The following is a 72,089-nucleotide window of genomic DNA, read 5'->3' as shown; positions in this document are numbered from 1 at the left end:
AGAGCCCAGATTGGGCCTGATGGTAGGTAGTGGGCTGTGTAGACGGTCTCGAGCTGAGAGAAGAGAAGAGAGGGAGGCCCGGCGACTGATTCCGGAAACCGAAAACGTCCGACGTTAGACCGACTATAATGCCGGTATAGTTTAACGGTTGGGCTATCAGACGAACTCCGAATGCGATGAAACTTGACAGACGGTCTATCTACACTATAATAAGACCACACGTCAACTTTCAACCCATTCCGAGAACATTTCCCGGTCACTTATAAAATAATATTTCGGACGTGCCGCGGGCGCGTGCAAGTGTGTCTGGGCTCAGAACGGACAACGGACGGAACTGGGGGAACCCGGACGGATGCAAGTTTTGAAAACATGATGATGCAATGCACATGGTGACATGATAAAATGCAACATGCAAGCAAATGACATGGCAACGACGGCGAATAACTGGAGAACACCTGGCACATCGGTCTCGGGGCGTCACACGAAGCACTCAACACCTGATTCCTAGATAATGGGTGCATGATCACTGCCGCATCTAGGGAGAGCAATACAATAGGCTAGTGGAAAAATCTTGTCAAGCTCAGTATTACAGAAGAGCCTATCTATTGTAGACATGATCAGGTCAGCCTGGTTATTAGCCCAGGTGAATTTTCTACTAGATAGCTTGATCTCCAACAGACTCCAGATTTCTATCCAAGCATTGAAGTTGTCACACCATCTATGGTTGACAACACCATTGCTTTTTTCTCTAGCATACGTAACTAGATTGAAGTCCCCCCCCCAATCAGGGTGGGGTGTGGATTCTCTATGAACAGGGAGTGAAACTCAGAGATAAATGCTTCCTTCCCTTCCTCGTAGGGAGATCTATAAAGAGTGACAATTCTAAAGGTTACATCTTTGCTTTTCAGTTTAAGAACACAACTAACTGAAAATTCAAGATGAGACCAGGAGATGATCTCAAAAAGGTCAGCATCCCCACCCATCAGGATGCCCCCAGCAGAGCCTTTAGATGGGAGGTGGTGCCAGGAGAAGTTCCTGCTTCCTACCAAGGATTTAAGGTAGGAGTCAGAAAATTCTTCCTTTTTGGTTTCTTGGAAGCCTAGGACAGACGCTTGCAATTTCCTAATTGTATCAACTATAAGGGTTTTTCTCCCTGGAGCAGAGATACCCCTAACATTCCAAAAAATTGCATTCATTGGGGAACCTTTGTCCTGGGGTGCTTGCCCCGTTTGTGATTACATACTAGATTCCACACTCCAACAGAGTCAAATCTACTATTATGCTCCACCCCATCATCTATATTATCTTTTGGGGGGTAGTGAATCCTGAATCAGGATCAACATTCCTGTCAGGATTCAAACTGCTAGGGAATGGTAAGTTGAACATGTTCTCATCTCTAGTGTCTATATCAATTCCTATTTTAGAAGCTACTGAAATAAAATGAGGATTATTGAAGAGGGAGAAAGGTGTGGACTTATTACCTTGCTCTTTTTTAGTTGCTGCATCTTGAGCCGCTTTGAGCTGTTGTGCCTTTTGCGGTATGGTTCTGCAATCTCCAGTATTTCTTACACTGGCCCTAGGCGCCTGTATGGGACCTGTCGTGGATTTGTCACGGCAGATGTCCTAGTGTGAGGACTTAGTCGCGAGGCCAACGCATCTATGTGGTAGCTTGAGAGGGGTTGAGCGGGACGAGAGACACGATGATTTACCCAGGTTCGGCCCCTCACGGTGGAGGTAAAAGCCTACATCCTGCTTCATTGATATTGATGATGATGATCATGGTTACAAATGTGCTCTATCTCGAGAGCTATTGTCTAAACCTAACTTGTCCAACTTGTGGAACTTGTGAATCCTGTCCCTTTTGGGGAGCCCTGCCCCTCCTTATATATGTTGGAGGGGGGGTTACATGTAGAGTCCTATTAGGATTAGGACTAGTCTATCTCTAATGCAAACCGGATACAAGTCCAGGTCTTAACTCTTTGTAAGATAAATGTTCCTCATGCCTTTCCTCTTAAACCGGCCCACCATTATCATAAACCAGCATGTTGGGAATTGGGCCTTGTCATCCATCTGGAACACGCGCCGGGTCAACAATGAGTCTTCAGGCTCGTGAATCGTCACACCAGTGAACCGCCAGACACGTAAACCGCCAATCCTCTGGCGGTTTACCAATGAAACGCCTAGTCCGGCCGGGTTATACTTCCGGCCGGTTTACGCCGCGGGGTATATCCCCGACATTAGCCCCCAAGTTTAGCTTGGATTTATCCATGGTAAACTTATGCTGCAAAATAAACACAAGAACAAATTTGACAGGTTATGCTCCGGGTTAAGAATTTTTGTTAACCGGTACCTGATCACCCTTAAGTCCTTGTTATTTCCTCCTTCTGGGAAATCCGGGTCAATAGACCAGCTTCATAATCAATTTGCCGACATTGGTTTGTCACCGAAAAATATTGTGAAGAATAACTCCTTTGACTCAGCTCCCAAAGCGCCGGTTTAAGAAATATGGGTCTTTGAAATACTTATCTGATATTCAGCCGGTTTGAAGATGTAAAACTTGCCGGTTTAATATTACCAAAATGGCCGGTTTATAAATATTAATGGCACCGGGTCATAATTGTTGTCGACACTGGGTCATGTAATTGATCTTCCTGATTTGCTCAAAACTGATAAAATGAAAATGTTCCTCCTTTATATGCATAATACCTGTAGCCCCCAAGTCTTAAGAGGAGAATAATGATAACTTAAGACTTGCTCCAATAAGTGTTTCAACCTTGAAGAAAATCCGGTTTGTTCATCTCAATCATAGTCAGAATTGAGTATTCTACATATGTAGCCCCCAAGTGCCGGGTTGTCATGCTTGCAGCAACCTGGAACTTTGAAATTGCCTTATTCTCATAAAAAACTTTTAACTAGTGTAGCCCCCAAGAGCCGGGTCAGTATGCAATAATGAGCAGGGACTTTGCAAATATGATCATGTAAGCTTGAGCAGCAATATGTAGCCCCCGAGGGCCGGCTTAATAAGATAATATTGAGCAGGGACTTGATGTATTCTTCAATGAAATCATCATATGATGTAACCCCCGTCATGGGGCTTGAACCCACGTCCACAAGGTTAAGAGCCTTGTGCTTTACCAACTGAGCAGTGGATCCTTTAATAATAGATGAAAAATCTGTGTACCTTGAATTGTTGACAGGAGCAATTGGTAGCCCCCAAGTGTCATGGTGCATGCTTGCAGCGACATGAGACTTGTGTATTTGATGTAATCTCAACTGAAATAATGTAGCCCCCAAGTGCCGGGTCGTGAGCCTGCAGCGACTCGGGACTATTCCTTCAATTGTAAAATAAACCATATCCATTGATAATATAATAGCCATTGCGCTAAAGCGACTTTGAAAACCTCAATAATACCGGTTATTAATAACCATAATAAAATCCAGCCATGTTGACTATTCAAGATAACATAATCCGGTATGAAAACCTTATTCATTCAACATCATAATGGAAATTCAGCCAAGTTTGGCTATTTGAATAATATAACCCAATGATTTATAAGCGCATGATTCCAATGGCGCAATCCAAATATATACTAGCGACTTATAGTCGAAAGCTAGGCCAGTTTAATAAACACCGGATAATTTATCATCATACTGGCGACATATAGTTGAAAGCCAGGCCGGTTTAATAAACACCGGATAATTTACCGTCATACTTTATTCAACCTTTTTCTGCATACAACAAGTTTAAAGTGTCCTGGCGGTTTACCGCCGGACGAGTCATAACGCCCAACATATAACTCGGGTTTATAACCAAGGCTGCACTTAAGAATAATCAAATATGAAATAGATCATACTTGTGACATTGAATCACATTGTTGGTTTTACTAACTTTTTGTAGTAAAAGTGATAACCCCAATCTTGAGTACTGATAACTCCTTCCATATTGTGCCGGTTTATGATAAAACCGTGCCGGGTTGTGATAAACACCGGTTTACTCCATAATAGGATGGTAACAGAAAATCAAACCGGGCAGATAGTCTCCGGATTAAGATTTGACCGTGTTCCGTTAATTTGTAATTGACAGTTTGAACCGTTTTAAAACTTTGTCGGTTTAAAAACGCAACAAAAATAAAAGAAACAGTTATCAAGGAAAATATTGAAGCAAAGCCAATGATAAAACCATTTGCAAAAAGAGGCTTATTGAGCCGATCAGATGGTGTTACCATGGTCGGACACGACCAAGCTCCCCAATGGTGTAGCTATGGTTCAAGTCAGTCAGGTCCCCAAATGAAACCGTGGCATTATGCCGATCAAGAGGCGTGGCAATGGTTCGGGTTCGACCAAGCCCCCAAGTGATTCTATGGCCTTAGGCCGATCAAGAGGCGTGACTGGTTCAGACTTGACCATGTCCCCAAGTGATCTGGTGGCTTTCGCCTATCAAAAGGTGTTGCATTGGTTCGGACACGACCAAGCCCCCAAGTGATGTTTATAAAATTTTCAAGGGGTAAACCGGAGGCCGCTTTAAGACAGAACAGCTCCGTGTAACCACGCATGATGTAAAAGAACAGAGACCCCGCTTTATGAAGCAAAAGCCCCCATGTGATCAATAATATGTCAGGCCAATAAGGCGGGATACCCATGTTTGAACCGCGCATCATGGCAGCAGGTCCTCTTTGGCAATTTTTAACTTTTCGCAAGAGATAAATTCTTCTTGAACCGGGATCTTGAACCGGATATTGAGAGCTTCAAAGCTTTGTGGGAGATATCTTTCCCTTGAACCGGATTTTAAACCGGAATCTTCATTTTCAGCCGGAAATTTTCTGACGGCCTTTAAACTCGAACTTGCGAAAAGTTAATTCCCTTTTGAACTGGACATTGTTAAACCGGATTTGAGCGCTTTAGAGCTTTGTGGGAAAATAGATTTTTCTTGAACCGGATTGTAAACCGGATATTGAGAGCTTCAGTGAGACTGACTTCCCTTGAGCCGGATTTTAAACCGGAGTCATTTCTGATGACCCGGAACTTCTTCATTGAGCCGGGATTTTATAACTGTCATATACTTTCTAAGCCGGCAATTTCCCGACGGCCTTTAAACTTTCATCAATATAACAGTAGCCTCCGGGACCGGGTTATCCTTCCCTCCATCGTCCTGGGGTTCTTAAATTTGCTGAAACTGGCAAGATTTGCTAAGTCATGTCATCGTAGCCCCCGAGCCTCCAAGGTGACTCGAGGAGTTGGCTTGAGACTCCCCATATTTAACCGTGATATAAACCGGTATGACTTGTATATCATTGGCGTTGATAGCACGATGTGAATCCACAAAAGATTGAGGTGACTGCGGCGGGTTATAAATGATCCCGTATGAGCCGTGTCAGCAACTCGGCCAATGGTTCCTTCCAACTGGTGATTTTGAAGTTCACCAAACTGTAGCGGCGGTGACTTGCGCGCCTGCCCTTTGAGCCACCTAGTGCAGACGGTGGTTGATAGCGTATGATAATTTGCCTTCATTTTGTTGAAAGAAAACCGGGCTACCCAAGCTGTGACTTGCTCATACTCAATAAACAACTCATGCAGACAGGTGCGGCTCGGTGTGTCGTTGTAGACCAGGCTGCGAGAGACGGACGGTAAAGACGACCGTAACATCAGAGGCGTCATAGATAGATGAACCGGCCGTGGCGTTGTAGGCCGGTGCAGACGGGCAAGTTGTCCTCCTTGTTGTAAGCCAGCGTGGTCGCGAGAGACGGCCACGGCGTTGTAAGCCGATGCGGGAGCCCGTTGAGTAACAACGACCACCTGTGCCCAAAAGATGTTGGCGTGCCTCTATCTCCGCGGTATAATATCACTTTTTGTCATAAATAATTGCCCTGCATAAACAATATTGCAGACTAAGACAAAGATAAACTTGTTCTTTGACAAAAACAACATGTGTTAATAAAATAAACTTAGATGGATATCACCTATTTTGTTCGGATGATGGATGATCCATTCAACGGGCGGCTCAACGCAGCGGGGGCGGCTCACATATGTCCATTGGACAACATGGCTTTGATTTGTTGATATATATATATATATATATGTCGGAGTCAACCTGCGACATTTAGAAGACGAAGCGGACGCGTGAGTCGGCCGCGACATTGTAAGCCGTGCGAACAAACGAGTCGGTCGTGCGCGCGGACGGTTGAGTCGGCACGGGCATGGTCAGATGCACAGACTGCAGGTGTGGTCCTGGTGAGTTGATGTAGACCGGATTACGGGGACAGCGGTCTGTGCGTGTCGTCTGGGCAACGTGGCACGGACGAATGCCAGTACAGGTTCATGCTGGCGCGCTCTGTATCCGAGGTATGACGCCACATTTGTAATGAACAATTGTCCTGCATAAAAAAGTATCGCAAACCGAAGTAACTGTTCACACAAAAATTAATATGTGCTATTAAAACAGACTGGACAGATATCACCTGATGCATTTAGACGACAGATGATTTTTGGCGCAATGTTCGTCGGAACGTCTGACTGTGATTTTTGACCCAGGAACTGATGCCTTTGGTAGATAGGTGATTCTCCATTCATTATTTGTCCCAAAAGTGCATACGTTTACGCTGATCCCCTTTGGTCCACACATAGGTGACGTGGATGGAGAAAATCCCTGTATGCTACTTCACTTTTCTCTGAAATAACCTCAAGGAAGCGGCTGAGGCAGGCGAACCGGCGGGCGGCCGGGCTACACACGGTGTAAGCCAAAGGGGACCGCAGTAGAAGCGGTGGAATCTCGCCAAGGCCGCGGAGGCGGATGCAGGGTGCAGCAGAACCAGCGCGGGCGGGTCACGTGCCGCCGGCAGGCGGACGGCAACTTGAATCCGGGCACGGCCCGATGCAGCGATCGAGGTCGGCCGACGGGGGCAGCTTGTAGGCGAGGCCATGGAGATGGCGGTTCAACGGCCGACTACGTGCAGCTTGGTGTGTCGATACGGAGCCGGTCCGGGGTGGCGCAGGAGGCCAGGCGCTGCGCAAGTAGCGATAGCAGAGTCCAAGTCGTGGTGGATTTGCCCTTTTTTTTGACGATGATCTGGCAGCAGCACTTGATCTCTTCTGACTCGGATGGATGCAGTATTCAAGGGAAAAAGGACATCTGATCTAGTAGTACTATTCAAGTAGCGCTGGCCCTTTTCCTAAAAAAGAACAGTTGATGATGGATTTCACGTGGCATGGTACTAGTTTAAGTAGTACTAGTCAAGTACTTTTGATTTGGTCTTGATTGGACCGTGAGTAGATGATTGCACGTACGTGCGCTGGCTCCCCCGTATAAACGGTAATCGAATAGTGAAGTACTTTGAACCAGTCTCGGTTTCGTCGGGTTGCACGGCCGTTCCGGTGGAAATCAACTTCACTTGAACCGGCGGATCAATAGGTCACGTGCGATGGCGCGCACGGAATCCTAGCTTCTTTCGATCTCATGTACTACCGGCTCTAAAGTTTAATCATGTTCCTGATCACAAAATAACAAACTTGCCGGTTCTTTCTCAACCAACAAAATCGCGAGCTCGTCAATCCCTAGATGAGATCCCTTCAAGAACTCAACACCACCGTGCGCTAGCCACACGGTGGGCGCCAACTGTCATGGATTTGTCACGACAGATGTCCTAGTGTGAGGACTTAGTCGCGAGGTCAACGCATCTATGTGGTAGCTTGAGAGGGGTTGAGCGGGACGAGATACGCGATGATTTACCCAGGTTCGGCCCCTCATGATGGAGGTAAAAGACTACATCTTGCTTCATTGATATTGATGATGATGATCATGGTTACAAATGTGCTCTATCTCGAGAGCTATTGTCTAAACCTAACTTGTCCAACTTGTGGAACTTGTGAATCCTGTCCCTTTTGGGGAGCCCTGCCCCTCCTTATATATGTTGGAGAGGTCGGTTACATGTAGAGTCCTATTAGGATTAGGACTAGTCTATCTCTAATACAAACCGGATACAAGTCCAGGTCTTAACTCTTTGTAAGATAAATGTTCCTCATGCCTTTCCTCTTAAACCGGCCCACCATTATCATAAACCGGCATGTTGGGCATTGGGCCTTGTCATCCATCTGGAACATGCGCCGGGTCACCAATGAGTCTTCAGGTTCGTGAATCGTCATACCAGTGAACCGCCAGACACGTAAACCGCCAATCCTCTGGCGGTTTACCAATGAAACGCCTAGTCCGGCCGGGTTATACTTCCGGCTGGTTTACGCCGCAGGGTATATCCCCGACAGGACCCCACTTCTCTGCCCTCTTAGTCTCATGGTTATGGAGGGGTGGGTATTCCACCTCATACTGTTTGTTCATCAGTGTTCCATCCAGCCTCAGGGGCTCCTTGTTTTGCAGCTCATCCCATTCATCCTGTGTCTATGTCCTCATTGTTCCACCCTTCCATTTCCCTTAGCAAGCTAAAACCATCCATATTGTCATCATTGTTGCTCATGAAACAGCTTAGTGCACTCCTTTTGGCTTGTTGCAGGTTTTCTGGAGCCTGTGCCTTCAAGAGAGAGGTTGGTGTGGAAGGCTCAGTGGTTGCAGTCAGCTGGTTGTGGGTATAGCTCTTGTCACTCTTCCCACTCCCAGCATTAGAGTTGCTGGCAGCTCCAGACTTGGCACTTTTCTGCATCTCTGTGCCCCCAGGCTCCCCTTCACTCCCCTTATCAGTGTCCATTGAGATAGAGTTGTTGGCTTTTGGAGGCTCTTGTATAACTACCTCGACATCTGCTTGGGGTGGTTCCACCTCAACTTGGATCCTATATAGCTTCCCCTGGATCCCAAAAACTCTCTCATGTGGAATTCTCCTATGATCCTTGCAAGATATTTTAACTCTTATTGTTTCATAGAAGCTCTGGAAGTTGTGCTGCCAGTCAACATCCAGCAGGACCCCAAAAGTTGATGTGATCTGATCAAGGATTATCCATTCACACCATTTAGGGTTTAGTTTCCTATGGTTTAGCCAAATTTCTTGGAGTTCCTCCTCTCCTGTGACATCTCCCAACCAGGCTTCCACTTTGAACATGGTGTTCTCCTTTGTCAGACCAAAGCAAGGGTACCCAGCCACTTGCTCCACATCAATCTCTGGGGGAAACTTGACCAAAAAGGTCCATTCATCCAGCTTGTTGATGGCCCATGGCCAGTAAGTTTTGTAAATACTAGCAAACCCCTTAGCTAGTTCTTGCTTAGTGACCTCCCCTTGCTCCACAAAGACAATTCCAACATTCTTGAGCCAACCCTAGTGTTGGGCATTGACATCTGGCATATCCAAGTGGTAGAAGCCCAGCCCTTGTGCAGCACCACCCACATATTTGGCAGTTGAGTGAGGTCTTCTCCTGGTAGGGCAATCTTCAACTTTGTGACTGATCATCTTGCAGATGAAGCACCCTTTTGGCTTGGTGCACTTGTCTTTGTGGTGCCCAGGATCTCCACAATTGTAACAAGTGACACTTGTATAGGACATCAAGCCTGGGTTGATCTGTTGCTTCTGAGCCACATCTTGCTTCTTTTTTGTTGAAGTTTCCCTTGGTTCTTTCTCTGCTGCGAGCTCCCTCCCTGATTGTTGCCGGGGTCCGAGGACTGCCCCCCTGCTTGCCCTTGCATCTGCTGCTAGGGAGGGCCGTACCATTGTTGCTGCACGCCCCCCCCCCCAAAGACTGCTGCGGGAATTGGCCATGGAATTGACCCGGGAAAGCCCATGGTGGGGGTGGCCCCTGATAACCAAAGCCGAAGAACGGCGGCTGCCCCCCACTTGCTCCCATACCTAAGTTCATCTGCTCCTGTTGCCAACTGTTGGGGTTCTCTCCCCTTCCCCCTTTGCTTCTTCCATGGCCACGGCCTCTCCCTCCCTCCATGACGGGATCTGCAGTGGCCGCAGCTTGGCTTGGTGAGGACGGGGCGGCGGCGGCGGTGGGTGGGGAGGAGGGGGTAGTGGAAACCCTAAACTCGTCCCCCCTTTCTCGCTTTTTATACCAATCCACAGCTGACTGCACCTAAGCTCCGCTTCGTCACCATGGCAAGCTGGAAAGCAAACTGGTGATCTGGACGCTTTTTCCCCCAAATTTTTGTACCCTCTTTTGGTGCTCATCCTTCTCTGAACCACTCTGAATCCGCCAGCAAGCTCCATAACCAACATGGCTTCTGTTTCGTCAGAAAGGCTCATCCCCTGCTTTGGTTGGAGCTCAGCAGCGTCTCCATTAGATTCAGACTCTCTTGCGAATGAGCTCGAAAGAAGGCTTCCCATCGCACTCTTCTTTCCATGAATCTCGAGGTCCTTACCGCCAGTGCCCACGCGATCACCTCCGATGGCTGGGTGGCCTGATTCGGCGCGATCAGAGAAAGCTCCTCCTCCTCCGCATGCATCAGGATGCGAGTCACAATCTTCTGGATTGATTCTGCACCTCTCCTGGGCAGCCTCAACTCTCTCTGCAGCTTGCTGGTGAGATCCACAATCAGCAGCTCTTCTATTGCCCTTTCCGATGTTGCTTCTCGCACATTCATGACCGAAGTGGTAGGCGGAGTAAGCTTGGGTTTCTTCTTCCATGCCCTCTGCAAGCTCCAGTCCGCAATCCACCTCTTGAAATTCTGCAATCGCCGCATCCAGCCAAAATTGCCTTGTCCACTCGTGACACTTGGGTCCAATTTCGCCACTATTGCAGGATGCCCCAACTCTCAATCCATGGCCGGGGCAGGGGAGAGGTATGGCCAGGGGTTGACCTCTTCCAAATCTGAAGGTGGCGCCGACGGCATCTTCCCCTCGATGCATTCCCATCTCGCTCACCGCTGTGGATCTGTGCTCCTCGCCTCTGCCCGCGCCCAATTGACGAAATCCTTCAGGGAGGCGGTCGGGTGTGGCATCCTCCTCTTCTCATCCCAATTGCCCTCGAAATAGATCCTCCGTGCCAGATTGAAGAGCTCGTAATCTACGCTGGCACCATAGTTCTCGATTCCCCATGATGCCCACACCTTCATCTCCGGATCTGGCTCCGCCTCCACTTTTTGCTGCAGCGCCCTCCACTCCTTCACGCACAGGAGATAGGAGGATGTGTCGTCGCGGATCCGCGTGGCTCGCTCCATCCACCTCCGCATCCTTGTCGCCCGCAGCGTTTCCGGTGACACCGATCCAATCGGGCACAGCATCTCCGGGAAGGCCCGGTACACAAAGGGGGGAGGCATGTACGGGATTGTCGAGCCCGGGCGAGGAGCCGAGCATGTAGATCTGTCGACTCTCGGCATGGGGGCGGGGTGTAGGGCAGGGAGGCTCGCCATCGCGAGGAAGTCGGCGGCGAGGTGGGGTGGGTGGGGTGGAATCACGGTCGCCAGAGCGAAGGGTGGGGTGGTCACTAGCGTCGAAAATTTTACTACTCCTCAGTGGCTTTTTGTATGCCCTCCGTGATTGCCATCAGCTTAACCTCAAAGGTGTCTCCACATCTAGTTGTCAGGGAGAATTTAGGACAACTGATTGTTTGTGCTTGCCACTACTTTAACTCCCACCCCACTGTATTTGCTTGTATCACCATATGAGCTATCCATTGTTACACGTACCCATCCAACGGCCGGTGGAGACCAACTTGAAGTTGAGTCTTACCGAACATTTCTTCCCGACCGGACAGCTTGTGTACCTAATTGGTTCTTGTTCATCTCTTAAAAAGTTGCCAATTTTTTGTAACTCTTAGTTTTGCCAAATATTGGCATCAAGCCAATTAGCCTCAATGTCTCACAAGTTTGATCCTCGCCCCGATGGTACGTCTAACGTCATTGAAGGGCGCGTGGAGATATGTCTCCGTCGGATCTCGTGCTTTCAGTTGGTGCTGGTCTTTGGCGGATTTTGTTGGAATCTAATCTATGTTTGGGTGCTTACAGGTTTGATCCTTCTGATCTATGACTTTCTTCATCAATTATGGTTGTTGCTTTGGTATGCTAGTCCTATGGGGCCTTAACACGACATATTCCCAATTGTCTACTACAATAAGGTTTGCCCGGCTCTGGTGAGGGAGGGGCGATGACGGCGACTGATACGTCTCCAACGTATTTATAATTTTTGATTGTTTCATGCTATTATATTAACAATCTTGGATGTTTTATATGTGTTTATATGCTATTTTATATTATTTTTAGGACTAACCTATTAACCCAGTGTCAGTTCTGTTTTTTCCTTGTTTTTGGCTTTTCAGAACATCAATATCAAATGAAGTCCAAACACGATGAAACTTTACGGTGATTTTTTTATGGACCAAAAGGAACCCTGGAAGGATCGGGAGGAGGCCAGAAGAGCTAGGAGATAGCCCGAGCTCACAGGGCGCGCCCTGGGGAGTAGGGCATGCCCCCCGAGCTTGTGGGCCCCATGCAACACTGTTTGACCTAATTCTACTTCTATAAATTCTCAAATATTCTCAAAACACCAGAGAGCTACCGAAACACTTTTTGCACCGTTGCAAACTTCTGTTCTTCCGCGATCCCATCTGGAGGCCTTTTTCGGTACTCTGTTGGAGGGAGAATCAATCGCGGGGAGCTTCTACATCACCCTTGCTGCCTTCCGATGATGCGTGAGTAGTTCACCACAGACCTACGGGTCCATAGCTAGTAACTAGATGGCTTCTTCTCTCTCTTTGATCTTCAACACGGTGTTCTACTCGATCTCCTTGGAGTTCTATTTGATGTAATCTTCTTTTGCGGTGTGTTTGTTGGGATCCTATGAATTGTGGGTTTATGATCAGATTATTCAATGAAAGTAATTGAGTCTTTTCTGAACTTTATTATGCATGATTGTTATAGCTTTGCATTTCTCTCTGATCTATCCATTTAGTTTGGCCAACTAGATTGATTTATTTTCAGTAGGAGAGGTGCTTTGTGATGGGTTTAATCTTGCGGTGTCCTCACCCAGTGACAGAAAGGGTAGTGAGGCATGTATTGTACTGTTGCCATTAAGGGTAAAATGATGGGGTTTAATCATATTGCTTGAGTTTACTTTGTCTACATCATGTTATCTTGCTTAAGTCGTTACTTCATTTTTCATGAACTTAATACCATATATGTATGCTGGATAGTGGTCGATTGGTAGAGTAATAGTAGTAGATACAGGTAGGAGTCGGTCTACTTGTCATAGACGTGATGCCTATATACATGATCATTGCAATGAATAACATCATAACTATACCCTTTCTTATCAATTGTCCAACAATAATTTGTCTACCGACCATATGCTATTGGTTTGATAGAGAAGTCTCTAGAGAAAACTATGGCCCCAGGTCTACCTTTATCATATCAAGAAAAATAAAATACTTTGCTGCAATTTTTTTATTTTTTTATTTTGCAATTTATCTATCTACCATTACAAGATTTAATCCTTGCAAGTATCAAGTTCAAGGGGATTGATGACCCTCTTACCCGTGTTGGGTGCAAGTATTTGCTTTTGTGTTGTGCAGGTGTTGTTCACAAGGATTTAGTCAGTGCTCCTATTGGTTCAATAACCTTGGTTCTCACCAAGGGAAATACTTATCTCTACGGTACTGCTTCACCCCTCCTCTTCGAAGAAAATTCCAACACAGTTTACAAGTAGCAGCGGTGCGCCTTTCACTCGCTTCAATGCTTGTAGTCCTATCTAGGTGGTCCACATAGACTTCCTTGTAATTTTTGTTAGCTCTGGTGTTCTCTAAAGTGCCATCATTGATTATGAATAGAATTGAAGTTTCTCCTAGAAAAAGGAAGAACGGAAAAATGACTATTTTCCGGCTCATCGCTAGGACACCAACCTAGGGCTCACTTCTCTCCCTTGAATGAAAAAAATATACCAGGAGCCGGAGATACTCCGCATCACCAAGAGGACTTCTGAGCCAAGATCCCCTATCACTGGTTCGCATCCATGGTTGTCTGAGGCGTCGCTAGGTGGCCTCCCATGCATCCCCTTCTCGCAGGAGATTAGGTATGTCGTATTCCATAGGAAAAACCACAAAGTCTTGAACTTCTACCTTCGAGGCATAAGGCGATCTAGCCATACACCTATCAGGTCTGAGGACTATTCCAAAACTAGGTTCAGTGTTATTTACGTGGGAAATTCGTAGGGGCACTTAGACATGGAGCACCTACTCATTTGGCTGCACGATTGCTTCAAAAACTCGTTTATGCGATTAATCCTTACTCCCTCCGCTCTCTGTGTCACATTTATATTGGTTTAGAGTAGACGTGAAATTTCACTTCCGCATGTTGGCCGAACGATGTGGCATTCACACCGGTGCGATAGTTGAGAAAGTTGCTCAGCAGAGCTCCTTGAGGAGCTTGTAGCTGTCGAGCGCGCGGAGGCCGGTGAAGATCTTGGCGGCGATGGCCCGGCGCCAGCGCTCGCGCCGCTTGTTGTTCTCCCGCTCCTTCCACGTGGGCGTCCGACCCAGCCCGGCGTCCGCCTCCGTCGCTGTAGGAGGGAGGAGGTCGGCGGCGGTGATTCCTCTCTGGAGAGAATAGGGAATCGAGAGCGAGGGATTTGGGGAAGGGAGTGGGAGGTGGGATACGAGGACGTGGGGACGTGCGTTGTTTTTATTTTTTTACTTTTTTCTTTTTCTCGTGAGCGGAGGGGCGGGGAGGCAGTCCGATTTTTCAGGAATCGTAGGAGGGTGGGGTGGAGGGGAGCGAGGCGATCGTGAAGGTCGAACCATCATAGGAGGTCGAACCATCACGACGTTCGATTCTCCTTTAATAGTAGAGAATAATTTTTTGAATTACGATCAAATAATTTTTTGAATTAAAAAAATGCGTGACGGATATGATAGGACTGGTTTTAATTCCTGGACAAATTGATTCTCTTCCTCTTATTTCTTCCTAGGCAATCGTCGTATGTCTTTAAAAACTCCCCCTTGCATCATTTTATTCTCCTCATCCTTCCTTTCCCTTCACCTTTTTCCACAGTGCCGTGTGGGCAAGCCCTATTCAAAATCTTGTATTTTCATTTATTATGTCATCGATTCAAAATATTATTTGATCTCCTTTTTGAATGGAAACTTACAAAGTCATATCACAACTAAATGGAAAGAAACATGAACTTCGATAAGTATAGAAACAAAGAACAAAATCATATTTTCTAAAAAAATAGACCCTCTCAAACAACATATAATACTCCCAAACCCAAAGTTAAATAGACCTACAAGAGATGTATTCTTAATGTAAAACATCTGCCTTTTAGGTCACTCTCATAAAAGGTTATTTCTGCATCAATCAAATGACTGGGAGGAGCATCTTGAGTTCAAGCAGTTCTCTCTGAAGGCGTAGGTTGAGTTAAAGGTTGTCCTCTTTCTTCTCAAGAGGAACTCCTGACCTCCTTGAGAATATAAAGAAGCTTAACAAACCAAGCTCCATGTGCCCCCTATCTTGACCATGGACAAATACAAACTTTTGCAAAAGGAAAATACAAACTGAAAATTCAAAGCCAGGATGTTAGCACTAGTTAGTTCAAACTCGTAGAACCCAAAAAGCAATAGTTAGTTTAAACTCTTATAGCCCAAAAAGCATATGGTTTGATCGCCTCCAAGTTTCAACATTACCTTGAGCTTTAGACATGCTTTCTGATTTTGTAGAGTTAGAGATAAAGGCTCCAAGCATGACTGAAATTTGAGAGTGATGTGATGAGTTAGGGCTGACAGGAACATTCAGTAGGACAACCAACACAAAAACTATGACGACATACTACCATCACATGAAATATGTAAATGTGTGTGCATTATTTAGGTTCTCAACATCTTCTCTCGTGCTCTTCCAACTTCTTTTCTCCTATCCAAGCATTTCATTGCCAATCTATCAAAAAAATAGCAGCTTCCCACGTAGATGGGGCCTTGGTCAGCAACGCGGCGGGAGCAGAAATCAGCCTTCAGGAAGTACTCGTCAAGCTTGATATAGACAATGACCACCTTGATTCATGACAGTAGCCCGTGAGAAGACGTCACATTCCGGCTCACCGCAGAAGTAATTCTGCACACATGAAGACTTAGAAAAAAAATGAATGTCTTAAAAAAATTAAAAGCTACACATATAAAAGTGTAAAAAGGCATAAGTGGGGAAAAATTGTGGAATAGCTCTGATGAATGCACATAAGACTATGCAGCGCTTTGATTATCAGAGAAGATTAAATGATCGTAAATTGTAATGTATCCTTCACGATCATAATCAAATCCTGAGAAAAATAAAAATTGTTATCACCACAAGCCACATACAAGATGTCTAGAAAGCAAATAGCAATGGTCATTTTGACGGGAATCAAAATATGACACATTATTCAGAAAAAGAATTATAAGTTCAACGTGCAGGCAACATGATACTAATTTATACACGCACAGTTGTCATGTGTACAACAAGCGCCATTTGAAAACAGAGTACTCCCCCAGCCCCAAAATAAGTATCTTTGATTTAGTACAGGTAGTACAGTTTTATAGTATAAATTGTACTAAACAAAATAAACTTATTTTGGGACGGATGGAGTAATCATTATCGGTATACATAGACAGTTCTTGGACAAACCGAAACCTACATGCAGCTGCAATCATGCATCAAAACTGCCAGTACAAAATACATATTTTGAATGTTGAAATTTTACGGTTTGGTAGCCATCTGCAATCATGCATTCATTCTCAGAATCATATCATGATTGAAAATCTTCCAATTTGGTAGTCTGCAGATTAATATAACAAGCAACAATTTGAGAGTTGGGAGACATTACTAATATGATTCACTTTTTACAGTGTAGTTTCACCATGATAAAAAAAAATCCCAATTTGGTAGTCTGCACATCAACATTACGAGCAACAATTTTCCACTTTTTACAGAGCAGTTCATGTAGAAGATTTTGAATGATACCTTTTAGACCTTGTGATTAAAAAAAGATGTTGAACTACTGGCAGAGATTCAAAATCAGTCAAGGATTAATTGATCGGCACCGTGATTCTACAACAAAGTGGTCAAATTTTGAGTACCTCCCAATAAGTGTTTGCTTCACCCCCTGCTGTTGGAGACCCGGAGCAGGGGCAGGTTGGGGAGGCCACGGAGGAATGGGAAGAGGTAGGTGGGGCTGGGGTTGTCGAGGCGCGTGGGGCTCGGGAAGCTGGATGACGCCGAGCTGGGGTGGTAGGAAGGCACCGGGCTCGGGAACAACGACGACGGCGCACCGAGAAGCTGCGAGGATGAGCAAGGGCTCATGCCCACCGACGAGACCCCACCGAACGGCCCGGACGACGGCGGCTTGTATCCCTGCCATCAATCGAACCAAACAATCAGATCTACACATCCAAGCAAGGTTGGCCAGATCCAGGAAACAGAAGGAGAGAAGAAACATGGGATGGGGGAGGGGCGATCTCGATCCCGAGACCAAGAAGCGAGGCTTCACCTTGCGGTAGGTGGTGCCGTCATCCTCCACGACCCATTCGGCCTCGCGGCAGAGCTCCTTGAGGAGCTTGTAGCTGTCGAGCGCGCGGAGGCCGGTGAAGATCTTGGCGGCGATGGCCCGACGCCGGCGCTCACGCCGCTTGTTGTTCTCCCGCTCCTTCCACGTGGGCGTCCGACCCAGCCCGGTGTCCGCCTCCGTCGCTGTAGGAGGGAGGAGGTCGGCGGCGGTGATTCCTCTCTGGAGAGAATAGGGAATCGAGAGCGAGGGATTTGGGGAAGGGAGTGGGAGGTGGGATACGAGGACGTGGGGACGTGCGTTGTTTTTCTTTTTTTCTTTTTTCTTTTTCTCATGAGCGGAGGGGCGGGGAGGCAGTCCGATTTTTCAGGAATCGTAGGAGGGTGGGGTGGAGGGGAGCGAGGCAATCGTGAAGGTCGAACCATCGTAGGAGGTCGAACCATCACGACGTTCGATTCTCCTTTAATAGTAGAGAATAATTTTTTGAATTACGATCAAATAATTTTTTGAATTAAAAAAATGCGTGTCCGATATGATAGGACTGGTTTTAATTCCTGGACAAATTGATTCTCTTCCTCTTATTTCTTCCAAGGCAATCGTCGTATGTCTTTAAAAACTCCCCCTTGCATCATTTTATTCTCCTCACCCTTCCTTTCCCTTCACCTTTTTCCACAGTGCCGTGTGGGCAAGCCCTATTCAAAATCTTGTATTTTCATTTATTATGTCATCGATTCAAAATATTATTTGATCTCCTTTTTGAATGGAAACTTACAAAGTCATATCACAACTAAATGGAAAGAAACATGAACTTCGATAAGTATAGAAACAAAGAACAAAATCATATTTTTTTAAAAAAAATAGACCCTCTCAAACAACATATAATACTCCCAAACCCAAAGTTAAATAGACCTACAAGAGATGTATGCTTAATGTAAAACATCTGACTTTTAGGTCACTCATAAAAGGTTATTTCTGCATCAATCAAATGACTGGGAGGAGCATCTTGAGTTCAAGCAGTTCTCTCTGAAGGCGTAGGTTGAGTTAAAGGTTGTCCTCTTTCTTCTCAAGAGGAACTCCTGACCTCCTTGTGAATATAAAGAAGCTTAACAAACCAAGCTCTATGTGCCCCCTATCTTGACCATGGACAAATACAAACTTTTGCAAAAAGAAATACAAACTGAAAATTCAAAGCCTGGATGTTAGCAATAGTTAGTTCAAACTCGTAGAACCCAAAAAGCAATAGTTAGTTTAAACTATTATAGCCCAAAAAGCATATGGTTTGATCGCCTCAAAGTTTCAACATTACCTTGAGCTTTAGACATGCTTTCTGATTTTGTAGAGTTAGAGATAAAAGCTCCAAGCATGACTGAAATTTGAGAGTGATGTGATGAGTTAGGACTGACAGGAACATTCAGTAGGACAACCAACACAAAAACTACGACGACATACTACCATCACATGAAATATGTAAATGTGTGTGCATTATTTAGGTTCTCAACATCTTCTCTCATGCTCTTCCGACTTCTTTTCTCCTATCCAAGCATTTCATTGCCAATCTATCAAAAAAATAGCAGCTTCCCACGTAGATGGGGCCTTGGTCAGCAACGCGGCGGGAGCAGAAATCAGCCTTCAGGAAGTACTCGTCAAGCTTGATATAGACAATGACCACCTTGATTGATGACAGTAGCCCGTGAGAAGACGTCACACTCCGGCTCACCGCAGAAGTAATTCTGCACACATGAAGACTTAGAAAAAAAGAATGAATGTCTTAAAAAAATTAAAAGCTACACATATAAAAGTGTAAAAAGGCATAAGTGGGGAAAAATTGTGGAATAGCTCTGATGAATGCACATAAGACTATGCAGCGCTTTGATTATCAGAGAAGATTAAATTATCGTAAATTGTAATGTACCCTTCACGATCATAATCAAATCCTGAGAAAAATAAAAATTGTTATCACCACAAGCCACATATAAGATGTCTAGAAAGCAAATAGCAATGGTCATTTTGACGGGAATCAAAATATGACACATTATTCAGAAAAAGAATTATAAGTTCAATGTGCAGGCAACATGATACTAATTTATACACGCACAGTTGTCATGTGTACAACAGGCGCCATTTGAAAACAGAGTACTCCCCCAGTCCCAAAATAAGTATCTTTGATTTAGTACAGGTAGTACAGTTTTATAGTATAAACTGTACTAAACAAAATAAACTTATTTTGGGACGGATGGAGTAATCATTATCGGTATACATAGACAGTTCTTGGACAAACCGAAACCTACATGCAGCTGCAATCATGCATCAAAACTGCCAGTACAAAATACATATTTTGAATGTTGAAATTTTACGGTTTGGTAGCCATCTGCAATCATGCATTCATTCTCAGAATCATATCATGATTGAAAATCTTCCAATTTGGTAGTCTGCAGATTAATATAACAAGCAACAATTTGAGAGTTGGGAGACATTACTAATATGATTCACTTTTTACAGTGTAGTTTCACCATGATAAAAAAAATTCCCAATTTGGTAGTCTGCACATCAAATTACGAGCAACAATTTTCCACTTTTTACAAAGCAGTTCATGTAGAAGATTTTGAATGATACCTTTTAGACCTTGTGATTAAAAAAAGATGTTGAACTATTGGCAGAGATTCAAAATCAGTCAAGGATTAATTGATCGGCACCATGATTCTACAACAAAGTGGTCAAATTTTGAGTACCTCCCAATAAGTGTTTGCTTCACCCCCTGCTGTTGGAGACCCGGAGCAGGGGCAGGTTGGGGAGGCCACGGAGGAATGGGAAGAGGTAGGCGGGGCTGGGGTTGTCGAGGCGCGTGGGGCTCGGGAAGCTGGATGACGCCGAGCTGGGGTGGTAGGAAGGCACCGGGCTCGGGAACGACGACGACGGCGCACCGAGAAGCTGCGAGGACGAGCAAGGGCTCATGCCCACCGACGAGACCCCACCGAACGGCCCGGACGACGGCGGCTTGTATCCCTGCCATCAATCGAACCAAACAATCAGATCTACACATCCAAGCAAGGTTGGCCAGATCCAGGAAACAAAAGGAGAGAAGAAACATGGGATGGGGGGGAGGGGCGATCTCGATCCCGAGACCAAGAAGCGAGGCTTCACCTTGCGGTAGGTGGTGCCGTCATCCTCCACGACCCATTCGGCCTCGCGGCAGAGCTCCTTGAGGAGCTTGTAGCTGTCGAGCGCGCGGAGGCCGGTGAAGATCTTGGCGGCGATGGCCCGGCGCCGGCGCTCGTGCCGCTTGTTGTTCTCCCGCTCCTTCCACGTGGGCGTCCGACCCAGCCCGGCGTCCGCCTCCGTCGCTGTAGGAGGGAGGAGGTCGGCGGCGGTGATTCCTCTCTGGAGAGAATAGGGAATCGAGAGCGAGGGATTTGGGGAAGGGAGTGGGAGGTGGGATACGAGGACGTGGGGACGTGCGTTGTTTTTCTTTTTTTTTTCTTTTTTCTTTTTCTCGTGAGCGGAGGGGCGGGGAGGCAGTCCGATTTTTCAGGAATCGTAGGAGGGTGGGGTGGAGGGAAGCGAGGCGATCGTGAAGGTCGAACCATCGTAGGAGGTCGAACCACCACGACGTTCGATTCTCCTTTAATAATAGAGATATCTGCTCTCCATTGGAGAATATGCATTTCAAGAAGAAATCTCACGAGTTCACGTCTAAATAATCTCCCTCCGTTCACATGCATATTCTTACATGTTTACATACAAACATACCCACACTCAAAAAGAAAATATTTTGTGTTTAATTGCATATTTGCGCATCGCCCCCCCTAGGTTTATATACATGTTTGTGTGCTAATTATATGGCAGTCCAAAAAATCTGGCGATAAGATGGACCATCCTCCCTCCTTCTCCTTGTACTTGCCAAACACAAGTGATGGCTCGTAGGCGGAGCGCTAAGATCCAATGGATCGTCAACAAAGCGAAGCGCGAGGAAGCGTTGAGGAGGCGCCTCCCTACGCTCGCGAAGAAGGCTCAAGAGCTAGCGATCCTCTGCAACATTCCAATCTGCCTCTTGGTGTGTGTTCCCGGTGAAGCCCGACCGGTCCTACAGTGGCCATCACCGGAGGAAGCCACTGCTCTCTTGCAGCGGTATGGCAACATGTTAGACTCAGAAAAACTCAAGAATAAGGTGGATGCTGCCGGCTTCATCCAGCAGATGATCATCAAGGCAAAGGCGAGGTTGTTGAAAAACTACCAGAAGAACCACGACCTGAAGATCAATTTGTTGCTCAATCACCTCTGTGGTGGCCATCGAAGCTTTGGCGAGATGCCCCTTGACATCCTCCATGTCCTTGGAAAGAGGGTAGAGATGCAACTCAATGTAGTCAATGCACGCATTGAGGAGCTCCGTTCAGTGTCAGCGCTAGTGTTGCCTCCACCACACGAGCAAGATGCGTCACTGGCCATGCTGCCATCTCCTCTTGCACCCATTGAATCCATTCATGTGGTGCCAACGACCGAGGTAATCTCAATGAATGATCATCACTTTGGTGCAGCCACCTCAGCTGATGGGGCGAACTCCTCTTCTGCGGTACAAGTGCCTGACAATGTGCAGATGGTTGATCCTCTCCCTATGGTACCGTTGCCTCCTTCGATGGTGGATCCATTGCCTGATGATGCTTTTGATGCCCCCATGACCCATGATAATGATCCCCTCCATGGTAGCTACCTCTTCGAGGTGCTCAATGCATACAACGGGCACACTGTCGCTACGACCAGAAATTGCATGTTGTCTTATTCAAGACAAGGATATTTTTCTCGCCGTCGTTAAGCACATACTTTGAGTGCATCAAGGGTTGCACTTTTCTACCTACCGCCTAGTCTATGCAATATACAGGGTGATCCATCTTCAGCGTCATTTGCTTTCATTGATTCATTGAGCTCGATTCATAGTGCCAGTATGTTCCTTTCTTGGACTCCATGAGCTGGTATGGACTTTTTTTATTTCTTATATATGTGTATGTTTCCTTCTTTAAATGACATCCATTGTACTTGCCATCAGATTCTACAGTGTAATCTTGCCATACCATTAATTAATAAAATATGTTGTTGTCAAACTATTAGTAAGAAAATTGTTGGCATCAATTTTAGATTGGTTATCTACTTTTGATCTTGTTTGTTGCAAGTTTTATTCATGAAACAGGCTCCCGTGGGTCATGCCACTAGCTCGTTTTTTGTCATAGTAGAATAACTAGGCAAAAATCGTGAAAATGTAATACATCAAGGGGTCCACTCCCTACCTAATGCGTCTTCTACATGCAGTGGCATGATGAACGGTACATCTACCATTGCCTTTAATTTATTTTGCTTTATTATACATTGTTGTTGGTGGAATCTTATGTCCAATTTCAGTTACTTCCATCAAGTCACCGGTTTGATTTCATGGTGAAGAAGGAGGGCGATGGCAGAATGATGTTGGTGAGGGCAAATGTGATTAAATCGATTTCTTTTCATATGGATGTCATACTATATAATTATAATACATGCATCTTAAGTTGGTCAACTAACTAGTTGAGTTGACAATTCAAGTAAGAAGAAAAGGTTGACTATATTATTGACAATAAGCCACTTACCATGATAAACACTTCGGAATGGTCAGAGCCATCTCAGGAGCTCGTAATGATAATAGGTTCTAAATTTAAAAAATATAACTATGATTAAAACATACTTGCATTTATATGGTTTAAAGGGAATATCAATCAACTAGGCAATCAGACAATACCTTTAGCTTCTGGAGGCGACCTCATGACCAAGACCGGGAGAGAGACTCTTAGAATTTACTCCCTCCATCCCATAATATAGGACGTTTTTAGTGTCAAAAAACGTCTTACATTATGGGATGGAGGGAGTGTATTTCAGACGGATGATGGATTTGTGGGCGTAGAACTAGCAGGCGCCCTGTGTCTTGGCGGTTTTGCCGAAGATGAACTGTTCCAGCCTGCGAGATGATAGGACAGATAAGACAATCAGTTTTTGTACTCAAAGATGGCCGGTATTCAGGGCCTGTTCGGTAGTTGCCCAACTTCAGCAAATCCTCAAATCTCGCTTCTCGTTTCGGTTGCCAGCTTCCGGCCGGAACGCTAGCGATCAAAAAATCGTTCGATGAGGCTGCTCCAGTTTCCCTCTCGCCATGCATGGGCTGACAGCCTTTTCAGTGGATCACGCGTGTACGTATGGCACTTGGCGGTGACACATCTCTGTAATAAGAGAGTGGGGATCAGGGCGTCTCTCCAGCCTATCTATCGAACCGGTACGTATGGCACTTGACGGTGGCACAACTCTGTAATAAGAGCAAACTCTATTTTTTGCGTTTTTCTGAGATCTCCAAATGAGCTGCTCCACGTTTTTGTACATCGAAACTGCTCCATGCACGATCCTCGTGCCCGATGTATGCACGACAGAAAATCCAGCGGCTGATGCTCTCTCCATCAGACGTATGTCCGGCCGGATTTCATTCATCATGCATGAATCGTCTGATTTATGTCGTGTGTATAGCACGACTCTTTGTACATAGCCCGGCCACTGATCCGGGAAGCCAGCTTCATGGAGCCGGGCCGTTCGGGTCAGCTCCAGTCGTGGATTCGGCGAAGCGTGGAGCTGGGAAGCTACCGAAGAGGCCCTCATCAGTGTTCGTCTATTCATGTTAAACTCATCCTTGGTTTGCGTCAAGGGTTGTGCAACTTGTGCTCATATACCTACCATATCATCAGACATGTACTCCCTCCGTTCGAAATTACTTGTCGCAGAAATGGATGTATCTAGACGTATTTCAGTTCTAGATATGTCCATTTTCGAGACAAGTAATTCCGAACGGAAGGAGTAGATGCATGCCGATCAATAGACCTACAATTTTCTTTAGTTTGCTTTGCTTGATTTAACATTATTGTTGGGAAAACGTTTGGTATCATTCGACTGATAACTCGCCTGCGCCATCCGCACAACAGCCGTTTGATCAGGCAGACACGATTTGGGTGAGTTACTGAGTTGTCACCCTATCTGCTTCTCAAACACGTGAACCCCACGGCTATTACTCCTTCATGTCTCAGTTTGATTCTCAAAACCGTAATGTAGATGTAGCTAGAGAAATAACTCTGGTTCACACAAACAGACGCCTACCACCGTTCAACCACAACCGTTAACAACAAACAAAACACCACGTAGGCAGTGGAAAATAGAAAATAGTAATGTTTAAGGGGCAGTTGGATGTTGTTGGATCCAACATCGACGCGTCACCCTTCATATTCCAAACAAACAAAGTTTATGATTTTTTTCATTGTTACCAATGTTTTCCGCGGGCACCAGATGAATCTTTCTAAAGGATTCACTGCCTCGATAGCCTTTTGATCTGTAGCCATGCAGCTGCCTAGCCCTTTTCTCACCATTGCAACAAATGTGATGTTGCAGAACCCTTTGCAAGAGACCTCATATTGGAGAAACATTTGCAGCAGAGCTTCTGTTGTATAATTATTATTATTTCGTCTTAACTCTTTTGCAACATGAATGTTGTTATAGAACAACTTCTGCAACACAGATGATGTTGTAGAATTTTTTTTTATCTTGATTTTTTGCAATATGGATGATGTTGCAGAAGGACTTCTGCAACACAGATGATGTTACGGAAAAATTGTTAAGATGGTCAAGGCGTGCGTCAGTGGTGAAGATTCTGGCTGGCCAGTGGAAATGAGGAGAGGAGAAATAAGGTTGGCTTTCTCGCATAAATAAAAGCCTGTTCGGAGTCGCTCCGCTCCAGGACTCCCCTCTCGGAGCAGGCGGAGTCGACGGAGGCGGAGCGGAGCGCTCTGTTGTTGAAAATTACGGAGCGAGGAATGAGGTGCTCCACAGATTCTCGAAACAGAGGAGTTCATTCAATTTACGGCAGGCTGCCACCGATAAGTCGAGCGTACCGGTTCGCTGGTGTTATGTTTCTGGCGCTCGTCATCTTTTCTATTGTACCACCTCCCATCAGTATGGGCCAAAGGCCAGATTATTGGGCTTCCGGCCCATCTTATGAACTGGAGCGGAGCAAGCAAGCGAACAGTTTCCGGGCTCTCATAATCGATGGAGGAGTGGGACCTTGCCTCGGGGAGCCGGAGCGCAGGATTTTGTGGAGCAGGTGGACTACCGAACAGGCCCTAAATAAACAGGGTTGGCTCTTAGATTAGTGTTTTGTTTTCTCACTCTCTTCTCTCTTTGCTCATCTTACCTATGAGCACTTGTAGAGGTTGTCTCATTCCCTTCATTTTTGCTTGTCTCCCAATTAAAAAAATCACAAGGCATTTTCGTAAGGTTCAAAACAATCCAAAAAAGTTCCATGGAAACTTATGTGTTCCGCATGAGCGTGTGAAATTTTGTTTAAAAATATTGTGATTCATGGGCTGTACAAAAAAGTTCCGGCCAAACAACAAAAAAGAAGGGCCCATTTTGAAAATACACATTTCTCTTTCTTCTGTACACCATGTGTGAAAGTATAACATTGTGAAATTTTACACATACATAGTAACATGTGTATGTGTTCACAAAAGAAATCAGAACTTTTTACGCTGCGAAAATTTGAATTTACAAAACAAGCTCCCAACAGCTCGAGCTCCGTTGGCATTTTTAAGACTCATGCAGTTCATGCTAAAATAAATTGCATTGCTGTGCATGAGTATGAACTGATAGTCGTGTGCGACCTTTCCGTACATAATTTCTGCAGTTTAAACCGGTAGCTTTTTCAAAAGAAAAATGCAAATGCATAATTAGAAAAACCCAGCGACACGAGAAAGAGCAGAAACATAACCATCAGATTCAGATCAGGTCTGGCTTTGCATGTATGCTAATTCAATTAGTAGCTGCTAATTAAGTAACAATGATAACAGAGTTGCTTTTGACCTGGGACAGAGCAGGTGCAGTTCGCTGTCTCATCTGCCAAATCTCTCCAACTTCAGTATAAAACCCAGGACAAAAACGGGGACAAACCCAGGTCTGTCTGTCTGTCTATCCGAGCATAATTCAATTCACCTAAAAACAAGATCAGTCAAACTGAATTCTCTCGGGAGGGGCGGTGCGCCAATCAGTCAGTCATCGAGGTAGTAGTAGGACCCCGCGGCCTTCTGCTCCCGGTCCTTGGTTGAGTCCATCTTGTTGATCCGAGGCCTGTAGTTGGTCGGGTCCCTCCGAAACGTGATGTCAAGGTGCTGCCAAACCAGAAGGAACAAAACAACAGAAATTAGCGCTGAAAACTACAGATGCAAAACTCTACGTGCTGCTCAAATCAAGTGATGCTGGGAGAGGGATATAACTGATTATACATCTTAGAGGGTTTCGATTCCAACTACATAAAATAGTAGATAGATACACATTTCTTTCATATTTTGCACAAAAAATTGGCAATCAAGCACAAGAGATAGCGGCTAGGAGATGTCGCATGCCGCAGTCCATAAATGCATCATACTGAATTATGACTCTGCCCATTCAGTTTATGGGCATATCCAACTAAGTATTAATGCTGTTTCTTCCAATTCAATTTGCCATTATCGCAATCACACTGAACTGCAAACAAGACTCAACCTTGAAATTAGTTATTTAGTTTACATAGTAAAAACATTTAAGCTAATAGCTGGAAATTTTACCAAAGTGCAACTTGACAAGAAAGACATTAAAGCAAAGCCCATTGAAGTAGTTACCACATTGGTAATTTTCAGCACTACCCATTGTCAGGTGTGCACCCCTGTTCAATGGGCTTTGCCAACTTGACATGAAACATTAAAGCAATTACCACACTGCGCACCCGTGCTTCATTTGCTCACAGTTCGCTGGTTAGTGTTAGTTAACTAGCTGAACAGGTTTCTGGGTATTATGCAACATATTTTGTACAATCTTGGATATATGTAACTGAAACTTTCCTCATAATTGATTTTCTTATTAGCATATTGACAGACATGAAGATGAGCCAAGAAGGGCACCTCCACGCGACACGTACATGCTTGGTTCCAAACCGAAGGACTGGGGTAAAGCACGGGTAAGAAAACTCCGGATTTAGCGTTATTTGTGTCAGTGCAACAAACACAGGTGTCAGCTTGAATTTCATTTCATAACTATGATGAAGCTCAAAATTCAGTCACTTCTCCATTCGGTTGCCATGGCAGCAAAGCAGAGCAGGAAGATACATGTTTTAAATCTGTACTGTCGATGGGGTGCCCCCACTTTTCCCATTCGGCAAAACAAGATGTCCTGACTAAATTCTACAAAGAACTGATGGAAACCCGATCCAATACTTACTTTGGCATTGACATGGTTCAGCTATATTCAGATCAGATTGGCTTGTCTTCTATGACTACTGCGTTTTCAGACGAGATTATCAGAGCTATAAGAGATGTGCCGAGGGATAAAAGTCCAGGACCGGATGGTTTCGGCTCAGCTTTCTACAAAGACTTTGCAAGCCATTAAAGATGACATAATTGCTTTCTCCAATCAGTTCCATTCTGGGAAGCTGCAACTGGAGAGAAATAATAGATCTTTAATGATATTGCTTAGGAAGAGAGACAATGGCAACTCTCCTGGTACCGTCTGACCGATCTCGTTGCTCAATTGTTGAGTTAAATGGATTACTAAAGTTTTAGAATTAATAGATTACTTTGCTCGTTAACAACGACCAGCCAGGATTTGACAAGGCGCGACGCATTGCAGATAATTTCTTATATGCAATGGATTTGGTCCAAACCTGCAGAAAAAGGAAAAAAGAAAGGCTTTTGACACTGCCTCCTGGGACGCACTGTTCTCTGTTCCAAGGACCAGAGGGTTTAATGATCACCGGATTGGATGGATGGAAGCACTCTTAACCACGGCCAAGTCATCAATTCTATTCAAAGGAATACCAGAAGACCGGATCGACCTTAAAAGGTGATTAAGGCAGGGAGACGTTCCCCCCTGCTCTTCATTGTGGTGGTTGGATGTGTTGCAGGCTTCGACACCCCGTCCTAGATTCTCAACCCTGCCCTGTGCTACAATGTGAAGATGACACTCTAATTGTGATAGAAGGGGAGGTTACTCAGACCAAGTTGTTGAAGGGTATTTTGCTTTTGTGCCCATCAACTTAACTGACCAGGAAAGCTCGTCGATTGCCCTAGCTTTCTGCTTCCCTAGATGGATGGATGTTGCTTATGCACTTACCGATAGGAACCTGTTCATCCCAGACACCAGGGATTGCGGCGTGCAGGCAGTGCACTCGACGGAGGGGCGCCCTTCGTAGACCACCACCTTGTCCGCAAGGTAGGCTGCCATGATGAAGTCGTGCTCGACGATGAACGCCGTCTTCTTGGCATGGAGGATGAACCTCTTGATCACCTTCGAGGCGACAATGCGCTGCTCCGAATCGAGGTACGCACTCGGCTCATCAATAAGGTAGATTTCTGCAGGCTGAAAAGTACATAAACAAGTTAGTTAGTTAGTTAGTTATCCACACACGTTGATGACGGTACTCATATTCTTGTATCCCACATCTGTTGTGCTAGCTGAGTCTCATCCATATTATGCTGTCGTACAAAATCTCTTTCAGCAAACATTGAACAAATAGTAACCAGCAACTGAACATGAATCACTTGGCATGTTGCAAATGAAATTATCTCTTATAGCATCTACAATAAACTGGTCTGAAGTTATATCCATGTCAACAATTAATACAGCCGTTACAGCCATTTTTTTATCTTGGCACAAATTCATACAACAATATGACTTCAATGTCACCAAGTCCACCTTCCATGTTTCTCTAATTCTTTACCTTCTCACTGCTGGTATCTCTCAGACCATGTGAAGTAGGAATGACATCTTTTCAAACACATTTTGTGCTTTATCTAATGCTCTTGGTTTGGTTTTAAAAAATGCTCTTGAATTGCTGTTAACAAAATGCTCTTCATTTGCATGTGGAGGTTATATCTCATGCAAGATACTGTTGTCAATACAGATGAGGTGGTCAAACATGAACTATGGTGTCCTGCTAAACCAAGAATACTAAGCAACAGTTCAGAACTTCAGATACAAGGAGATACCTGTCCAAGGCAAAGACATAGAGCCACCCTTTGGAGTTCTCCACCTGATAAATTCAGCACCTCCTGATCCATGAGCTGCTCAATTTGTAGTGGCTTCATTACATCGGATATAAACTGAGGATGAGTATATGAATCGCGTATTTTCTTATGAAGCAGTTGCCTCACTGAGCCCGGAAATTTTGGGCTAATCTTTTGGGGCTTGTAGGACACATTAAATTCAGGAATTTCGATCTCAACTCCATCCACGGTATCTGGCTTCAAGTGCCCAGCCTGTTCGATCATAAAAGACAATGAACATAAGAACCAAGGGCTTCATCAATTTAAATGCAAATTAGATTACAAACTTCTTGTATAGAAGAGTAGCTATCTGGTAACAGTTTTGACTTGAGAACAGTTCTCAGGAATTGAATGGTTGCTATAAATTTAAGAAGTGGATAAGAAAAACAAGATACCATTGCTTCTGAAAATTCTGACCATGAAATGGTTGATCGTAATACGTAAGACTGGAGTTATCACATTATCAAAGAACTTACAGCATTATAGGTCTAGAGCACAAAGCTTCCATTTGTATCATTTTAGTCATAACGCTATTTACACAAATATAGCAGTGCCTTGCAAGATCAAGAGCGCAAAGTACACTATATATAGAGAGAAGATAGGGGAGAAGTAACGGGTGGAGAGATGTACCAGCATTCTGATGAATGTAGTTTTCCCTGTCCCGTTCTCACCAAGCATCACAACAATCTGAGAATCAGTGAATTCACCTTCCATGACAGTGAGCTTGAAATCTGCTAGGGTTTTGCTCATGGTAGGGTACTTGTATCGTTGGTATGTTTCAATCTCCTCCGCGTTGTCTTGTGTATCCACAATCTAAGAGGGCAATATAAACATCAGAACATATTTTCATCATGGAACAAGGATCTGAAATACCATCTGCGTATCTTGCCTTACCTTAAATGTAAGAGATTCATCTCGGAACCGAAGATTTTCAGTTGGAACAAATCCAGCCAGGAAAATATTGATACCTTCTCGGACTGAAAATGGCAGTGTAACTACACCATAAGCTCCTGGCTTTCCATATAAGCAGCAAATGAAGTCGGACAAGTAATCTAAGACGCTCAAGTCATGTTCCACAACAATGACGTAGCTGGAAACAAAATCAGAGTACTTGTCAGTAAAATTTTCAAAGATTTTATTAGTCAAAAGATTCAAAATATATCCATGAAAACAAATACAGATTACCTGTTCGATCTCAGCAAGGACCTAATGACTTGTGCAGCCTTCAGTCTCTGCTTAACATCAAGATAACTTGATGGTTCATCAAACATGTAAATTTCTGCACTTTGCACAGCAACAACTGCTATTGCAAATCTCTGGAGCTCACCGCCGGAAAGATCTCCCACATTTCGGTCAATAACTTGGTTCAATTCAAGGTCAACGCACAGCTCAGCTTTCATATCCCTCTCATCTTTCAGCTCAAGTACTTGCCCGACATTTCCATGGACAGCTTTTGGAATGTGGTCAACATACTGAGGCTTAATGATTGCCTGCAGAGAGAGTGCAAGGAATCATCAGAAGTATTCAACTGTTAAAAAAAACATACAGTAGTACAACAGTCTATTAGAAATATGAAAGAGCAGGTATTTGTATGTCAGACAGTAACAGAGGGCATGGTAACAAATGCATGACTAAATAATATCAGGAAGACTAAACCATAAGATATAGAGTATGCTATTACGTATATGCTTAATTTTGCAAGTTTGCAACACTTCACATAGTAACGTGTTATCTCAAGGCATCCACATTAGAAGCATTAATACAAGAATCGCCGTAGCCATGGTTTTACTAAAATGATCATTGCATATTACTATTTGAAGGACAAAAGAAGTTGAATGTTTACCATAAGTGCGGTACTATATGCCTACTCTAGGTACATTAGACTATCTACTACAAGCATATCGTTGAATGCATAAGTGGGAGAGAATATTGCTACTAGCCTGCATGCCTATTTTCACATATGATAAAACAGAACAGAAAAATAACACGGCAAATGAAAAGGTTATCACAAGCTTCTTGTTAGAAACTAAATAGTAACAGACCCTGCCTGAATTACGAACACAGTGAATAAAAAACTGTGGCAATACAGTACCTTCAGGTTATCCTCCAATAAACGTGTAAAATAATTCTGAAGTTCAGAGCCACGGAAGTATGTAAGGATCTCCTGCCAATCAGGTGGATTCTGCAAAAAAAAGGAGAAGTGCAGAGCTAAATAACACTATCTTGAGCAGTTCACTGAATACAGAAGAAACTTTTTGTGCAGGAGGTATGGGATATATACTTTGAATCGTCCCAAATTTGGTTTCAGCTTGCCAGCTAAGACTTTAAGCGCTGTGGACTTTCCAATTCCATTGGTTCCAACAAGTCCCAACACTTGACCAGGCCTTGGTACAGGCAGCCTGCGAGTGCAAAATTAGTAATTGCACAAATGACAAATAACACACAACTTGATACAAACCGAGAAGTCTTGATCAAACAAAACTTACCTGTGCAATTTGAATGTATTTGGCCCATAGCGATGGGTGGTATCCTTTTCCAGATCTTTTGGGAGGTTGATGATCTCGATGGCATCAAATGGGCATTTCTGCAGCAAGAATTAATTACAGAGAAATGAGAAAACCAAATAGTAGAGCGCATACAAAGACCATGCAATTTAGTACTCCCTCTGTAAACTAATATAAGAGCATTTAGATTACTACTTTAGTGATCTAAAAGCTCTTATATTAGTTTACGAAGGGAGTAGCTGTGTTGGAAGCTGTCAGCATATGCATATAGACATATACCTTGACACAAATACCACAACCGATGCACAGCTCTTCAGAGATGAAGGAAACCTTGGACGCCGGACCAACTTCAATGCACAACTTCCCTGTGCAACAAATTAACCAGCAAATTGTCGTAATCCAGTTCAATCAGAATAGGCCATGGTCTCAAAGCCGAAAATGTATACAATCAGAATAAGCATGCATCAGGATATATTACAAACGCCACACCGAGTCGAGTGTAGAGCTATTGCGCACAAACAAAATAAGTGATACGCTACAAACCTGCGCGCCAGATGCAATATGTCCTTCACAGGCTACAATACGTATAGTCAAATTGTCAATCAACCGGGGAGCCGGTCGTATAAAATTTGCTCTGGGCATGAACATGGTCCCCGAAACACAACCTTTCCTTCACCACCAATTCAAGTTAGACGTTGTGAAAATAGGCAATTTTTTACACATGGCCTTCTTCAAGCATGTTTAACCCAGATATTTTAGAAGATGTAGTCAAAGCTTTCGACTTTACCACTGACCGGACCTAATTTGTCAAAACTCAAAAGCACAGCCTCAATTCTTTTCAAGAGGCGGAGAGAGCACTTAAATTGGTCGCATGCTCGCATGCACGAGAACAAGATTAGTAAAAGAGCCCGTAGCAGGAGCGACACTGGTAGTGGTGCTGGCTGGAGAAATCAAGGGGGCGCCTTGAGTGCCCAGCAGCCAGATCTCGCGAGCAATTCGGCCAGAGGCGCCAGATCAAAACACCACGCACGCACGGACTCGAAAAGCAGCCGAATCAACCTGGGGATCTAGTCGACCAAACGACCTCGCGTCTCCCGTCCGGCCGGCGGCCCGCCGAGTGGGGGCAAGAGGAGGAGAGGAGAGGGGGAATTCGGCGTTACCGGTCTTGACGACGGGGCAGCTCTTCTTGCACTCCTGGCGGCACTTCTTGGGCTTGCAGCGGTCTTCGTTGACGATCGCGATCCGCGTCAGCCGGTCCGCCATCTCCCCCGCTGGCGGCGGCGGCGGCGGCGATCGCTGGCGGCGGCGGCGGCGGCGATCGCGGGCGGCGTGGAGGGAGGAAGCCCTAGCGGCGGCGGCGGCGCGAGTGGCAGGTGTCGGCTGCTCGAACCGACCCGAGGCTGCCTGCAGGTCTTTTTTTTAGTGAAACCCGAGGCTGCAGGTGGGCTCTGCTGCTGTTGCTGCGAACCGACTCGACTCGGGCCGGTCGGACGGATAGGATACGAGTTGCTTTCCTTCTCTCTTTTTTCTGCTTTTCCTGTTTCTTTTCCTTCTTCTTTTTAACAATTTTTTTCCTTCTTATCTATACCTATACCTATACTAATAAAGCAAGGTGCGTTTCTTCGAATTTTTTCATCTGTTCACCAACAAATAGATTATTTTTACCCGAGATGGTACTAAATTTCTGTGCGTTCATCTGCTACAAAAGAAAAACGGTTTGTGAATTTCGTATCTGGGCCGCGCGCTCAGGCACAGCGAAGCCAGCCTGCTTATTTTTCAGCCCACATAGTTGGCAGAACCCTATTTGCCGCACGAAGTGTCAAATACTTAAAAATTCCCACAGGACGCCATATACCGGCCCGGCCCATTTTTTTTATCCTGTGTTTTTCTTTTTTATGTTTATTTATCTCTTTCTTTCTTATTTCCTTTCACTTTTTTCCCTTCCAAATTTAATTTCATTTTCTCGTTTTTTAGTAAATTCGAAATTTTTAAAAAAACTAAGAATTTTTTTCCAAGTTTTCGATAAATGTTCCATAATCTAAAAAAGTTTCCGTTTAGAAAAATATTCAACACTTTATTTTATTTTCTTTATGAAATTTTTTGAAAATAAAAAAATGTTCCCAATTTTTTAAAATGTTGTTTCTCCATAATTATTTATGATTTCCAATAATTCTTTTCGCATTTGAAACAATGTTTCAAATTTGAAAATGTTGTTGTTTCAGTGAAATATTTACGAAATTAGAATAATTTTATTAGTTGAAAAAAAACATTTTCAAAATTGTTCTGAATGTTCAAAAAAAAAACCATTTTAATAAAAAAAAATCACTAATTGAAAAAATAGTCAGGTTATTATAAAAGTTCGTGTTTTCAGAAAATGTTCGTGAATTTAAAAAATCCAATTTAAAACTTTCTTGATGTTTTTTGTGAAATATTCAGAATTTTCAAAAATCTGTTTGGAATTCAAATTGTTCATGTTTCGAAGAATATACGCAAAATCATTCTTATTTTTATGATAAGTTCGAAAAAATCAAAAAATGTTTCAAAACTGATGCTGCACTATGTTCTTAAATATTCGATTTGGCCGTTGGTTTTTAGGATGTGTTTTTTCGACTAGCTAGCAGCACGTCGTCTGGTCTTTGATTTATGTGTTGTAATTAGTAATACATCCAATTACACCGTGGTAGGAGACATCGACCAACCCAGCACTATCAAGATCTCGTACACCAAACATGACCCGTGGGAAGATCGCAGCTCCTACCTTTGTCGGCCACCGCTGCAGAGACTGTTTTCGGAGGACATATCATTTCTCTTCCTTGCTTCTCGTAATAAACATCTCTCCCGTTGCAACGCATGGGCATATGTGCTAGTTAATAACACAGTGAAGACGCAGACGCTTAAACGTACGCATATACATTCACTCCTATGATCGGACTCACGCACACTCTATCTCGGTGAGCACCTTCAATAGACTGTGCCGGCACATCTTCTGAAAATTAACAAAATCATCACAGACTCTTTCGGGAGTCGATGGCGACATCTCCTCCTACTAAGCGCACGTCGCAGGAAAGACGTGAAATAAATCTAGCAAAATGCGAGCATCAATGTCAAATTTAGAATTTGAACTTTAATGGGTTGGGCATACCACTGTCCTTCTGACCATCCAACTACAGGTTGATTCATATTCTTTTTCTTTTGATTATGTGGATGCTTTTACAATGCAAGATGTATTTTTTTGCGCGCGGTGACATATGCATAGAATTGGGATGAGTTTTGGACTAAAATACCCTCGACTAATTATGTAGTTAGCAACTTAATTAGAGACAACTAAATAACCAACAATCTATACCTATACCTATACCTACTATTAAATGGAATAGGTATTCTTGGTTTGGTCATAATATTGTTTGTCTTGTGATATTTTTTTTCTTTTACGGTGGGACCTACCTATTTTTCGTCCGCATGGGAAGCTGGGGTTAATTTGTACGTTCGTCTGTGATTTTCTCGAACGTATGGGCCGGCCCATGAAATAATGATAGGCTGTGATGATATATACTGTAGCTCAAAAAACGATGAGCTCATGGGGATCGAACCCAAGATGTCTCATTAAACACATAACGCTCCAACCCGTTGACATACCGACCATTATTGGTTATAAAACAGTGAAAAATCCTAAGAACTAATCACCAGCGCAGATACGGATATTTTTTAAATCTCGATATCAACTATTTTTGAAAAAAATACGAGAATTTTTTGCGAAGCGCAAACACTTTACAAATTTATAAACATATTTTAAAAAATGAAGCATTTTTTAAAAATATGAACATTTTCTTAAAATCTTGAACAATTTTTTCAAACAGGAACATTTTTTTGATTCCAAAACAAAATGTGGAACACAAACATTTTTGGAAACTTGCAACCAAAATTGGTAACACAAAAAAAGTTGAAACTCCGAAAAAGAAATTGGAACATGAAAATTTGAAAAAAAATTGACCAATTTGTGGATAGGGGAACTTTTTTTTTTGAAATTCCAATAATAATTCTGAAAACTTCTGAAAATTTAGAACAAAAACATTCCAAACAATTTTTGAAAAACCGAAACAAAATTTGAAAACACGTTTTTAACACATTTTCAAACATTTTTGGAAACTGTAACATTATTTGAAACTCCTGAAAATGAAAACATGAACATTTTTAAGATTTGTGAACAATCTTTGAAAACGGGAACATTTTCTGAAATTCTGAACATTTTGTAAAAGTTGTGAAAAAATAGAGCAACCCATTCTGAACAACTTTGAAAAAGACGAACATTTTTTGAAAATCAAGAATATTTTTTAGTTTATGTACAAATACGGAAACACAACCATTTTTTAAATTTAAAAAGCGCAAACATTTTTTAGATAGAGAGGGTTCGCTTGAATATTTATCCCACGTCGGTTTGATCCTCAAAAACCCACCAGTTTATATACGTTGGATAGTTGTCGAGTAATCATGAAGCCCAAGGAAGGGTATGGTGCGGGAGTGAATGAATTAAGGTTGGCTCTAATTAAATGAAATTGTTGGAATAGAGCCTGACGAAAGAATTAAATGTTGGCTCTAAACAGAAATGTGGGAAGTATTGTTGGATTTGTAGGCTCGGGATGTGCTTGCATGTCCCATGGAGTGTATGGTATGGCTGAATCTAACTAACAAAAGATATAAAATATCTGGTTGGAGTGGTATATATAGCTGGTGAGTGATGGTTGAATCTCAATGCGCACTAACAAAACAGCCCCCGAGATGTGTGCAACACGAGAGATGTTGCTGCCTTCTTTTCATGGGATCAATCGGGTCTCGCTCGTGAACTACTCAAAAACGAAAAAGGAAGCAAACGACCTGCCGTCGGCTTTGATTTTTGGGCGGCATGTTAACCTTTTCAATGTACAAGGAAATGTTTTTATTTCTCGATGTTTTTGCCGCTATTAAATTTTACTTTTTTAAAAAAAAACTGGTTAATCAACATGCAACTTTTGATCGAACATTGTTGCTGCAAACGGCACACACAGTAGTTTTAGGCCCGCTGATGTTTCTCAAAGCAGAACACAACGTTGGAAGGCCAATTGCTTGCTACATCCGGAAGCACACCACTGTAACACCAGTCGTCGTTATTATTTTTCTATTGAAAAGTTGGACCACTGTGCTGCAAAACCAGTTACATAAATGATGCCAAGACAACAAGTCATATGGACAACGTCGCAAAGCCAACCACATGGACACAACAAGGATGACCGCCACTGCTACAAGTCGGACACGTGTCGTAGCGAGGTCAATCAGTGTGCTACAAGTTGGATGTGTGGAGGTGTAAAACTAACTAAGTGTAGATGGTAGGATTTTAAGAAGAATTAATTGATCCTTAGTACCCGTGTTAAGGGTTGTTGCATGATTAATGCCAGACTGATATGTATTTCTTTTAGAGCTTGATGTGCGTCTCCCTGCCGTGTGATACCTTCTGGATGCTATCATATCACACTGGTGAACACGCTAATTTTCACTCCCGTTGAAACGCACGGACATATGTGCTAGTCTAATAAAAGGCAATTGAATCTCTAATAAAATTTGTCGGTGAGATTCGAGAAAGAAAAATATGAGTGCATGCAGTCAGGAAGAGAGGTCTTTTTTACTACCTTCCTATTGAGGAGTACGTACCACTTTCTATAAAAAGCATGTATTGGATGGTGGAAGGGCACACATGGAAATATGAGAGGAGAAGCGAAATACACATTACATCATGGATTTTTTTTAAAAAACAAATACACCTTATATAGAGGAACGGAGTGCTTGCAAAAGAGCCCCGTGTGTTGCAACGGGAGAAAATAACACACACTCTTAACCCAACAACCATGACTCAAAACCACAATAGGTCAACGTCCTTTATTTTAATAGGGCATCACATTTGTGTTGTGTCTTATTCTCCTTGTCACCCTTGCCGGCGATGGTCTCAATGTTTACACAAACCAGAACGTGTTTGAATGTGGCCAATCATAAGGCGTCTCTCTCTCTCGCGCGCGCTGAAAGATCGTGGATGTGGCCTAGAGGGGGGGTGAATAGGCGCTTTTAAAATAATTACGGTTTAGGCTTGAACAAATGCGGAATAAACCTAGCGGTTAATTTGTCAAGCACAAAACCTACAACAACTAGGCTCACCTATGTGCACCAACAACTTATGCTAAGCAAGATAAACTACTAGGTGATAGCAAGATATATGACAAGAAACAATATGGCTATCACAAAGTAAAGTGCATAAGTAAAGAGCTCGGGTAAGAGATAACCGAGGCACGCGGAGACGACGATGTATCCCGAAGTTCACACCCTTGCGGATGCTAATCTCCGTTTGGAGCGGTGTGGAGGCACAATGCTCCCCAAGAAGCCACTAGGTCCACCGTAATCTCCTCACGCCCTCGCCCAATGCAAGATGCCGTGATTCCACTAAGGGACCCTTTGAGGGCGGTCACCGAACCCGTACAAATGGCAACCCTTGGGGGCGGTCACCGAACCCGTACACTTTGGCAACCCTTGGGGGCGGTCACCGAAACCCGTTAAATTGCTCGGGCGATCTCCACAACCTAATTGGAGACCCCGACGCTTGCCCGGAGCTTTACACCACAATGATTGAGCTCTGAACACCAACAACCGTCTAGGGCGCCCAAGCACCCAAGAGAAACAAGCTCAAGGGTACCAAGCACCCAAGAGTAATAAGCTTCTCAATTTGTAACTTCCACGTATCACCGTGGAGAACTCAAACCGATGCACCAAATGCAATGGCACACGGACTGCCCAAGTCCTTCTCTCTCAAATCCCACCGAAGCAAATAATGCTAGGGAGGAAAATGAGAGGAAGAACAAGAAAGAGAACACAAAGAACTCCAAGATCTAAATCCAAGGGGTTCCCCTCACATAGAGGAGAAAGTGATTGGTGGAAATGTGGATCTAGATGAAGGAAATATGCCCTAGAGGCAATAATAAAGTTATTATTTATTTCCTTATATCATGACAAATGTTTATTATTCATGCTAGAATTGTATTAACCGGAAACATAATACATGTGTGAATACATAGACAAACAGAATGTCACTAGTATGCCTCTACTTGACTAGCTCGTTAATCAAAGATGGTTATGTTTCCTAACCATGGACAAAGAGTTGTTATTTGATTAACGGGGTCACATCATTAGTTGAATGATCTGATTGACATGACCCATTCCATTAGCTTAGCACCCGATCGTTTAGTATGTTGCTATTGCTTTCTTCATGACTTATACATGTTCCTATGACTATGAGATTATGCAACTCCCGTTTGCCGGAGGAACACTTTGTGTGCTACCAAACGTCACAACGTAAATGGGTGATTATAAAGGAGCTCTACAGGTGTCTCCAAAGGTAGATGTTGGGTTGGCGTATTTCGAGATTAGGATTTGTCACTCCGATTGTCGGAGAGGTATCTCTGGGCCCTCTCGGTAATGCACATCACATAAGCCTTGCAAGCATTGCAACTAATAAGTTAGTTGCGAGATGATGTATTACAGAACGAGAAAAGAGACTTTCCTATAACGAGATTGAACTAGGTATTGGATACCGACGATCGAATCTCGGGCAAGTAACATACCGATGACAAAGGGAACAACGTATGTTGTTATGCGGTCTGACCGATAAAGATCTTCGTAGAATATGTAGGAGCCAATATGGGCATCCAGGTCCCGCTATTGGTTATTGACCGGAGATTTGTCTCAGTCATGTCTGCATTGTTCTCGAACAGTAGGGTCCGCACGCTTAACGTTACGATGATAGTTATTATGAGTTTATGCATTTTGATGTACCGAAGTTAGTTCGGAGTCCCGGATGTGATCACGGACATGACGAGGAGTCTCGAAATGGTCGAGACATAAAGATTGATATATTTGACGGCTATATTCGGACACCGGAAGTGTTCCGGGTGATTTCGGATAAAACCGGAGTGCCGGAGGGGTTACCGGAACCCCCGGGGGAAGTAATGGGCCTTATTGGGCCTGAGGGGAGAGAGAGGGCAGCAGCCCAGGAGGTGGCGCCCCCCCCCCCATGGGGAGTCCGAATTGGACTAGGGAGGGGGGCGCGGCCCCTCTTTCCCTCTCCCTCTCCCTCTCTTTCCTTCCCCCTCTTTTCCTATTTGGACTAGGAAAGGGGAGTCCTACTCCCACTAGGAGAAGGACTCCCCCCCTCTCCTTGGCGCACCAAGGGCTGGCCGGCCTCCCCCCTTGCTCCTTATATACGGGGGCAGGGGGCACCCTAGGACACACAAGTTGATCCTTGAGATCGTTCCTTAGCCGTGTGCGGTGCCCCCTGCCACCATATTCCACCTCGATCATATTGTAGCAGTGCTTAGGCGAAGCCCTGCGACGGTAGAACATCAAGATCGTCACTACGCCGTCGTGCTGACGGAACTCCTCCCCGACGCTTTGCTGGATCGGAGTCCGGGGATCGTCATCGAGCTGTACGTGTGCTAAGAACTCGGAGGTGCCGGAGTAACGGTGCTTGGATCGGTCGGATCGGGAAGACGTACGACTACTTCCTCTACGATTGTGTCAACACTTCCGCAGTCGGTCTGCGTGGGTACGTAGACAACATTCTCCCCTCTCGTTGCTGTGCATCACCATGATCTTGCATGTGCGTAGGAAATTTTTTGAAATTACTACGAAACCCAACAGTGGCATCCGAGCCTAGGTTATATGGTTTGATGTTATATGCACGAGTAGAACACAAGTGAGTTGTGGGCGATATAAGTCATACTGCCTACCAGCATGTCATACTTTGGTTCAGCGGTATTGTTGGACGAGACGACCCGGACCAACATTACGAGTACGCTTACGCGAGACCGGTTCTCCCGACGTGCTTTGCACACAGGTGGCTTGCGGGCGACTGTCTCTCCAACTTTAGTTGAACCGAGTGTGGCTACGCCCGGTCCTTGCGAAGGTTAAAACGGAGTCAAATTGACAAACTATCGTTGTGGTTTTGATGCGTAGGTGAGATTGGTTCTTGCTTAAGCCCGTAGCAGCCACGTAAAACTTGCAGCAACAAAGTAGAGGACGTCTAACTTGTTTTTGCAGGGCATGTTGTGATGTGATATGGTCAAGACATGATGCTATATTTTATTGTATGAGATGATCATGTTTTGTAGCCGAGTTATCGGCAACTGGCAGGAGCCATATGGTTGTCGCTTTATTGTATGCAATGCAATCGCGATGTAATGCTTTACTTTATCACTAAGCGGTAGCGATAGTCATGGAAGCATAAGATTAGCGAGACGACAACGATGCTACGATGGAGATCAAGGTGTCGCGCCGGTGACGATGGTGATCATGACAGTGCTTCGGAGATGGAGATCACAGGCACAAGATGATGATGGCCATATCATATCACTTATATTGATTGCATGTGATGTTTATCCTTTTATGCATCTTATCTTGCTTTGATTGACGGTAGCATTATAAGATGATCTCTCACTAAATTATCAAGAAGTGTTCTCCCTGAGTATGCACCGTTGCCAAAGTTCGTCGTGCCCAGACACCATGTGATGATCGGGTGTGATAAGCTCTACGTCCATCTACAACGGGTGCAAGCCAGTTTGCACACGCAGAATACTCAGGTTAAACTTGACGAGCCTAGCATATGCAGATATGGCCTCGGAACACGGAGACCGAAAGGTCGAGCGTGAATCATATAGTAGATATGATCAACATAACAATGTTCACCATTGAAAACTACTCCATCTCACATGATGATCGGTTATGGTTTAGTTGATTTGGATCACGTAATCACTTAGAGGATTAGAGGGATGTCTATCTAAGTGGGAGTTCTTAAGTAATATGATTAATTGAACTTTAATTTATCATGAACTTAGTCCTGGTAGTATTAGCATATCTATGTTGTAGATCAATAGCTCGCGTTGTTGCTTTCATATGTTTATTTTTGATATGTTCCTAGAGAAAATTGTGTTGAAAGATGTTAGTAGCAATGATGCGGATTGGATCCGTGATCTGAGGTTTATCCTCATTGTTGCACAGAAGAATTATGTCCTTGATGCACCGCTAGGTGACAGACCTATTGCAGGAGCAGATGCAGACGTTATGAACGTTTGGCTAGCTTAATATGATGACTACTTGATAGTTTAGTGCACCATGCTTAACGCTTAGAATCGGGACTTCAAAGACGTTTTGAACGTCATGGACCATATGAGATGTTCCAGGAGTTGAAGTTAATATTTCAAGCAAATACCCGAGTTGAGAGATATGAAGTCTCCAACAAGTTCTATAGCTAAAAGATGGAGGGGAATCGCTCAACTAGTGAGCATGTGCTCAGATTGTCTGGGTACTACAATCGCTTGAATCAAGTGGGAGTTAATCTTCCAGATAAGATAGTGATTGACAGAATTCTCTAGTCACCATCACCAAGTTAGTAGAACTTCGTGATGAACTATAATATGCATGGGATGACGAAAGTAAAGTCCCGAGCTCTTCGCGATACTGAAATTGACGAAGGTAGAAATCAAGAAAGAACATCAAGTGTTGATGGTTGACAAGACCACTAGTTTCAAGAAAAGGGCAAAAGGGAAGAAGGGGAACTTCAAGAAGAACGGCAAGCAAGTTGCTGCTCAAGTAAAGAAGCCCAAGTCTGGTCCTAAGCCTGAGACTAAGTGCTTCTACTGCAAAGGGACTGGTCACTGGAAGCGGAACTACCCCAAGTATTTGGTGGATAAGAAGGATGGCAAAGTGAACAAAAGTATATTTGATATACATGTTATTGATGTGTGCTTTACTAGTGTTTATAGCAACCCCTCAGTATTTGATACTGGTTCAGTTGCTAAGAGTAGTAACTCGAAACAGGAGTTGCAGAATAAACAGAGACTAGTTAAGGGTGAAGTGACGATGTGTGTTGGAAGTAGTTCCAAGATTGATATGATCATCACCGCACACTCCCCTATACTTTAGGGATTAGTGTTGAACCTAAATAAGTGTTATTTGGTTTTTGCGTTGAGCATGAATATGATTTGATCATGTTTATTGCAATACGGTTATTCATTAAAGTCAGAGAATAATTATTGTTCTGTTTACATGAATAAAACCTTCGATGGTCATACACCCAATGAAACAAGTTCGTTGGATCTCGATCGTAGTGATACACATATTCATTGAAACCAAAAGATGCAAAGTTAATAATGATAGTGCAACTTATTTGTGGCACTGCCGTTTAGGTCATATTGGTGTAAAGCGCATGAAGAAACTCCATGCTGATGGGCTTTCGGAATCACTTGATTATGAATCACTTGATGCTTGCGAACCATGCCTTTTGGGCAAGATGACTAAAACACCGTTCTCCGGAACAATGGAGCAAGCAACAGATTTGTTGGAAATCATACATACTGATGTATGTGGTCCGATGAATATTTAAGGCTTGCAGCGGGTATCATTATTTTCTGACCTTCACAGATGATTTGAGCAGATATGGGTATATCTACTTAATGAAATAGAAGTCTGATACATTTGAAAATTTCATATAATTTCAGAGTGAAGTGGAAAATCATCGTAACAAGAAAATAAAGTTTCTACGATCTGATCGTGGAAAAGAGTATTTAAGTTACGAGTTTGGTCTTCAGTTAAAACAATGTGAAATAGTTTCACTACTCACGCCACCTGGAACACCACAGCATAATGGTGTGTCTGAACGTCATAACCGTACTTTATTGGATATAGTGCAATCTATGATGTTTCTTACCGATTTACCACTATCGTTTTTGGGGTCATGCATTAGAGACAGCTGCATTCACGTTAAAAGGGGCACCATCTAAATCCGTTGAGATGACGCCTTATGAACTATGGTTTGGCAAGAAACCAAAGTTGTCGTTTCTTGAAGTTTGGGGTTGCGATGCTTATGAGAAAAAGTTTCATCCTGATAAGCTCAAACCCAAATCGGAGAAATATGTCTTCATAAGATACCCAAAGGAGACTGTTGGGTACACCTTCTATCACAGATCCTAAGGCAAGACATTCGTTGCTTATAATGGATCCTTTCTAGAGAAGGAGTTTCTCTCGAAATAAGTGAGTGGGAGGAAAGTAGAACTTGACGAGGTAACTATACCTACTCCCTTATTGGAAAGTAGTACATCACAGAAAACTGTTTCTGCGACACCTATACCAATTAGTGAGGAAGCTAATGATGATGATCATGAAACTTCAGGACAAGATACTACTGAATCTCGTAAGTAACCAGAGTGAGATCCGCACCAGAGTGGTATGGTAATCCTATTCTGGAGGTCATGTTACTTGACCATGACGAACCTACGAACTATGAGGAAGCGATGATGAGCCCAGATTCCGATAAATGGCTTGAGGCCATGAAATCTGAGATAGGATCCATGTATGAGAACAAAGTGTGGACTTTGGTGGACTTGCCCGAGGATCGGCAAGCCATTGATAATAAATGGATCTTCAAGAGGAAGACAGACACGGATAGTAGTGTTACTATCTACAAAGCTAGAATTGTCGCAAAAGGTTTTCGACAAGTTCAAGGTGTTGACTACGATGAAAGTTTCTCACTCATATCTATGCTTAAGTCTGTCCGAATCATGTTAGCAATTGCCGCATTTTATGAAATCTGGCAAATGGATAAACAAAACTGCATTCCTTAATGGATTTATTAAAGAAGAGTTGTATGTGATGCAACAAGATGGTTTTGTCAATCCTAAAGGTGCTAACAAAATATGCAAGCTCCAGCGATCCATTTATGGACTGGTGCAAGCATCTCAGAGTTGGAATATACGCTTTGATAAGTTTATCAAAGCATACAGTTTTATACAGACTCGCGGTGAAGTCTGTATTTACAAGAAAGTGAGTGGGAGCACTACAACATTTCTGATAGGTATATGTGAATGACATATTGTTGATCGGAAATAATGTAGAATTATTCTGCAAAGCATAAAGGAGTGTTTGAAAGGAGTTTTTCAAAGAAAGACCTCGGTGAAGCTGCTTACATATTGAGTATCAAGATCTATAGAGAAGATCAAGACGCTTGATAAGTTTTTTCAATGAGTACATACCTTGACAAGATTTTGAAGTAGTTCAAAATGGAACAGTCAAAGAAAAAGTTTCTTGCCTGTGTTACAAGGTGTGAAGTTGAGTAAGACTCAAAGCCCGACCATGGCAGAAGATAGAAAGAGAATGAAAGTCATTCCCTATGCCTCAGTCATAGGTTCTATAAAGTATGCCATGCTGTGTACCAGATCTATTGTATACCAAACACTGTGTTAAGAGAGGGAGTACAATAGTGATCTAGGAGTAGATCAATGGACAGCGGTCAAAATTATCCTTACTGGAATAAGGATATGTTTCTCGATTACGGAAGTGACAAAAGGTACGTCGTAAAGGGTTACGTCGATGCAAGTTTTGACACTGATCCAGATGACTCTAAGTCTCAATCTGGATACATATTGAAAGTGGGAGCAATTAGCTAGAGTAGCTCCATGCAGAGCATTGTTGACATAGAAATTTGCAAAATACATGCGGATCTGAATGTGGCAGACCCGTTGACTAAACTTCTCTCACAAGCAAAACATGATCACCTTTTGGGTCTTAATCACATAGCGATATGAACTAGATTATTGAATCTAGTAAACCCTTTTGGTGCTGGTCACATGGAGATGTGAACCAATCACATAAAGATGTGAACTATTGATGTTAAATCACATGGCGATGTGATCTAGATTATTAACTCTAGTGCAAGTGGGAGACTGAAGGAAATATGCCCTAGAGGCAATAATAAAGTTATTATTTATTTCCTTATATCATGATAAATGTTTATTATTCATGCTAGAATTGTATTAACCGGAAACATAATACATGTGTGAATACATAGACAAACAGAATGTCACTAGTATGCCTCTACTTGACTAGCTCGTTAATCAAAGATGGTTATGTTTCCTAACCATGGACAAAGAGTTGTTATTTGATTAACGGGGTCACATCATTAGTTGAATGATCTGATTGACATGACCCATTCCATTAGCTTAGCACCCGATCGTTTAGTATGTTGCTATTGCTTTCTTCATGACTTATACATGTTCCTATGACTATGAGATTATGCAACTCCCGTTTGCCGGAGGAACACTTTGTGTGCTACCAAACGTCACAACGTAAATGGGTGATTATAAAGGAGCTCTACAGGTGTCTCCAAAGGTAGATGTTGGGTTGGCGTATTTCGAGATTAGGATTTGTCACTCCGATTGTCGGAGAGGTATCTCTGGGCCCTCTCGGTAATGCACATCACATAAGCCTTGCAAGCATTGCAACTAATAAGTTAGTTGCGAGATGATGTATTACAGAACGAGAAAAGAGACTTTCCTATAACGAGATTGAACTAGGTATTGGATACCGACGATCGAATCTCGGGCAAGTAACATACCGATGACAAAGGGAACAACGTATGTTGTTATGCGGTCTGACCGATAAAGATCTTCGTAGAATATGTAGGAGCCAATATGGGCATCCAGGTCCCGCTATTGGTTATTGACCGGAGATTTGTCTCAGTCATGTCTGCATTGTTCTCGAACAGTAGGGTCCGCACGCTTAACGTTACGATGACAGTTATTATGAGTTTATGCATTTTGATGTACCGAAGTTAGTTCGGAGTCCCGGATGTGATCACGGACATGACGAGGAGTCTCGAAATGGTCGAGACATAAAGATTGATATATTGGACGGCTATATTCGGTCACAGGAAGTGTCCTGGGTGATTTCGGATAAAACCGGAGTGCCGGAGGGGTTACCGGAACCCCCCGGGGAAGTAATGGGCCTTATTGGGCCTGAGGGGAGAGAGAGGGCAGCAGCCCAGGAGGTGGCGCCCCCCCATGGGGAGTCCGAATTGGACTAGGGAGGGGGGGCGCAGCCCCTCTTTCCCTCTCCCTCTCCCTCTCTTTCCTTCCCCCTCTTTTCCTATTTGGACTAGGAAAGGGGAGTCCTACTCCCACTAGGAGAAGGACTCCCCCCCCTCTCCTTGGCGCACCAAGGGCTGGCCGGCCTCCCCCCTTGCTCCTTTATATACGGGGGCAGGGGGGCACCCTAGGACACACAAGTTGATCCTTGAGATCGTTCCTTAGCCGTGTGCGGTGCCCCCTGCCATATTCCACCTCGATCATATTGTAGCAGTGCTTAGGCGAAGCCCTGCGACGGTAGAACATCAAGATCGTCACCACGCCGTCGTGCTGACGGAACTCCTCCCCGATGCTTTGCTAGATCGGAGCCCGGGGATCGTCATCGAGCTGTACGTGTGCTAAGAACTCGGAGGTGCCGGAGTAACGGTGCTTGGATCGGTCGGATCGGGAAGACGTACGACTACTTCCTCTACGATTGTGTCAACGCTTCCGTAGTCGGTCTGCGTGGGTACGTAGACAACATTCTCCCCTCTCGTTGCTGTGCATCACCATGATCTTGCATGTGCGTAGGAATTTTTTTGAAATTACTACGAAACCCAACACTAGATCTCCTCTCTCTTTTCCCTAAAAAACTAGCAAGAAACCATGGAGGGATTGAGAGTTAGCAAGCTCGAAGAAGGTCAACAATGGGGGAAGAACACGAGCTCAAAGGATAAGGTTCAATGGGGAAGAAGACCCCCTTTTATAGGAGGGGGAAAATCCAACCGTTATGTGCTCAGCCCGCACACGAGCTGTACTACCGCTCCATGAGCGGTACTACCGCTCAGGTGGAAGAAACAGGGAAAAGGAGCAACAAAACAAGAACCACCGCAAGAGACAGCGGTACTACCGCTGGGTTAAGCGGTACTACCGCTCCCTTCGGCGGTACTACCGCGCAGAACGAAGGGTAAAGGGAAAGAGGGAACCGGGCGGTACTACCGCGGAGGAAGGGCGGTACTGCCGCTAAGGAGCGGTACTGCCGCACTACTGCCGCAGTGAGGTACCGCACAATCCGACACAGAAAAAGAACCCTCGAATCGACGCGGTAGGGACCTGGTAAGCCAACGGTAGTACTGCTGCGGAGTCACCGCCGGTACTACCGCTGCGGAGCGGTACTACCGCTTGTGACTCCTCAGCGGTACTACCGCTGGGTACCACGGTACTACCGCCGGGTCCCTGACAAAAACTACACTCAAGAAAACCAGAACTGCCGATAACTTCTGCATATGAGCTCCGAATTGAGCAAACTCAAGCTTGTTGGAAACAAGACGACGAGTAGCATCAAAAGAGCGACTGGTTATAGTAAGAAGAGGCAGGGGAGGTATGCCAACAAAAAGAGGAGTGAAACCTCCAACCGAGAAGAACCGACAAAACCTCCAACATCGAAAACATCATAGAAGAAGCATGTGAACTCCGTTTTCGATGAACTCGAGCTTGTCATCAAGATGACCATAAGCTCTAAGACTCTCAAAGAGAACCAAACAAGAATCAAGAAAGATGATGCAAGGATGCAATGGTTTGAGCTCTCAGCGAACGATACGATCAAGCTACTCATCGAGAGCCCCCCTTGATAGTACGACAATCGATCCTATAACCCGGTCTCCCAATTACCATCATGAGACCGGTAAAATAGAAAACCTATCAAGGGCAAACCTTTGCCTTGCACATGGTCCACTTGAGCTAGATGATGACGATCTTGACTCCCTCAAGTTGGACCACCTTACTTGATTGCGTTGGCACGATGAAGACTAGATGATTGCTCCCCCATAGACCACTATGGGTGAGCCACTCTTCGGCACATCTTCAAAAGTCCATTGTCACCACAATGGCCGGCAAGCTTCAAGCACTTGATCTCTTCGCGATGATCCACTTGAATTTGCACACGGCAATCTTGATGACGATCACCACTTGATGTCATCCTCTCCATGGGTTGAGAGATATCTTCCTCTTGACACAAGCCCATGAACATGTACCTAACCCCACGTAGAACTCTCACATAGACCATGGGTTAGTACACAAAGCACAATGGACAATGCTTACCAAACCATGGGATCACTTGATCCCTCTCGGTACATCTTCTATGCTTTGTGGGTTGATCAACTTGATTCACTCTTTAACTTAGTCTTGATCAACCTCTCACAAGACCAATCTTTATGTAATTCCTTGAATAGCACCTTGGTCGACACAAACTCTTCTTGAAACCAACACATGTACTCCAAGAAAAGCCTATGGACAAAACCTTCAAATATAACTCAAGGAAACCATTAGTCCATAGAGATTGTCATCAATTACCAAAACCAAACATGGGGGCACCGCATGTTCTTTCACGCGCGATGAGAGATCTTTTGTTTTTCCCCTACGAGATTTTTCAAAGGTGTGCATGTGTGGTTATCGATGTTTTCTTTGCAATCTAGATCACCACCGGTACAAAAGAAAAACAGACTGTGCGCAAGGTCAAAAAAACAGACCGTGCGCTATATATTATAAGTTTGCTTCGAAAATAATATTTAAAAATATTTAAAAGGTAAAAATAATACTCCCTTCGTCCCAAAATAAGTGACTCGGCTTTGTACTAACTTTGTACTAAAGCTAGTACAAAGTTGAGTCACTTATTTTAGGATGGAGAGAGTATTGTATTCAGATTATACACATTTTTCTAATAAAATTTCATATATAACATGTTAAAATTAGAGTTACGGTTTAAAGGATGTGGATAATTTTAAAAACATTTTTTTGTCTTAAATATGACCTGTGGTTAGTTACCTGAAAAGCTAAGGGTTTTCTGGGAAATGGTAAAAAAACAGCTTCGCTTTAACTTAAATGTGTACTGCGGATTAATTCACAAAAAGTACAGCAGATTTCTGCAAAATTGCGAGATGAACGAACAGAAGCACTTTTTGCTATATCTAGATACATTATAACCAAGCACTCTTCGAGCCCTCTCAGGCCATCAGTACTTTTGGCCGTTGGATCTGCGTTTGTGAAAGTTTATGGCCATCTGATTAAACTTTGGGGGCAACACTTAACGCGACTAAACTAGGCAGCTGCTCTCGTAGCAAAATTGGAGGCCTGTGGTTAATTGGGCCCTTGCTCTCACGTGAAGCCCATTCAGACCTTGTGAGGAAACAACCGAACCAGCGAGCCACCCCAAGATCTCTAGCGCCACATGTTCTCTCTCTCTCTCTCTCTCTCTCTCTCTCTCTCTCTCTCCGATCCTAACCATGGATCAGCATCGCGGCAGCCCGTGCGCCTTTTCATCTTGGTAGCGTGTTCAATCACACATCGCCGCCTCCGGCTGGGCACTCCACTGCTCTCCTTCTCCATCTCCATGACTCCATCTCCCCAGCGGCCGGCGACGGTTATGACGACGCAGAGTCTGCGGTAGGGTTCGTTCTTGGCAGCGTGGGTAGTGAACCGCTAGGTGTGTCGCCTACGCCTTATGACTGCTCCTTGCATTCCTCATCCAAGTGCTCTGCCTGTTGGTTGGCTTTTGCCTCTTCGACCACCAGATTCGGGCAGCAAAGAGGCTGCAGAGTTTCATATGCTACATTCAGATCATTGCATTTATGTTGAAACCAACAAAGGGAATAATTATCCTGTATCTAATTTAAAGGCAGTCCTGCCTCAACTTGTGGCTCTCTGTTTTTAATTTTGCTTAGCATTTGGGTCAACATTTTATAATGAATCTTCTCATTTCTTATGCTACATTCAGATTATTGTACAGAGCTTGTCATGGTAAGAGAGGATGATCTTAAGAGATAAATGCTCAAATACCTCGATACTTTTAAGAGCAAGGACACTTAGTCTTGAAGGGGTTGGTCCGGTATGTTGTCTTAGCCTTGATGTTTGATATTTCCCTACTTTGTCTTGTCTCTGCACGTTTACCTTATCTGCATTTTATGCATTAACTAGCAACTTGCATTTTTTTGCACAGCTAAATAACATACAATGAATCAAAAGACTAAAGCAGATACAGTTTCATGTGAGTGATCTCAGCATAAATTATATGCTGCATTATTGCTGTCACGGAGGGAATATTGACATGATGTTGCAAGGTAGCAACAATCATCTAACTCTGTTCCCATATTTCTTTGAAATTTACTTCTTAGTACTATGTATTCTGCACCCTATCGAGTATTAATTAAATAGGAGTCCCTCCTTTGGATACTAAAGTAACGAAGTATTTGTATGTGTATTTGATATATCCACTTGCTACAAGTCCATAGTTGGGATAGAATACATGATATAACCTGACATGGATATGAAACTTTTTACTTATGTTTTTTATCAGGTTGGCAAATGCCCTCTAGTGTTGGATCCAATAATTTATTATGGGTACCTCGTAGCCAACACAAGGTCTCTAGAATGACAGCGAACGTTGGATGAGATTTGAAATAGTGCAACCATGTTTGAGTCAAGAAGTTCAGTATAGTTAGTTTGGCTAGACAGACACAAGGGCTTCGCTTCTACAACCATCTTTGTGGTATGGTTATACTGCTCACAGGAAATATTTTTCCTTCACGTGTCTGGTTCAGGTACTTCAAAACCTACACGCTTATGATGTGCTGATTTTAACCAGATAGAATAAGAAGTGATTGCTGACATATAGGAGAATAGGGTGTATGCTTTTGAAGTAAAGCAGATTCTTAGAGAGAACCATGATGATGTACTCTTTGCTGCAGGGTTATGCCGATTTAGCACTATTCTGCCATTAACTAGCACATTAACATGTTCTCATACTTGTGGAGAAAAGTTACACACTGAACCGTTGTTGAAATATTAAAGTACGTACATGTATTTGGGTTTGTTAATGAAGTTGAGGAAAATACTTGAATATTGTTATTTATATGTTATGAATGTGATATAAAGACTATGAGAAATATAAATAAATATACCTCACCACTATATTGAGCCAGTGTATATGTAAACGGTTGGATTTTTATGTGTTTAACTTTTCTTAAAGATTTTTATTTTTCATTTCTGAAAATAGATGGCACGGACACAGTAATACACCTTTTATTTCACTTCATGCGAATATAACCTTTTTTCAGTTCATAATCATGTGGAAATTTCTACCATTCTATCCTCCAGATGGAGGGGCACGGCAACGCTTACTTGCTTCCGTTGTAGGTGATATTTCTGTTACTGTCACCATGTTTAGAAATCTCTCCTTCCTGTTGTCTTTTTACTTTGATAATATTCAATTTGATTATTGCCCTAGAACTTTGTAATGGCGTGGCTGATTGGTGCGGCTGCCAACTTGCCCAGGAACATGTAAGCCTGTTGGTCTATGACATCACAAACTTTATTTATCATTTAGTCGCTGCCAATTTGGCTAGCTCATTCCTCAAATGAAAAATGTTATAGTAGTATGGTGCTTATGCAATCCTTGGTGATGAATCACGGCCTTAGGGAGATTGAATATATGAGAACGTTGACATTTTTTATTAACTATGCTCATGCGGGCTAAGTGGGTGATGAGCAATGCCTCTTTTTTTATATCAACTCTGCATTGTAAACGAAATGTCATATTTTCATTATCACAACTACAATTTGAACCAAATAATGGCATTTAGGGACTGGCACTGCCATGTGTGTCTTTATGACAGTTTGACATTAATTTGTAGCTATGTAGCAGGGAATTCAAAGGGGTGTTTATAGAGCTCTTTTGCTTGAAAATTGCTTTTGGAGCTCGGCCTCCATGGAGGCCTCCAAATTCAAATGTCAAATTTCATGAAAAGTCAAATTTTTACGTTTCAAAAAATTCTGAAAAAAATACAGATATACTTGAAGCATAACACACACGCGTGTAAATTTTCAGAGCAAAATATGTTTCATCCTCCCAGGCCATGAATTTGTCCTTTTTTGTACAGATCGCATTTCAAGGTATTTCATCATAGAAATTTACACACATACACATAACATCCTTGTTTACTTGCATAATCTTTTACATTTTTTTAAACAAAAAGTTTGAATTTGAATTTTTCAAAAATTTCGAGCTCCAATGAGATCGGTCACCAAACGTCTATCTCCTCTTTTGTTGGACTATGTAACTTAGCCATTCCACCAAAAAAATGGAATAGAAAATAATGGAGTGCAAACACAATAAATGAACGCCCACCACATGTACAATTGACCAAATAAACTTTAAAAATCACGAATATATACATAATAGTTCATGCCAACTTTGAAAAACAGTAAATCTTGACTTATATATGTATCAATCCCTAACATTAAAGTGCATAAATAGACGGGCGCAACAACGCGCGCCATCGATGATCTAGTTAGTATTAGTAGGTATAAATATATACACATTGTGTGGAAGTTTAAGTTTGAACCTTTTAACAACGGGAACAGATTTCTTTGTACCTTGATACGCTGTGTTACCATTGATAGGGTTTTCATGTTTTTTAACACAATATGGACACAGACTCATACATTTATCTTATAAACGCATGCACACACGTTATCCATGCGAGCACCTTTGAGAGATTAAGTCGACACATCATTTTGAAATTGACAAAGTCGTTACATATGTCTTCATAGTCGATGAAAACTGCCATTAAACACACATCGCCGAAAGGTCTGATATAAATTCAAAAAAATGCGACCATCAATGTCAAGTCTAAAACTTAAATCCTGATATGTTGATTGCATCACAAGAAACCTAATCATCTGAGCTATGTCAGTTCATGGGCTTTTAGGAGTTTGTGTCAATGATTGGTGGTGCTGCACGGCATTTTCTATTTGACATATTGCGTCAAATTGTCCCATATGGCCGGTCCAAGTTAGTTATTACTCCGTATACATTCTTCCAGTTTTGGGAAGGTTCTTTTTCTGTCTTTTTTGTTTTACCAAACTTCTAGAATGTTTTTGTCTGGTTTTGAAAAAAGCATAAATAGTTTATAAAACGTTTGTGAACAAATTTTTTCAAAAGAACATTTTTTAATTAAAAAACAAACATGTGTTGAAAATTATTTTTTAAAACAGAATAGTTTTGAAAAAAAATTCAAATATCTTTTAAGTGTACAATTGTTTTTTTGGAAATTTTGATTTGTTTAAATAAAAACATAATTGAAATTTATGAACAATTTTCAATAATGCGAACACTTTTAAAAAAATACGGGAAATTATTTTAAGTTTTTGTACATTTTTTAAACCTATTGACATGAGACATCCAAGAGTGATAACTGTTAATAATTTGGACACACGGTTCAAGAGGTAAATCATGTTTTAAAACAAATCTAAAAAGAGAAAATTCTAAGTTACGACAAATGACGCACATGTAATGTTCCAGTTGTCAGCACTAGAAAAGATAGAAAGTGACATTTACAAGCTGTCACCATTAACTGAGAACCAAGCTGTGTTGGATGGTTAGAAGAACAATGATACTCTCAGTCCAACTGAGTTCAAGTCCAGACATGACATTGATATTTGCATGTTCTTGTATTTATTTCAAGTTTTTCGGTGATATGTGTTCAATGGGATCCCATCGATTCAAAATGATGTGCCGACTCAGTCTCTCAAAAATGCTTATATGGATAGCATGTGAGTGCATACATGCGTGTATAGAGCTGAATGTATGTACATATGCATGAGCATATGCGTCTGTACTGTTAAAAAATAAAGTTAACCGTGATTCGATATGTATGTATCGTCTATGTCTGACGACACTGCGATCCCTCGCTAGCGCACTAACATGGGCCGGCCACTAGGAATAGATCGCTCGGGAGCTGTGGAAAGTTTCTTGCGAATGTTCTTGCGAATATTCATTTCATTTTCTTCTTCATTTTTTCCTTTTTTTTATCTCTTTTCATAGGTTTCTTGCTCGGTTTTCTGGTTTCTTCTGCCAGGTTTACCAACTGGTTTCTAAGAACCTTTCATTTACTCTTTCACCGGTTTTATTTATTTTTTATCCTTTTTTGTTCGATTTCACTGGTTTCTTCTGCCAGGTTTTCTAGTTTCTGACCGGTTTTGTTTGGCGAATGTTTCAATCTGGTTTCTAGGAACCTCCTATTTGTTTTTTCACTAGTTTTTTGTTTTCTTTTCTATTTTCTCTCTTTTCTTCTTTTCACCGGTTCTTTTGCCTCTTTTTTTGTTTTCTAACCCCCCTTTCTAATTTTCTCTTCATTTATTTATTTTTTATAAAACATACAGCTTGTATTTTAAAAATGTTTACTGTGTATTAAAAAAATCACCATACTCTGAAAATAGTTCTCTGTATATAAGAAATGTTAATTGTATGTTGGAAATTGGTTAGTGTATTTGAAAAATATTCACCGTATGTTAAAACTATTATTTGTATATATTAAAAAATGTTTACCATATATTAAAAAAAAGTTCATCATACATTGATAAGAAATTCATCATATATTAGAAATTTGTTCAGTGTGTATTTGAAGAAATGTTCACCATATGTTAAATGATGCTCAGCGTATATTAAAAACAATCGTTCAGTGTGTATTTAAAAACATATTTACCATGTATTAGAGAATCACTGTTCACTGAAAAATTCATTTTAGATAAAAAATGTTCATCTTATATTAGAATTTTGATCAATGTGTATTTGAAAAAAATAGTTGCTGTATATTAAAAAAAAGTTCACCGTACATTCAAAAATGAAGTTCATTGTATATAAAAAATGTTCATACTATATTAGAAATTTGTTCAGTGTGTATTTGAGAAACTGTTCACCATAGGTTAAAAAATGTTCATTGTATATTAAGAAAAAATTTCAGTCTGTATTTGAAAAAGTCTTCACTTATAATAAAAATAATCATTGTGTATTTGAAAATTATTCACCATAGTTTTGAAAAATGTTTATAGTACAGAAAACTATAAGAAATAATATGTGAATACTGAATACAAAACAGTAGAAAACCAGAAGGAAAACTATACCTGGAAGAGAAAATGAAAAAAAATAGAAGGGAAAGAACCCATACTGAATGGAGCTGGCCCCGACCCATTATCGGGCCAATCCTATTTGCCCCAGCTCGCGGTAAAAAAATGGCGGCTTCGTTGTTTCTTCAGTTTCTCTTTCTTTCTTTTACCTTTTTTCTATCCTTTTCTTTCCCTTTTTTTCCGGGTGAAATGAGTATATATTAATAACAGAATGTGGCTACACTTGTTTTCACAAATCATACAAAAATCATCATGGCCTGAGCCTAACCAAGCTGATGTACGGTTGGAACAACGTGTGAGTTGTGCCATGAAGTGTGCGGCTTCATTGCATGTTCTTTCACATGCATAAACTTGTGTTGGCGGACCCCATGCAGGAGCCTCTTCAACTCCCATACAAGGCCTGCAACGGGTGAACGATTAATGTTTCCATCTATGAGTTGTTGCATTCCCTCCTTGCAGTCCATCTTGCCAAGAACGATGGAAAGGAAGGTATTCAACCATCGTGCCCTTCACCATATCTCCTTGGGGGTGTTGCTTGATGCATAGAAGGGATTCGATATAGCTGTTGAGAAAGTGCCTCGATAACTCGATGGATGGTGCCGGTTTGTTGTGCGTCATTTCATTACGGTAGTGCCATACCCGCCAGAAGATCATGAGAATGACCAGCCTCTCTGTCTCGTTGCGGTTAGATAGGAGATGTAGGAACCATTTCCCGCCCGTGTTTTGAATCTTTGCACATTCAGGGATTGGCTAGGCCTCCCTCATTGTCTGCCAGAGTGCCCACGCCATCTGACAACTGCAGAAGGAGTGAAAAGTGTCCTCCCGTTCAACACCACAAAGAGCACAAATGTCAGAACTTTCAATGTTCTTTTTAAACTTGTTCTTCATCGTTGCTAGAGACTTAGTAACCAGTCTCCAGCCGGTAATTCATACTTTCGGGGGCAGGGCACCTCCATAATGTCATCCAAATGACACGATTTGTCGTCTGGTGCCCTACTCTCGCGGTGGACATAGTCGTGCGTAGTTTCTCCACCGGGTCAAGTTTATAGGCCGACCTTATGGAGAGGACTCCCCACGGGTCCGTAGCCCAAGCTAGGACATCCTGCATACGAGGAGCTAGACATAGCTTGAGGATATCCTTGATGTCCAGTGCGTTGAAGTATTGATGGAGAAGCTGTGTGTTACACACACCATGGTCGGTAATGAGCTCGCCCACACGCCGAATCATGCATCTTCCAGGAAGCAAAATGGGCATGTATGACATTGATCGAGGAAGCCAGGGATCACGCCAGATGTGTACATTCTGTCCATCACCTATTCGCCACAAGAGCCCCTTTTTCAGGAGTTTTAGGCTGTAGGTAATGGCCTGCCAGGTTGATGAAGCATTCCCTACAAATACAGTGTCCTCCAAACGACGATTAGGGTAGTACTTAGCTTTCAAAACCCATGAATAAATACTATCCGGGTTGAGCAGTAGCCTCCGCGCTTGTCGAGCCAACATGGCCTGGTTGAAGAGCCTATAATCCCCAAAGTCGAGGACTCCCATAGCTTTAGGTTTGATGATTTGATCCCGTGCCATCGAGTGACTTTTGCTTTTCCCCTTTGAGGATCCCCACCAATAATTCCTTACCATCCGGGTTAAGTCATCACACAACGAGAATGGCAATTTGAATACACCCTTGATGTAAGTGGGGAGAGATTGCGCCACAACTTTGATCATCACTCCTTTTCCTCCCTGAGCCATGTTACCATCACCCCAAATGCATATTCGTTTCAGAAGTTTTACTTGCAGATTTGGAATCTAACATGATGCGTGCGTCCTTTTGGCATTGGAAGCCCCAAACACTTCTCCTCAAAGTTCCCTTGATGTAGCTTGAGCTTTCTCTTCACATTATCTTGGTCGGTGTTGGAGCAAGATTGCCCAAACATAATAGAGCACTTGGCCGGATTTATAAGTTGTCCAATCCCACCTTCATACGCATGTATTATTTGCTTCACTACAGACGCTTGTTGTTGGGTAGCCTTAAAAGAGAGGAGTGTGTCGTTGGCTGAAAGTGCAACTATCCCTGGGTGGTTTTAGTAATTCCTAACAACATATATCTCATTGAGCTAATGATATCTCAAGATAAATATTCCAGGAAAGCTCAATGATTGGCATGGCATGGATTAGAATTGTGGACCCCTCAAATGCTAAGGACAAAAGGTTGGCTCAAGCTCTAAAGCTCAAGACTCTACATTTTACTTTTAGTGATCCAAGATCACATTGAGTCCATAGGAAAAGTCAATACTATTAAAAGGGGATGAGGTGTTGCTTAATGGGTTGTTTGCTCAAAATGCTTAGTGATATGCTCCAAAAACCCTCAACTACTTTCTCATATCCACATATGTCCCAAACCAAAAGTCAAACTCGGCCCCATCGAAATATTCTATCCGGCGCCACCGAGTTCTTTTGACATAGCCACTGCCACAAGCCCTAGTCACTTCGATCTTACCGATAGGGATCTCGGTCTCACCGAGATGGGATCGCAAACTCTCTGTTTACCTTTGTAACGTTTTGGTCCAACCGAGATGAATGATCGGTCCCACCGAGTTCGCAATGCAAACTCTCTGTTTTCCCTTCGTAACGTTTCGGTCTCACCGAGATGAGCGAATCAGTCCCATCGAGTTTGTCTGACCAACTCTCTGGTTAGCTTATTACCAAAATCGGTCCCACCGAGTTTGTGTAATCGGTCTCATCGATATTATGTTATGCCCTAACCCTAATGAAATGGGTCACACCGAGTTGACATGTCGGTCCCATCGAAAAACCTAACGTTCACATTTCGAACTAAATCGGTCTGACCGAGTTTCATTATTCGGTCCCACCGAGTTTGGTGATTTGTGTGTAACAGTTAGATTTTGTGTGGAGGCTATATATACCCCTCCACCCACTCTTCATTCATGGAGAGAGCCATCAGAACATGCCTACACTTCCAACATTCATTTTCTGAGAGAGAATCACCTACTCATGTGTTGAGACCAAGATATTCCATTCCAACCATATGAATCTTGACCTCTAGCCTTCTCCAAGTTGCTTTCCACTCAAATCATCTTTCCACCAAATCCAAATCAATGAGAGAGAGTTGAGTGTTGGGGAGACTATGATTTGAAGCACAAGAGCAAGGAGTTCATCATCAACACACCGCCTATTACCTTTTGGAGAGCGGTGTCTCCTAGATTGGTTAGGTGTCACTTGGGAGCCTCTGACGAGATTGTGGAGTTGAACCAAGGATTTTGTACGGGCAAGGAGATCACCTACTTCGTGAAGATCTACCCTAATGAGGCAAGTCCTTCATGGGCAATGGCTATGTTGGGATAGACAAGGTTGCTTCTTCGTGGACCCTTCATGGGTGGAGCCCTCCATGGACTCGCGCAACCGTTACTCTTCGTGGGTTGAAGTCTCCACCAACGTGGATGTACGATAGCACCACCTATCGGAACCACGCCAAAAATCTCCGTGTCTACATTGCGTTTGCTCCCTCCAAACTCCTCCCTTTACCTTCATGTGCAATGTTTTACATTCTGTTGCTATACTCTTAGACTTGCATGTGTAGGTTGATTGCTTGACTAGTGCTAAGTTGCTAAAATATGTCAAGACTTAAAATTGGGAAAAGGCTAGATTTTTATTTGGTCAAGTAGTCTAATCACCCCCCTCTAGACATAGTTTCGATCCTACAAGGTGGTATCAGAGATTTGGTCTCTATTTGCCTTGATTTCCATAGCTTTTGGTGATCATAGCCTTGGTTTCACAACCTAGGAGAGTATGGCGTCTAGTGAGGGAAATTACCACCGTAGAGGTCCTTACTTTGATGGTACTAATTTTGCTAGTTGGAAGCACAAGATGAAAATGCATATTCTTGGACATAACCCCGCTGTTTGGGCTATTGTGTGTATTGGCTTGCAAGGTGAATTCTTTGATGGGAGAGAACCAAACCGTGAAGCTACCGCGGAAGAGTTGAAGATGCTGCAATACAATGCTCAAGCTTGCGATATCCTCTTCAACGGATAGTGCCCCGAAGAATTCAACAAAATCAGCCGTCTTGAGAATGCAAAGGAAATTTGGGATACTTTGATTGATATGCACGAAGGTACCGACTCCGTCAAGGAATCCAAATTGGATGTGCTTCAAAGTTAACTTGACAAGTTCAAAATGAAGGATGGTGAAGGTGTCGCTGAAATGTACTCTAGGCTTGCTCTCGTCACAAATGAGATTGTCGGCTTAGGAAGTGAAGAGATGACCGATAGATTCATCATCAAGAAGATCCTAAGAGCCTTGGATGGAAAATATGATACCGTGTGTACATTGATTCAAATGATGCCCAATTACAAAGATCTCAAGCCAACGGAAGTCATTGGAAGAATTGTTGCTCATGAGATGTCACTCAAGGATAAGGAAGAGCTTCACAACAAGTCAAGTGGTGCTTACAAAGCCTCATGTGATGCTCCTACATCATCAAGTGAGAAACAAGCCTTCAATGAAGAATTGAGCCTAATGGTGAAGAACTTCAACAAGTTCTACAAGAGTAGAAGCAAGGAAAGAAGTTCCAAGTCAAGGTCCTACAATGAAAAAAGATCTTCGAGTCATGAATATAATTGCTACAATTGTGGAATACCCGGACACTACTCCAATGAGTGTACAACTCCCTACAAAAGAAGAGAAGATTCACCCAAAAGGAGAAGTAGAAGAGAAGAATCACCACCTAGAGAGAGAATGAGTAGAGATGACCGTTATGAACGAAGAACATCACAGAGAAGCAAGGATTCAGAAAAGGAAGGACAAATCATCAAGGAGCTACACAAAACGAAGACATCAAGCTCATGTTGGTGAATGGGTATCCGGCTCTGACTCCGACAATCACTCCGAGAGAAGTTATCACTCCGACTCTGAATATACTCAAGATGAAGGTGTTGCCGGTCTAGCACTTGTGTCAACCAACTCCTACGACATATTTGACTCACCAAATGAAGGAATTGGAAGATGCTTCATGGCTAAAGGCCCAAATGTATCACACCTCGAGTGTGTTGATTTCAATAGTGATGAAGATGATTTGCTAGGAGATGATGATTACTTGTTGACAACTCTAGTTATGAAAACTATGATGAACTTACTATTAATCATGCTAATCAAGATAAAACGAATGATGATGATAAGAAGGAGATTGAGCGTCTGACTAAAGAACTAAACACTCTTAAGTTAGCTCATAAAACTACCTTGGAACATCATTGAGAACTTTTAAAGACTCATGAAAAGTTACGCTTTGAAAAGCTCAACCTTGAGCAAGAGCATGAGTTCTTAAAGGCAATTGATATGTCTCCAACGTATCTACTTTTCCAAACACTTTTGCCCTTGTTTTGGACTCTAACTTGCATGATTTGAATGGAACTAACCCGGACTGACGCTGTTTTCAGCAGAATTGCCATGGTGTTATTTTTGTGCAGAAATAAAAGTTCTCAGAATGACCTGAAAATCAACGGAGAATATTTTTGGAATATATAAAAAATACAGGCGAAAGAATCAAGGCCAGGGGCCCACACCCTGTCCACGAGAGTGGGGTCCGCGCCTACCCCCCTGGGCGCGCCCCCTGCCTCTTGGGACCCCTGGTGCTCCACCGACCTCAACTCCAACTCTATATATTCACGTTCGGGGAGAAAAAAATCAGAGAGAAGGATTCATCATGTTTTACGATACAGAGCCGCTGCCAAACCCTAATCTCTCTTGGGATGGCTGATCTGGAGTCCGTTTGGGATTCCGGAGAGGGGAATCCATCGCCATCGTCATCATCAACCTTCCTCCATCACCAATTTCATGATGCTCACCGCTGTGCGTGAGTAATTCCATCGTAGGCTTGCTGGACGGTGATGGGTTGGATGAGATTTATCATGTAATCGAGTTAGTTTTGTTAGGGTTTGATCCCTAGTATCCATTATGTTCTGAGATTGATGTTGCTATGACTTTGCTATGCTTAATTCTTGTCACTAGGGCCCAAGTGCCATGATTTCAGATCTGAATCTATTATGTTTTCATGAATATATGTGAGTTCTTGATCCTATCTTGCAAGTCTATAGTCACCTACTATGTGTTATGATCTGGCAACCCCGAAGTGACAATAATCGGGACCACTCCCGGTGATGACCGTAGTTTGAGGAGTTCATGTATTCATTATGTGTTAATGCTTTGGTCCGGTACTCTATTAAAAGGAGGCCTTAATATCCCTTAGTTTCCAATAGGACCCCGCTGCCACGGGAGGGTAGGACAAAAGATGTCATGCAAGTTCTTTTCCATAAGCACGTATGACTATATTCGAAATACATGCCTACATTACATTTATGAACTGGAGCTAGTTCTGTGTCACCCTATGTTATAATTGTTGCATGATCGAGCACATCCGACATAATTCTCCATCACCGATCCAATGCCTACGAGCTTTTCATATATATTGTTCTTCACTTATTTACTTTTCCGTTGCTACTGTTACAATCACTACAAAACTGCTACTGTTACTTTTGCTACCGTTACCGCTACTATCATACTACTTTGCTACTAAATACTTTGCTACAGATATTAAGTTTTTCAGGTGTGATTGAATTGACAACTCAGCTGCTAATACTTGAGAATATTCTTTGGCTCCCATTGTGTCGAATCAATAAATTTGGGTTGAATACTCTACCCTCGAAAACTATTGCGATCCCCTATACTTGTGGGTTATCAGCAATCAATGATGATCTTCGCAAGAAAAGTTCTTCTTACATTGCCAAGTGTTTACTCTTGTCTACTTACATGCCACAAGTTAAATCTAGCAACAAGATTAAGAAAGATTCTTCTTCTAGTAGTAACAATAATCATGCTAAATTCAATGTTGTTGCTTCTAGTAGTTCTCTTGATTCCACTAATGATTCTCTTAGCCAAGTTACAGTTGAGCAAGAAAATAGCTTATTGAAGGGAACTATAGAGAAAGGTGTTTACAAGAGCCTTGCCGGGAGTAAGCAATTTGAGGAAATTGTACGCAAGCAAGGGAGACATCGGAAGAATCAAGGAATTGGTTTTGAACGAAAGTTCAATGCCAATGGAGTTGAGTGGGAAGAAGATCAATACCCCAAGACGAAGTTTGTTCCTCAACAAGATAAGTATGATCCTACTTCTTTCCAAGGGACACAATATCAAGATGATCTTCCACCACAAGACCACAAGCTAATTAAAAGGGAAGGACAAGCTTCAAGAGGAGATTTATGCATTTGAAGAAGCTCCTAAGTCCTTGGTCAAGTGGGTTCCCAAGACTACATCAAGTTCTACTTCATCAAGTACGACTACAACTCCAAGGATTCCCATCAAGATGATGTGGACCCCGAAGAAGAAGAACTAGAGAGTTCTTGAGGGTGACTCCGCCGACATACTTCACTCATATCTTTTGGCAAGGACATGTGCAAACAACTTCCACATCTTGCACTAGTTCTAGGAGTCACAAACCCTCTTGTTAGTAAGACAAGGGACAAGGTAACCTAATGCTTTCATGGACATCATCTTGTGTGTGCATCACTCTATGTCTATGGATATCCTTGTTTGTTCCTTGTGGGACTAACCCGTGTAGGTATTGAAAGTGCAACTCACTCCAATGGATTGCTCCAAATGATCTGCATCAACATCGAGCATCTACATCTTCAACACCTACATGAAGTCATCATCGGCAAAACCCAAGGTTAGTTCATCCCACTTAGGGGGGATATCACATCTAGGGGGAGCTTTACTCTAATAAATTGAGCCAAAGCAACTCTAAAGGTCTGAGCACAACAATGCTTTATGTAAAAGTGGTAACCCCACTTGTGCTTAAACGATGAGTATGACCTACGATCAAATGTTCTCATTTGACTCCTCAGTCAATATACTCATATATAGATGACCTAGTCATCGCCAATTGCTTGATAGATGCTAGAGTGTTTGTGCATGCTTTGTCACATATTTCATTTGCCATTTTATTGTGTGAGCATGTTGATTGCATATTTTACTCATTCGAGGACATCCACTTGTTGTTTTGATTGTTTGGCGTTTTCTCTTTTGCCAAGTGGATGGACAAGAATGCCTAAGAACCTCCTCTAGCTATCTATGCTTTTCTCATCTCAAACTCTATTCATTCTACATCACAAAGTTTGATCAAGTCAGATTCGAACCACTCTGTGTGAGGAGCACTCAGAGTCCCCGATTCTTCATACACTTAAACTTCCAAAACCTCTTTGTGCAATTCGGTATGACCGAGTCATCCACTTCGGTCACACCGAGTTCACTAAGTTGATCTAGGTTTTCCATCTCGGTGCAACCGATTTGAACTTTTCGGTCACACCGAGTTGCAGTAACCGCTTGCAATTCTGCATCTCGGTGCCACCGAGTTGTTCCACTCGGTCACACCGACAGGGTCGGGATATATAAACCCATGGGTGAGATTTTGGAAATTTCTTCAAACTCCTCAGCCCACGCGTGTGTCCCGCTCTGCCTCCTCGGATCTCCGGATTGTCTCCTCGCTGCCAACGACCTCCCGCCGCTGGTTTTCATCGCCGTCAATGGAATTCTGCTCCGCCGTTGTCGCCGTAGCAAACTCCCTCCAAACTAGGGTATGGGTTCGACTCTTTGTGCTATTTCCTTACTCCGGTTCATAGCACATTGCTTTGCCATGATCTTTACCACGTATGAAAACAATCTATCCACAGAAAACATCCTTTAGGTTAAGTTTGATTCAAAAATTTAGGGTTAGGTTTTCGCCGAACTCATCTCGGACCGACCGAGTTGTAGAAATCGGTCTACCGATTTGGCTTAAGCCATTGCACATGATTTTTCGGTCTGACCAAAAATTGCAAACTGGTGTGACTGAGTTCGATTCTCTGTGAAACCCTAGCAGTCTCGGTGCCACCGAACTGTGACTCGGTCTGACCGAGTCCACTAGTTTAGGCTCCAATAGTTGCTTCGGTATCACCGAGTTTAACAAATCGGTAGCTCCGAAATGATTTCTGTGGAGAACTAAAACTAAGTTTTAGAGTCATCTGTTTTGTAAAAACTCTGCACTTTGTGATGCTCATCCATTCTACCTCATCTATTGTTGGGGAACGCAGTAATTTCAAAAATTTCCTATGCACACGCAAGATCACGGTGATGCATAGCAACGAGAGGGGAAGAGTGTTGTCCATGTACCCTCGTAGACCGTAAGCGGAAGCGTTATGAAAATGCGGTTGATGTAGTCGTACATCTTCACGATCCGACCAATCCTAGTACCGAAAGTACGGCACCTCCGTGATCTGCAAACGTTCAGCTCGGTGACATCCCATGAACTCTCGATCCAGCTGAGTGTCGAGGGAGAGCTTCGTCAGCACGATGGCATGATGACGGTGATGATGATGCTACCGGAACAGGGCTTCGCCTAAGCACCGCTACGATATGACCGAGGTGGATTATGGTGTGGGGGGCACCGCACACGGCTAAGGGATCAGTGATCAACTTGTGTGTCTATGGCGTGCCCCTTGGCCACGTATATAAAGGATGGAGGGAGGAGGAGGCCGGCCCTCATAGGGCGTGCCCAAAGTGTGGAGTCCTACTAGGACTCCCTAGTGAAGGAAATATGCCCTAGAGGCAATAATAAAGTTATTATTTATTTCCTTATATCATGATAAATGTTTATTATTCATGCTAGAATTGTATTAACCGGAAACATAATACATGTGTGAATACATAGACAAACAGAGTGTCACTAGTATGCCTCTACTTGACTAGCTCATTAATCAAAGATGGTTATGTTTCCTAACCATGGACAAAGAGTTGTTATTTGATTAACGGGATCACATCATTAGTTGAATGATCTGATTGACATGACCCATTCCATTAGCTTAGCACCCGATCATTTAGTATGTTGCTATTGCTTTCTTCATGACTTATACATGTTCCTATGACTATGAGATTATGCAACTCCCGTTTGCCGGAGGAACACTTTGTGTGCTACCAAACGTCACAACGTAACTGGGTGATTATAAAGGAGCTCTACAGGTGTCTCCAAAGGTACATGTTGGGTTGGCGTATTTCGAGATTAGGATTTATCACTCCGAATGTCGGAGAGGTATCTCTGGGCCCTCTCGGTAATGCACATCACATAAGCCTTGCAAGCATTGCAACTAATGAGTTAGTTGCGAGATGATGTATTACGGAACGAGTAAAGAGACTTGCCGGTAACGAGATTGAACTAGGTATTGGATACCGACGATCGAATCTCGGGCAAGTAACATACCGATGACAAAGGGAACAACGTATGTAGTTATGCGGTCTGACCGATAAAGATCTTCGTAGAATATGTAGGAGCCAATATGGGCATCCAGGTCCCGCTATTGGTTATTGACCGGAGACGTGTCTCCGTCATGTCTATATTGTTCTCGAACCGTAGGGTCCGCACGCTTAAGGTTTTGATGACAGTTATATTATGAGTTTATGAGTTTTGATGTACCGAAGGAGTTCGGAGTCCCGGATGAGATCGGGGACATGACGAGGAGTCTCGAAATGGTCGAGATGTAAAGATCGATATATTGGACGACTATATTCGGACATCGGAAAGGTTCCGAGTGGTTCGGGTATTTTTCGGAGTACCGGAGAGTTACGGGAATTCGCCGGGAGAAGTATTGGGCCTTATTGGGCCATATGGGAAAGAGAGAGGGGCTGCCTAGGGCAGGCCGCGCGCCCCCCCAAGGCCTAGTCCGAATTGGACTAGGGGGAGGGGTTGCGCCCCCTCCTTCCTTCCCTTCTCCCTTCCCCTTCCTTGTCTCCTACTCCTACTACATGGAAGGACTCCTAGTTGGACTAGGAAAGGGGGAATCCTACTCCCGGTGGGAGTAAGACTCCCCTAGGGCGCGCCATAGAGAGGGCCGGCCCTCCCCTCCTCCACTCCTTTATATACGGGGGCAGGGGGGCACCCCATGGACACACAAGTTGATCTTCGTGATCGTTTCTTAGCCGTGTGCGGTGCCCCCTCCACCATATTTCACCTCGGTCATATTGTAGCAGTGCTTAGGCGAAGCCCTGCGACGGTTGAACATCAAGATCGTCACCACGCCGTTGTGCTGACGGAACTCCTCCCCGAAGCTTTGCTGGATCGGAGCCCGGGGAGCGTCATCGAGCTAAACGTGTGCCAAGAACTCGGAGGTGCCGGAGTAACGGTGCTTGGATCGGTTGGACCGGGAAGACGTACGACTACTTCCTCTACGTTGCGTCAACGCTTCCGCTTCGGTCTACGAGGGTACGTAGACAACACTCTCCCCTCTCGTTGCTATGCATCACCATGATCTTGCGTGTGCGTAGGAAATTTTTTGAAATTACTACGTTCCCCAACAGTGGTATCAGAGCCTAGGTTTTATGGTTTGATGTTATATGCACGAGTAGAAGACAAGTGAGTTGTGGGGGATATAATTCATACTGCCTACCAGCATGTCATACTTTGGTTCGGCGGTATTGTTGGATGAAGCGGCCCGGACCGACATTACGCGTACGCTTACGCGAGACTGGTTCTACCGCCGTGCTTTGCACACAGGTGGCTGGCGGGTGTCAGTTTCTCCAACTTTAGTTGAACCGAGTGTGGCTACGCCCGGTCCTTGCGAAGGTTAAAACGGCATCAACTTGACAAACTATCGTTGTGGTTTTGATGCGTAGGGCATGTTGTGATGTCATATGGTCAAAACGTGATGAGATATAAGTTGTTGTATGAGATGATCATGTTTTGTTGAAGTTATCGGCAACTGGCAAAAGCCTTATGGTTGTCTCTTTATTGCATAAGATGCAAGCGCCAAATAATTGCTTTACTTTATCGCTATGCGATAGCAATAGTGTCGGAGTAACCGACCACGGGTACCCCGAGGACGGCAAGACGATATTTCAAGACATCGGGGCTAGCAAAGCCCCTCAGTCCGACTGTCCGGCCGTTCCTGCCGGCTCCCCGTCCGATTGCCCGGCCGCTTCCGCCGGCTCCCCAGCCGGCTGTCGACTGCGCCAACCAGCCGGCTGCCGACTGCAGCCCGATCCGACACCGACAAGACACCGACAAGACAGCCACACCGTGGCCATGCCTGACCACTATTGCCGCATAGGCATACACTATTCATCCACAGTACACTCCATCATGTATAGTGTAGAGCCACCACCAATAGTGTATCTTGTCCCCTGGGCACTCGTATATAAAGTGACCCAGGGGAGCTCACACACTCACGCACACAAACAAGCTAGCTAGCTAGCAATCCATCCATCCACTCCTACAGGCAAGCATGCCCAAGCACACCCATTCGGCCAAGAGCAACAGCCACCATGCCACATGCATATACGAGGCCAGATGCCTATGGCACTGACCTCAGATACAGCTCCAGGAGCACTCTGTACCAGATATACCATATATACTCAGACATGCAAGAGTAGGGGTGTTATCTCCCCGGAGAGCTCCGAACCTGAGTAAACTAGCGCGTGATACCCGCATACACGTCCCTGGATATTCCGGCAGCAGTCTTGCCCTCACACGAAGCCACCTTGTGGCATATGTCGTCTTGCACCCCCTCGTGAGAATACCACGACATTTGGCGCCCACCGTGGGGCGGTACTTTGCTACCACGCTGCTGCTGGTTTCGCTGTCTGGGCGGGACCCTTTTTTCTTCATCGCCTCCGCCGCGGCATCGCGCCGTCTCTCCGGTAGCGCTTGGGGGCTCGACATCGACCCGGCCCCGGAGCGGCCGCGAGGGGTGGCGCGTCCTTGCCGTCGGCCTCGCCTTCTTCACCACCACCGCAACGCTGGCCGTCCGCCCGCGCGCGCGCCGCGTGGGGCCTCGTTTCGGTCGGCCGCATCCGTCCGCGCACCGCTCGCGCCCGCTTCCCTCCGCGCTGCACTTTTGCTCCGGCCGGAGCGGGCGTTTGCTACTCCACATACCATCTACAAGCTAGCTAGATGCAAGTCAAACCGTGGTCAAACACTACCCGTGTACTACATGTGCAATGGTGCCATTTGCTGCTGCTATGCCTCATGCATCTCCGGCCATTGCACTTCGCCCCGTCGAGCAGAGGGCAGCGCCCAGCTCCATCAGCGGCGCCTGTGCCCGTTGTCTCCGGCCGCTGTCACGCATCCTGCGTCCGCCCGCACATGCATCGACCAAGGCTGCACGGCCCGCCAACACCGCGTTGCTCCGCTCCTCCGCCCGGTGGGTTGCTGTGCCCCACCGTCCCCGTCGCGGCTCCACCAGCGCCTGCAAGCGCGACCCCTTAACCACTTCCAGCAGCAGTAGGCCGCGCTGTCCCCGCCCGCAGCGGCGCCGGGCCCGGCCCCTTTCACTGGACTACTGGAGTCCCCCGACCGCACGGACGTCGGCCGCCCCGCGCCTGCACCACATCGTCCCTGCCCGCCACCGCTGCACCAACCGCGCCGCGTCCGGTTTCGCCGGACGCCGGGTCGCCACGCCCGGCTCTCTCCGACTCCGCGTCCCGCAGGTGCCGGCGCCGCCTCCGTCCAGCTGGCCGCGCCGGCTCCGGCTCCCGCTCCACAGCGCCGGCTCACCAACCAACCCGGCCGCTCGGCCTTCCTCACGCACGCCGGCTCCCCTGCGAGCCCCGTGCCGAGCCGCCGCCGTCTCCCCTGCCTCGTTTTGGCCGCCACATGCCCGCCCTCCTTCGGCCTCGCCAAAGGCTTCGCCCCACCCAGTGTCTGCTCTGGCCTGCCTGGCCGCCTGCCCCGCTGTGGCCGGGTTGCGGCCGCCGGGTCGCCCCACGCCCTCGCCGGCTTCTGCAGCCGCGGCTGCCGGCCGGCTCCGCGCCTCGTCGCCCCCGCCGGCTCCTCCCTCTGCCGAGTTGCCGTGGCCGGCTCCACCTGCCCCGCGCCTGGCCGGGTCCAGCTCCCTCCTCGCAGGCGTCTCCTCCGCTGGACGGCTCCACCAGCAAGCCGGCCCCAAGCCCGGCTTCCTCTCGCCGCCCCGCTGGCCTCCAGAGCACTTGCCGGATCGCAGTCTCTTCGGTCGCCTCCCGTGGCGCCCGCGCGACCCGGCCGCTCTCGGACGGCTCCCTCCGCCTCCCGCGTGACCCGAGTGCCGCCTCCCGCGCGACCCGGCCGGCCGGCTCCAGCGCTCGCCGGTTTCCCCGCAACCCGGCCTCCTGCGCTGGCCGGCTCCGCCCAGCGACCCGGCCTGCGAACTCCCCCGCAACCCGGACGCCGACCTCTGGCGCAACCCGGTTGTTGGCTTCCGCCGCGTCCCGCTCCTGCCAGCTCCTCAGGCAGAAAATAAAGAGAATAGAAAGAAGAGGCCGACTGCCGGCTGAAAAAGTCAAAGGTCGGATGCTTGAGGCCGGCTGGAGTGTGTCCGACTACACACAGCCGACTGGCAAAAAAAAAGAGAAAGAGCATCGCGTCCGGCTGAGAAAGTGGCCAGGTGCTGAGAAAAAAAGAAACGTGCCCGTCCGGCTACCAGCAGTCGGAGGACGAAAAAAAAGGGGGAGAGAAGCCAGCTGAAAAGACACTGCCGGCTGCCTATCTGGGTAGACAAAGAAGACAAAGTAGTCGCCGGGAGATCCAGCCCGACTTCTCAGCAGTCGGCCCGAATCTCGGGGGCTACACCCAGCGGGTGCGCTGACGCGCCCCCGCGAAGATGAAGACAAAGTAGCTGCCGGAAGATCCGGCCCGACTGCTCAGCAGTCGGCCCGAATCTCGGGGGCTACACCCAGTGGGTGCGCTGGCGCGCCCCCATGGAAGATTGCAAGAAACAAAAACAAGGGACAAAGAGAAGAAGAAAAAAGACAAAGTAGTTGCCGGGAGATCCGGCCCGACTGCTCAGCAGTCGGCCCGAATCTCGGGGGCTACACCCAGCAGGTGCGCTGACGCGCCCCCGCTATGAGAAGACAAAGTAGTTGCCGGGAGATCCGGCGCGACTGCTCAGCAGTCGGCCCGAATCTCGGGGGCTACACCCAGCGGGTGCGCTGACGCGCCCCCGTGATGAGAAGACCAAGTAGTTGCCGGGAGATCCGGCGCGACTGCTCAGCAGTCGGCCCGAATCTCGGGGGCTACACCCAGCGGGTGCGCTGGCGCGCCCCCGCGAAGATTGTAGACAAGAGAAGAGTTCTGTCCGGCTCCCCCAGCCGGCAGAAGAGAAGAAAAAGGGCGTTGCAAGACGCCTCGCCGCCTGGCCGGTCGAGCCTGACTGGCTGGGGACCCCCCCCCCTTCGAGCACCCGGGGGCTGCACCCAGCGGGTGCGCCGACGCGCTCCGCGAGCGCCGAGTAGCGCCGGCTGTCTTCGACGACCGCGACTACACGAAAATCAATGTGAGCTCCTCGCCCGCATATTTTTGCATCGCGCAAGTACGGATAACCCCGAGCGATGCTCGGGGGCTATCTCCGCATTTTAAATTACAGTTGCATCACTGTTCGCCCCGGCGCCAGCCAGAGTTGGCCCGGGGGCTGGCCACTTGGCCTGAGACGTTAGTTCCCGCAGACGGCTTAGTAGCGTGCGCAGTTCCAAAGGCTCACTCTTAGTCACAGACCGCAGAGCGGCTGTCCGGCTAGCAAGAGTGAACGCTGGAGGCCACCCACGCGAAAAACGTCCGGGAAGAAAAACGGTTCGGGCGACCCGGTCGTTTCTTTTATGAGTATCTACTCAGTTGAATCTGCTCCTAGACTCTGAGTACTGTACACTCCACTTCGCGGCCCACTCTCAGCCACAGACCGCAGAGCGGCTGTCTGGCAAGCAAGAGCACAAGCCAAAGAGTGGAGGGAACACGAAAAAGATTGAAGGGGGCTCGGACGAAACCGAGTCGGCACCCTCCGCATAAAACTTGCAATGCTAAAAGAAAACATTTGATATATCCGCATGGACTAACTTTGTCTTTTTTCATGATCGTTTCCATGAACACTCACCAAAAAACCTCCGCCCAACTTTGCTAAGTTGCCCGGAGGCTTGGGGGCTACTGTCGGAGTAACCGACCACGGGTACCCCGAGGACGGCAAGACGATATTTCAAGACATCGGGGCTAGCAAAGCCCCTCAGTCCGACTGTCCGGCCGCTCCTGCCGGCTCCTCGCCCGACTGCCCGGCCGCTTCCGCCGGCTCCCCTGCCGACTGCGCCAACCAGCCGGCTGCCGACTGCAGCCCGACCCGACACCGACAAGACATTGACAAGACAGCCACACCGCGGCC

The 72,089-nt window shown here is 44.6% G+C and overlaps 2 protein-coding genes and 1 pseudogene across 3 annotated transcripts; all 3 read right to left on the bottom strand.

The window, feature by feature from the left end:
• Window positions 1–14,967: 14,967 nt before the first annotated feature.
• Window positions 14,968–17,744, bottom strand: LOC147987748 (protein BZR1 homolog 1 pseudogene; annotated as a pseudogene). The gene is made up of 3 exons (XR_015615316.1): window positions 17,376–17,744; window positions 16,966–17,239; window positions 14,968–15,967 (listed from the first exon to the last, which is right to left on the bottom strand). The product of XR_015615316.1 is annotated as a protein BZR1 homolog 1 pseudogene (transcript).
• Window positions 17,745–18,633: 889 nt separating this feature from the next.
• On the bottom strand, window positions 18,634–22,061 carry LOC125538490 (protein BZR1 homolog 1-like). The gene is made up of 5 exons (XM_087542493.1): window positions 21,927–22,061; window positions 21,622–21,717; window positions 20,532–20,879; window positions 20,120–20,393; window positions 18,634–19,120 (listed from the first exon to the last, which is right to left on the bottom strand). Exons 1-4 carry the CDS (start codon window positions 22,059–22,061, stop codon window positions 20,139–20,141), a joined length of 834 nt encoding a protein of 277 aa, XP_087398619.1. The 3' UTR covers window positions 18,634–19,120; window positions 20,120–20,138.
• A 4,128-nt stretch (window positions 22,062–26,189) lies between these two features.
• Window positions 26,190–33,407, bottom strand: LOC125540432 (ABC transporter E family member 2). Its single transcript, XM_048704047.2, has 11 exons — window positions 33,174–33,407; window positions 32,293–32,378; window positions 31,996–32,093; window positions 31,791–31,908; window positions 31,602–31,691; window positions 30,695–30,999; window positions 30,404–30,599; window positions 30,140–30,322; window positions 29,453–29,722; window positions 28,578–28,823; window positions 26,190–26,602 (listed from the first exon to the last, which is right to left on the bottom strand). The coding sequence occupies exons 1-11, from the start codon at window positions 33,274–33,276 to the stop codon at window positions 26,483–26,485; spliced, it is 1,815 nt and encodes a 604-aa protein (XP_048560004.2). The 5' UTR covers window positions 33,277–33,407; the 3' UTR covers window positions 26,190–26,482.
• Between the last annotated feature and the right edge of the window lie 38,682 nt (window positions 33,408–72,089).

This window comes from Triticum urartu, chromosome 2A (assembly GCF_056163025.1).
Source record: "Triticum urartu cultivar PI428250 chromosome 2A, HENAU_Tu73, whole genome shotgun sequence".
Taxonomy (NCBI): domain Eukaryota; kingdom Viridiplantae; phylum Streptophyta; class Magnoliopsida; order Poales; family Poaceae; genus Triticum; species Triticum urartu.
Note: the sequence above shows the minus strand (reverse complement) of the source record. Positions and strands in the feature narration are given on the sequence as shown.

Excerpts from the sequence above, each read along its gene's own strand:
- LOC125538490 (XM_087542493.1), bottom strand. The coding sequence starts at position 22,061 with ATGGGGGCATCAAAAGCATCATCAGGCAATGGATCCACCATCGAAGGA. Across the intron at positions 20,880-21,621 it reads TTCAGGTCGTGGTTCTTCTG|AAAAAGAAAAAAGAAAAAAA; the intron begins GTAGTTTTTCAA and ends TCCGCTCACGAG. Across the intron at positions 20,394-20,531 it reads ACGGCACCACCTACCGCAAG|GGATACAAGCCGCCGTCGTC; the intron begins GTGAAGCCTCGC and ends GATTGATGGCAG.
- LOC125540432 (XM_048704047.2), bottom strand. The coding sequence starts at position 33,276 with ATGGCGGACCGGCTGACGCGGATCGCGATCGTCAACGAAGACCGCTGC. Across the intron at positions 30,323-30,403 it reads ATGAATCTCTTACATTTAAG|ATTGTGGATACACAAGACAA; the intron begins GTAAGGCAAGAT and ends TTGCCCTCTTAG. Across the intron at positions 28,824-29,452 it reads TATGTCTTTGCCTTGGACAG|CCTGCAGAAATCTACCTTAT; the intron begins GTATCTCCTTGT and ends TGTACTTTTCAG.